Genomic DNA, 61,254 nt, shown 5'->3' with positions numbered 1-61,254 from the left:
CTGTATGTTCAGAACTCTGTCCTTCTAGTTTCAGACTAACGGGCCTCCTGAGCGAGCCACTTTCCAAGGGAAGCTAAACTCGCGTATGGAAACAGTACTGTAGTCTGGGATGCCGTTTTCAGTATTCTCAGCGTTGAAGAATTTGTAAAGAGAAGACACGACAACAGCAGGAGAAATAAAAGTCGTGTGTGCATTTTGGGGCTTTTGGAGGGACGATTTCGAGTTTGAATCCGTTCTTGCACATGCTCCAAAGCATGTAACATACAATCTTGCACACGTTTGCTTTAGTAGTGGCAAAGAAGGAAAGCGTGTGACATTTTGATCTTGCATATAATAACATACATTTCAACCCTTACGATTTGCACGTAAGTCTTACGTTTTTTCCATGTTTTTCCAGTTGTATGTTGTAAGACCACAATCTTAAGTTTTTTCTCAAAATCGCAAAAATCTTATGTTTTTCCCCCTCAAAATCGCATTATTTAATACATGTCAACCTCTATCACACACTTACCATAGTAAAAGCCTCTTCACACCATAAGACAGGACCAAACACCACCAAAATCGCATTAAAATTACGTTTCTGCGAGTCCGTTTGCTTTCGTTTTCGGATCTGCGTTCCGCATGATTCTCAAATGGATCACTTCTAGTTTCAACTGTCATATAACAAGGGAGATAACTGAAATGCTTATGAGTAACGGGTGCTCAAAAATGGCATCTACAGCAAGTTCAGGTCAGCCAAAGAAGAAACCCAAGGTATACCATGGGAGATATTTAGTGGAGTGGGAGGGGGCGACACAATTCAAAGGATTCATCAAGGCTTCACCAGAAGGGCACGGGTATGCCTTTTGTATTCCGTGCGTGAAGTCTGTGAAAGTTACTGCGTCCGGAAAATTCGATTTGGAGCGCCATTTCCAATCATTTACATGGAACACTCTCAATCTACGATTTCTTATGGTTTTTGGTCCTGTCTTATGGTGTGATGAGGCTTTTACTATGGTAAGTGTGTCATATAGGTTGACATGTATGTAATAATAATAATTGTCAGTAAGTACTGGTGTCACATGACTGATGTGAACCAGTTGATTGGCTAATGGCGATGCGCTAAAACTGTTAGCGCACTCCAAGAGTGCGCTAACTTTTCCACAGAGCGTATTCTTCCGCCCTTTGCCTAAGCGAGACTGTACTCTCATCCTCAGAATTAATTAATGACATGTAGCTTATATTCTCCACAATAACAATGATTATGACCATAAATTTCCTGCTTCTCAATTAAAGCAGAAGTGGTTTTTTTTTCTGACAGATTGCATGTGCCTGTGCCACAGTTGCCACTGATCTAAAAATAGAACCCGCTGTGTCTAATTTTTCAGTTTCGACTTGCGAAGATTCCTCTCATAATTATGCCATGTTAGTGGCATGTAGCTTATTATCCACATTACCAAATGATGAGTTAGTATACAATTCCCAGCAGCTAACAGAAAACACAAGTGTTATTCTGATAACGTAGCAGCTAGAGTAGATCAGCACGTAGCAGACTACACTGAAATACGACTGCATCTGTTCAGTAAATGAATGTTTTCCGTATTATTGTTTCAAGGCAAGAACAATCGGAATCGAAAACGTGTAGGGTTTAGAACGTTCTTACCATATATAAGACTTATTACCAGCCTGCCTCATGCGTGCAGACTCAGTGCAACGGGACGAGCAATTTTTGTTTTTGAAATGAGACTCAGTCAGTGGTTCGATTGCGATAGCCTAGCAGACGACATAAATCCCGCTCAGCAAATTAACATGTTGGGCAAATGTGAACGATAAAACGATGGGGATATAATGCGTGTAGGGTTCAGAGCATTCTTACCATTCATATTTAGTACCAGACTCCCCGATGAGTGAAGATACCACACGAGAAACATGCCACATTTATTTTGAAAATGTGCTTTCCGTCGACCTTGGCAAGGGGCAAAACTCTGCACAGTCAATCTGTCGAAGCTCGATGAAGGTTTCGAATCGCAAATAACTAAGAGCACAGTCCTTTCTCCGAGTTTAAATGAGATCTCTATGAAAGATCATCACTTTTTAGCTTAACGCTACACTGGAATTTACCAACAGAAATTAAAACAAGAGTTTGGTTTAACCTTTTAACTACCAAGTTTATTGTTCTGTAGAATCCCTCAGCTCCCAAGTTATTTTGAGCAGAGACGGTCAAAAACGGGTATGCGTGTTTAAATTATTATTACTCAGTTTCTCTTTGTCAGATTGATAAAAAAAAATTGGTATGTTATTGGATAGGGATCAAACTTCAAAGAGTGTGTGTTCTTCTTCTTGGTGGTATGTATGTCGCAGTGTTATCATGATTTATGTACCTGTTTACCTGTCAATAAAGTTGAAACAATTACGCTTACTTGTTGCTCCGGTATATCATCCGTTTCGCTGTCACTTGTTGATATTCATTGAACAATCAAAGTAGGTCAGATCAGCAGTGTTCACAGAAATGCTGATGTCGAAGCCAGAATCTTCTAATTGATGTCTATTTTCGTGGAGATAATCAAGCATAGTCATGAAATCAGGATCACTGTCATCTGAATCCATGTCGGCACCAAGCGCCCAAAAGATTTGGTGAAAAAAGATCGATTGTAACTCTCACAGAGATCGAAAGCACATGGGGAAAAAACAAGGCGGAAGTGAGACAATCCCACAATGCATTTGCAACCGTCTTATTACTACTGCTCGCGCACAACAACCGCAAACAACCGAAACAGACGCTACACCGGCGAGGGGCGGTATCGGGCGGTATGGGAATAGCGGCAATGGCGGAAGACGGGCGGTATCGGGCGGTATGGTAGTTAAAAGGTTAAACAAGTTTATTCAGTAAATTCCATTGGTACTATTACCGCATACATGAAATAAGGAACATGGAGCACAACAAGCTAAGCTTATGAGCGTACTCTTAAAAGCAAATGAAATTTGGCGGACGATTTTAATATAACAAATTTGAAATAATGTCAAAATAATAATGGTAAATTATGGTAGACAAACATGTAACAATAAAAGTGAAAACAAAACCAACAAAAAACAACAACAAAAAAACCAGTGCTAAACTAACAACCGTACTCACACGCGCTCGCACACTCACTCGCACACACACGCATACAATGACTTCCACATGGTTGAAAATAGAATACTACCAGAACAAAGAAATGTAAACAGTACTGCACATGGTGGATGAGATAAATGCATTCATTATTCAAAACGTTTGCTTAATAAGATAAACCTGAATAACTGGTCAAATATCAATGCATTTTCGGTGTCTGACTTGTCTCTATTGCCATACAGAAAATCATCAGCGGTTAGCAAATCATAGTTGGGCAGTGTTGACAAGGTGACTTCACGTATTTGAAGAGATAAGGGGCAATGAAAAATATAGTGCTCCGCATTTTCAACAGGATAACCACAAGTGCATGACGGGTCTGGAATTAAATGTCTGTCAAATAGATCACTATTTAGATTGCTGATCCTCAATCTCAGTCTGCAATGGATAATTTCTGATTTTCGATCAGATGTGTATCTATACGAGGGAACAACAGTATCATCAGAACTAATACGTTTTTTAAATAACCCAATAGAATCAAGTTGTTTTACAGTATCTGGAAGCTCATTCCACAGGGAAGTCGAAGACAGAAAAAAATGACTTTTTATACAATTCAGTTCGAGAGTGGGGAGTCTGTCTGTCAAGTGGTCTTCGTCTATGGTAAGGGTTCACAGAAGCAACGAGAGGAGGCAGACGTTCTAGTAAGTATGGTGGCACGCGTGCATTAACTAATTTGAAATACAAAATCAATTTGTGTCTTTTTCGCCTCTCCTTCAGTGTTGTAAATCCTGATTCATCGTACAATTTTTGGTGACTCGTGCCACGAACTGCACCTATAATGGTTCTTATGGCATCAAGATGCAAGTTTTCTAATAAAGTAGCTAATCTGTCAGAACAGTTATCCCAAATGACGTCAGAAAAATCAAAATGGGGAATAATAAAAGATTTATACATAAGTTCAAGTGCCTTTCGGCTAAGGCGATACTTATAGGACCGAAAACATGAGAGAAGAACACGTACTTTAGATATAATTGACTGAACATGTGATTCCCATTTGCAGTCGCTCTGAATCAGTACACCAAGATGTTTGTGAACGTGGTTTTCTCTCAGAACTGTTCCATCAAATACAAGAGGAAGGGTTTCAGGCATTCTATTTCCAGAAAAGGTCATCAAATCTGTTTTTAAATTATTGAAATTAACTTTCCATTTTTCCGCCCAGTGTGCAATTTTGGCTAAGTCTGCATTTAAGATCTGTGTCCGCGTGTTTGCATCATTTAGAGATAAATACAAACTGGTATCATCAGCAAAAAGTTTAATGACAGATTCGATATTAATGACAATATCGTTAATGTACACAAGGAACAACAAGGGCCCCAGAACAGAACCTTGGGGAACACCTGAACAAACACGTCCGTATGTCGATTTCCTGCCTTGGATAACAACGGCTTGTAACCTGCCTGTCAAATAATCTTCAAACCATTTTAATAAAACACCTCTTATGCCTATAGCATGTAATTTATGCAACAAACCCTTGTGCCACACTCTGTCGAAGGCTTTTGATATATCACAGAAAACAGCCTGAGTCGTCAACTGCTTATCTAAGGATTGACAAAAATCGTCATACATACTCAACAACTGAAAACTAGTTGAATCACCAGGAATAAACCCTGACTGAGAAACCGTTAATAAATCATTCTCTGTGAGATATCGAAAAACATGGGCTTGAACACATTTTTCCAATACTTTTCCAATGCAACTGAGTAATGAGATCGGACGATAGTTACTGCAGTGTTCTTTTTCACCTTTCTTATAAATGGGATTCACATGAGCTACTTTCCAAATTTTCGGAAACTTTCCCTCAGCCAACGATCTCTGGAAAAGGGTTGCAAGCGGATTTGAAATGATACAAGCAGCAAGTTTAAGAAGTTTATTGTGAACCAAATCAGGACCTACTGCTTTCCTAACATCGAGGTTGTTTAGAACAGCGTACACCATTTCGGTAGTTATCACGAGAGGACTAATGGAGATGGGCTCTTCTTCAACTGGTGGAACGTCATCATCATGACCTTGTATATGCGACTGTCGTAGAAATGCTTCATTAAAAATCTCGGCTTTGTCCTCTGCAGAGTAATACACAATTCCATTGCTTTCAATCGGCGGAATCTCATTTGTACTCATTCCTTTCTTTTTCAAAAAAGAGTTGACTACCTTCCACCAGTCTTTATTGCCAAAATTATGAGGTGACAATATTCTATTTTCTAGTTCCCTAATGTGCTCTTCTTTCCTTTTTCTTATAACATCAGTCAAATTATTTCTCAACCGTCGGAAAAGAGACCAGCACCATACAGTGTCCAGACGTTTGGCTAATGCGTGAATATATTGCTTTTTCCTAATCAACTTTTTGATTTCCTCGGTGATCCATACAGCATCGTGTCCGTTCATTGTCACTACCTTTACAAAACAAGAGTTTGCGTGTGACGAAAGCACGACACACTTGAGACAGCCCACACAAAAGTAGATTTGACACAAACCTGACCACACAGTTACGCCTATCCAAATGCGCGTTGCAAAATGTGCGTTTTGAATCTTCTTTTTTATCTGGCGGTACTGACAATATCGTTATTGAAACAATCCCAGTGCACTAAGGGATTTATCGAGCAAATCTCGAAAATAATTATTGAACTCGGCGCTATGCGCTTCGTTCAATAATGAATTTTCTCGATTTGCTCTATAAATCCCTCAGTGCACTGGGATGTCTCAATAACTTAAATAATAATAATACGAGAATTTATATCGCGCACATATCTCATCACAAGGTGACTACCCCCCGCGGGTTAGGGGGAAGAATTTACCCGATGCTCCCCAGCATGTCGTAGGAGGCGACTGACGGATTCTGTTTCTCCTTTTACCCTTGTTAAGTGTTTCTTGTATAGAATATGGTCAATTTTTGTAAAGATTTTGGTCAGGCAGTATGTAAGAAATGTTAAGTCCTTTGTACTGGAAACTTGCATTCTCCCAGTAAGGTAATATATTGTACTACGTTGCAGGCCCCTGGAGCAAATTTTTGATTGGTGCTTTTGTGAACAAGAAACAATTGACAAGTGGCTCTATCCCATCTCCCCCCTTTCCCCGTCGCGATATAACCTTCGTGGTTGAAAACGACGTTAAACACCAAATAAAGAAAGAAACAAGGTGACTAAAGGCGCACAGTACGAAATATGAGAGAGCCCTGAAATGCAGCCGCTTGGCGCAGAAGGGACAGCACTCTATATTTTGGAAGAAGCATGCTGGGTATTTTCGTGTTTCTATAACCCACCGAACTCTGACATGGATTACAGGATCTTTTCCGTGCGCACTTGGTCTTGTGCTTGCGTGTATACACGAAGGGGGTTAAGTCACTAGCACTGAACTTTGGGGTGCCACGATTGACAAAAGGGTCTTTCCTGGCAAAATTGTATAGGCATAGATAAAAATGTCCACCAAAGTACCCGTGTGACTTGGAATAATAGGCTGTGAAAAGTAGGATATGCACCAAAATGGCTGCGATCTGCTGGCCGATGTGAATGCGTGATGTATTGTGTAAAAAAATTCCATCTCACACGGCATAAATAAATCCCTGCGCCTTGAATATGTGCTCGATATAAATTGCATAAAATAAAATAAAAATAAAAAAAATAAAAAAAATCCCTGCGCTTAGAACTGTACCCACGGAATACGCACGATATAAGCCTCATATTGATTGATTGATTGAACTTTACTAATACATGTACAGTCAAACCTGCCCTTACGGCCATCTCTGGAAAGCGACCCCCTGTCCCCAACCACCTCTCTGCAGCCCCGGTCTCTGTCAAGTTTTTCTTCTCTTTAACCCTAACAAAACGGTCATATAGGTTTTCGCATCCATGGGAGGTAATCGGAACCGACCAAACAGACTGAGCCAGTAGCGCGACATATGTCGTGACAACCAGGTGACAGTATACGTAAAGTAGCGCGACATATGTCGCGACAACCAGCCTAAGGGTTAATTTACTTTTCCATAGCGACCTCCTGTCTGTAAGGACCATTTGTGACCCTCCACCACGAAATGAGTCGCATGTCACCTCGCGCGGTTCTGCGCTAGACTTGATATAAGTCCGGAGAGTGTATGGTAACAGCGTGAGGGTCACCTTAGTCACAGGCTTATAACTCAAACAGTTTTCGCTCTTTTCTAAAACGGGTTTCACCACTGGATAGAGCATAAAATACTCTTTAAGAAAATGTAAAAATATGAAAATCATGCAAAGGTGACATGCGACTCATGTCGTGGTAGAGGGTCACATTTTTGGTCGGTCCCTTACGTGGTCATTATAAACATGTTCGAGTATAGTTAAAAGATGCCACCTCTCAGGTGTGTAATATTTCTTCATAATTTTGTGTCTATGTTCAGGGCCCCAGCTTTGGGAGGCATTTCATGGCCAACTCTACCATGGTGGGTCTTGGGTTGACCATGGAGGGCATCTTCCAGAATGAGGTCATCTATGAGTTCATGATGGAGAATGCATGGAGACCCCAACCAAGGAACGTCACTGCATGGTCTGGTTATGTTGCTTTACCTTGAAAACACTGTTTGAGTCATTTTTTTAAAGTCATTTTTTTGTAAGGGTAGTGTTCATTTACTTTTGTATTTACTTGTGTGTGTGTGTGTGTGTGTGTGTGTGTGTGCGTGCGTGTGTGCGCGAAAGTTAAATATCCATCACTTTTTCCAGAAAGTCCACTAGACAACACAATTTGATGTGTTTACAAGAAAGAGGCAGATCTGACAGTATGATACAAACGATATAAGTAACAACCCAAAAATGCAAAATAAATCAGCGCATGTGTGTGAAGAAGGAAATGTAAAAGATATTTGAACTATCCTGGTTGTCTGTCCAAAGGATTTCTGCCTACACAAAGCAGAGGTATGGCTTCACCAGTCCTGCGATTGACTCAGCTTGGCAGCTACTTAAAGTAAGTAACCAGAATTTCTTTGCTGGAATAATAGTGGGTTCAGATAGTGCAAGTGTATGGAAAGAAGATGAGAAGGGGGGGGGGGGGGGGGACAAGGGGATTGCAAAAACGGGAAGCTGAGATACAAAGATTGTAAAAATTGGGTGGGAGTGGGAGAATTGGAGAGTTACAATGGTAATATATTTGTGAGTTGTCAGGTTCGGGAAAATAGGTTCCGTGGAAGGGGAAAGGTTACTTGAGTAGAATCGGGTCAGTTCAAGATGGCAACAGAGCAAGTACTTGTCAACAATGTTTGGTATTCATAGTGCTCCTTTTCAATTCCATTGTTTGTTGATTCTTACTGAGATTCAGTTAATTATCTAAGAATTATGATGTGCATCTTACTGAGTTTCCACTTGTTAGACTTGTGCGGCAGCTGAAACACTTTGATACACATTTGCAATGAAGAAAACGCTGAAGCAAGATTTGACAGCAGAAGACAGTTATCTGCATTTGGTTTTACAGTAGTACAAGATGTTTGTATTAAAGTCATACTTATTTCTACAGCCATACCAATCAGAGTAAAGTTCTTAAAATATCAATATTGAGATGAGATTTAGAATTTGTTTAAGTTCTTGCATACATAATGGTTGAGTTAATTAGTTCAATTTTCAGCAGGAGTGGCATGCAGAATGTGTGTTCAGTGCAGAATGTGTAGGATTTTCCTCATCTCGTCAGAATTGATTTATGCTTGTGTTTGACAAAAATGTTTACACTGACTTGTCGCAATTGGCAGGAAAGTGTTTACAAATATTATAGCTCAAAGCAGTACCACGGTAGAACAGGATTCATGTACCGGCCAGACGTCAATCACTATGACCCCTACCCAGTGCCGGTAATTAAGTGCTGTGCTTAGCCTAACATCCTTTCTACCCCTAGGCACTTGTTCAGTGAAGCTTTTTAGGATCAACTTTGTGGAGACACACTCCTTTTCGTATTTTTTTTCAAGTACCATGATGGAGAGGAGTCATTGCAGCAGCTGAAATTCATATCAGAGAAGGGCGTTCTTTTTTTTACGTTTAGCAGATGACATTTTCTTTGGTTTGAACAGTATTTTATTTCCATTTACTTACACATGAAATCTACATACATTCATAAATATGAAAACAACAACAAGCCTACAGCTTATGGTGACATTTTTTTTTTTCGACCAAGAAACTAGCTGCCTCTATGTTTTGTTGATTTACTGTCAAAGGCTCTGAAATGCAACAGAATTTATGCCTACAAATTTTACACATTTAATCAGCCATGGAGTTTATTGATATGAGCTGGCTGGTGCAGACTCATATAAGGCTCAGACATGTACATTGAGAGCAACATTCAAGGGCAGTGTGATGCATGAACATCTTTAATTTCTGGTTATCACAAATTCGTTCCTGAGAAGTTTTACTGCACAGGTGCACCTCTACGTAAAAGCACTTCTCTTTCCTAAACATGTGTCAGTGTCTTTTCTCACTTGTTTGCCTCTCTGGCCCTCTTCGTGTTGTGTGCTGTGTCTGACTCGCCTGACTGTGATGTGAACAGGGTAGTGTGTACCGATACAACTACACTGTCCGCTACCACGCTAAAACAGGATTTGTCAAACGACCCAACATCAAGCCCCATGTCCAAGTCCCGGTAAACATATGTTTGTGTATTGGAATGCTAACACCCAGCATGTTCATGTGAGCTGTATTCTTGTACTCGGAGTGTGTTCTTGTTGTCATTTTGGCCAGACTGTGAGGTATAGCTCTGTTGCTATGTGTGCATAATATTGGAACTTGGCGTCGATGTGAGCTCTGTTTGAATTAATGTGTCTCTTAATGTGTTCATCTTTCTGTAGGATTGTGTTTCGTGAGCACTTGGCACTGACTTTGTAAATTCCCTTGTGTACGGCACTATGTAAAGTTTGTCTTTCTTCACCGTGAAGATAAGAAAAACAAAAAAGTAAACAAATAAAACCTTGGCCTTCCTATCACTTTCTTTTGGCTGCTTATTGATAAAAGTTATAAAACAAATTACCAGTATAAAAACCCATTGGTTAAGCTTTTCTTAATAAATGTTTTGAAGATGACAATTATATTCTAAGCTGAAGTGTTATTAATACAGACACACATCTCATGCACATGCGTGAATAAATTACATGTGGTACATGAAGTGATGTGAGTTTGACATCACTCTTCTGTACTTCCTATGTAGACAGTTTAAACTCCTGCACACAAACCATCTTTTTTTCTGGTGCATTGACTCAGATTACATTGTTGTTTTACTTGGACCTCAAGAAACACTGACATTCAAAGTCTAGTGTGTTTTGGGTAGTGATCTATGTGGCTGTTTGAAAAACCAGATCAGGTTACAAATGAATTCTCACACTGTGATATCATTGAGTGTGTTTAGAAAGCTGCTAAAGGTCAAGAGGATAGATTATCGATCTAGCAGTCGACAGTTGTCTGGACTAACGTTGTGTGTACAGTGCTGCCTTTCAGCTGTCATAAGACTGGATGGTGTTTGTATTCTTGCTCAGAGCAGTATAGCCAGAGTCTCAGCAAGCAAGAAGACGGAGCAGAGACAGTAGCCAGAGTCTCAGGGAGGAAGAAAAACTGCATTTTGGGTTGCTTCAGTCACTCTCAATGTTTCCAATAACCTTTAATGGATAGCTCACCCAGTGGAGTCCATTTCTACACACTTGCAGCTAATGTGGAAAGTTTAGAGGTTATGCTATAACGACTGACGTTACTTTATGTTCCCTCAAATGTCATGGCCATTAGATGGGGGTCTCACTGCATGCTGACATACTGTCGTGAGCCTTGACAGTTATTATGGTTGTTCGCATGCATTGAGGACATGAGACATGAGTGAGGATAAGGATAAGATTTTATATAAAGTTCCTTGCCTTTCTGGAAATACTTCCAAGTTATATATGGCATTTGACTGGAGGGTGATTGCAGTTGTTCTTTTGCTGGCTGTGCAGTCAAAAGTTTTCTCCTGCAGGAGCAATTACGGTGACAACAGTGCTCTTTTTGTCTAGTTTAGACATTTTTTTGTGCTGAGAAGGATTGTACTGATTTGCTGCCATTTCTTACTTTCAAAGTCAAGCGTGTACAACAGTACCATAAGCCACACTGATTTTGACAACGTCATCTTGACAAGGAGGCCGATGAATGACTCTAATATTGAACGTGATGTAAGTTTTAAGGGGAAGGTGAGGTTACATCCCTTCCCATCCCCCCCCACACCCCTCCCCTTGAGGGTTTTCCCCTAGAATTGCCTGCGTACATGCAGTTATATTCTGACTGAGTTTTGTGTTTCTGTGTTCAGTGTATGTCCCTGTTTTTCCCTGGTCTGGCTTGTAAAGTATATTATAAGCCTGTGTATATGGGATTGACAGGTTTTCGGCAATGCATCTAGTACGTCCTCTTGCTTTTGCTTTCTTTAAGTCCTCAAAAAGATTTGACAAAATCAGGTTTTAAAAAGGGGGGAGTCTTAGAATTAGAGGTAAATTTACACAGGTTATGAACAGGAAATCTGAAAAAGCAAGGTCTTAAAAGAGAGGAATTTAAGGGGGGGGGGGGATGTTAAAGGGGGGGTTCCACTGTTGTCAGAAAGGCACAATGGCAGACTTGACTACAGGCATCTACTTTCGCTCACAAGAAAATTTAGCGGTCTAGGGGGGGGGGGATAATCACCCACAACACCTGCATTTCCTGTCCGACATGGACGTCTGCTATAAATCTGTTTTTCGCGCAGCGGAAAGTGTAACAAGCTCAATTTCAAGACAGCATGAGTCCTCCATAATCAATTTATGTGTTTGTATTAACATAGAAAAGTATAAAATACGTTCCAGAGAGAGAGAGAGGGGGGGATTATACTTCTTGAGGTATGGCATGTATAATTATATCAAAGGTTAGCTGAGAAACCTATTAGGATTCTGACTTGAGCTGCATGTGAATAAATAAGATGTTTGGCTGGTTCATGAACTCTTAATTTGTTGTGAAAAAATCAAAATCAAAAATCAAAACAACAGCTGGAAGTGGAAAATGTCTAAAGACCTGACAGAATTTGAAGGAAGTGCATGTACAACAACAGGTTCGACAAAAGTAGATCTGAATTGAGAAAGGTGAGATAGCAGGTGAGAGTTGCACTGCTAAAACGAAAAACTGGTTCAACCTGTTTGAAGACAACATTCTGGTTCACGTACTCTGTTCCAATTTGAACCAGTATTCTACATGCATTACTGTGGTATCAACACCTGAATACTATCATGGAAACAAGTGCATGGTCCTTCTGAGCATATTTTCTCCACTGCTAGGGACACTTGCACAAAACATGTAGACTGCCTCATTTTTCTTAGAAAAACATGAGGTATTAGTGTTACTTTGTCACAGACACAGAAACTGATTGAAAGGGACTTTATTTTGTCACACATTTTTTTCTCCTTTGATTTTTTCTCATTTATAGTCAAGCGTTTACCATTGCAAAAATGGTCACCACAACAACGACTATTCTCTGATCACGCTACGACCAAGGCTGGGATATAACAATGCCACTGATGTGAGTGTTGGCTTCGGGGCTTGCGGAATTGCCCTTTTGTTTGTATTTGTACAGAATTTAGCAGCACATTTTTTCTTAATGTTGCAAGGCTTTGCAGAATTGCCATTTTGTACTTTCAGATGCACTGTGACTGTTTCGTCCCGTAGTAATAATGCTGAGGCCTTTTTTTCTCTTTCGCTTATTATAAGCTTAATCGTCTGATATGTAGACTTTTTGATGACTTTTCTTCATTGCTCTAGTCGAGCGTGTGTAACTGCACTACGAGCCACACAGACGGCGATACTGTGCTCATCACTAGGAGACCTACCGTGGGGTCAAACGCTGGCGTAAGATTTTTACATACATTATGATTTTTTTTAAATTCAAAGCCCCAAGACCTAATCTTAAGATTCATGCAAACCAATTGAGAATGTGTGTGTGTGTGTGTGTGTGTGTGTGTGTGTGTGTGTGTGTGTGTGTGTGTGTGTGTGTGTGTGTGTGTGTGTGTGTTGTTGGCAATTTGCTTCTTCATCCATTCCCAATGTTTTTTCATGACTTTTGAATGAACTGAACAACATGCCTCCATTTTCATCTTCTTTGAGATTAGCCCCACCCCACCATGCAACCCCTCCCCCACACACCCCCCCACCCCACAACCCCCCACCCCACCCCCCACCCCATATGAGGAAAAGGGTTTGAGTGCTCAGTCAGTTTACTTTGAGTAAGTATCTTTAAAAAGTGTTTTCTCTGATTCGGAGGACTGCAGTTGTGAATATTTCTTTGAAGTCAAAATTAGTGCACCTGCCTTGTACTCACAAGAGGGATAAAGTGTTGACTGGAAGTGTCAAGTACAGAGGATTAACTCCCCTTATAATGAGTTGAGCTTGATCGAGTTGTTAATGCGAATGATTGTGTATGAGTGCGCCTTGAGTCGCATTCTGGTGATTATGTGCGCGTTATAAATTCTCGTATTATTATTATTATAAGACCCACCAATTTTAGACTTCCCCTTTTCAATTTAAGACCTTGCTTTTTCAAAGGACAATTATTCACATTGCGCCTTTTTTGGGGTTGGTGAATTGCATAAGGTTATGGGCTATATTCTTGTCTTGATAGCACTGTTTGGAACAACTGCCATAAAGTGACAATTTCAAAAAGAAGAGCTAGGATCTGATAACGAAAACTAAGGATTAGGTATCGCATATGCCCACAAGCCTGTGAAAGACTCACAGTGATTCAGGGACCCTCGCATTCCCTTGTATTCGTTTGTACATTGAACGCCAGCTTTTGCTTCTTTTCTTCTTCTTTTTTTTTTTTACCATTTTTTTTAGCTTTTATGGGTGTGTTTTGTGGGTGTTTTTGTGTGTGAATATATAATTTGGAGCTAAATTAAACAGGCTCTGTGCTGCACTGTCGATACACTCTCTCGAGTTTCCTTACTCCTGATTTTTTTCTCTCACTTTTTAAATAGCCAGGGTAGTAAGTCTAACTTGGGTAGCTCAGATTGCTGGCTATTAACTGCATTTTAAGTACTGCTTTTGTTTGCAACCTACCTTGCTTAATAACCATATTGTTTGTTCCTAACTATGTGTTGCATGGCCTTTGTGTTGCATGGCCTTTGTTTTGCATGGCCTTTGTTTTGCATGGCCTTTGTTTTGCCTGGCCTTTGTTTTGCATGGCCTTTGTGTTGCATGGCCTTTGTTTTGCATGGCCTTTGTTTTGCATGGCCTTTGTTTTGCATGGCCTTTGTGTTGCATGGCCTTTGTGTTGCATGGCCTTTAATTGTGTTGCATGGCCTTTAATTGTGTTGCATGGCCTTTGTGTTGCATGGCCTTTGTTTTGCATGGCCTTTGTGCAATGCATGGCCTTTGTGTTGCATGAATCTTCCCTGTGTTGTTTTTGTTTTGTGTGTGCTGTACATAAAACTCATACATGTATTTATATATATAACTTTTAAGTATATTTTAGAAATTTAGTGTATAACGCCGTTACATACTTTTAAATGCTGATGACTTCTGAGGAATTATTTGCTGTGAAGGTAAACTGAGAGTGAGTCTCAGATACTAGCTGTTGCCTTATATTTGACTCTAGACTCAAATTGTAATAACAGTTTTACTTACATGTACAACCATTTGCCAGAACTGGTGATTGTTAGAAGTGATTATGCTTTTGTGAACAAGAAACAATTAACAAGTGGCTCTACCTCATCTCCCCCCCTTTTCCCGTCGCGATATAACCTTTGTGGTTGAAAACGACGTTAAACACCAAATAAAGAAAGAAAGAAAGAAGTGATTATAGTGGGTTTTTTTATAAGTCACTGTTCAAATAATAGATATGTATGCAATTCTTACAGCATTGTTGTTCATTTGGTAGTAGAAGTTAATTAAATCTTGAACATTTTGTTTAACTTGAAACCAAGCAGCTCTATGTATAAAAACAATGCCTAGTTTCAGAAAATCCGGATTGGGCTTGTTTAGTGTAGAAACTTGATTTAAACCATGAAAGTTATTTGTGTTAATCTTACATTTATATATGGTCAACTACTAAATGTGATTTAATGAGTACAGTATGATCCACCGTTTATGTGATATGATTCTGTTACAGTTGTGGTATGATCCAGAGCAGTTGTACAAAGCTTGGGATCAGCTCTTGTTGGGTGCTGGCCAGTTCAAACCAAATGAACTATTTCTGTGAGATGTTTTGCACTTAAATTGCTCTTTGTATGTTAGCATGTCTGCGTCACTCTGTGTGTGTGTGTGTGTGTGTGTGTGTGTGTGTGTGTGTGTGTGTGTGTGTGTGTGTGTGTGTGTGTATGTATGTGTGTGTATGTGTGTGTGTGTGTGTGTGTGTGTGTGAGAGAGAAAGAGTTAATATATATATGCATGAGTTCTGCTTGTGTTGTTTCAAATCAAAGTTTTGCAGTGAAGCATGCTTTTTTCTTCTTATTTTTTGGGGCATGATTTTATTATTTATATTTATTATTTATTTCTGATGGGAAACCCACCAAAGCTTGACAACATAATCCAGGGTTAGAGTATTGTGGTTGTCAAAACTGTTGAGAGTCGACAGTCCGACAAACAGCTCTTCAGAATTGAAGTTGGTCACTTCATGAGTACAGATCTAATAGTTGTTCTACCAGCAATGTTCTCCAAGCTGTACAGCTGTACAGTACATGTACAGGGATTGCGCTAGCTTTTTAAAAAACGCGTAAGACGTAAGTCATACGCAACGAAACGAAAAAAACGCGTCACGGACCAATATTTTTGCGTACTACGAAAACACGTACAGACACAAACAAAACACGCACGAAAGACTTAAAGACACTCCTTACCTAAATACGGCGAGTTTTCCTGTCGAACTCCGCGCACGCCTGTCGAATAACACCCCTGCTGTCTCCGGGGTCGGCCCGCTATTGCGCGGGCCGCTATTGCACGGGGCCGCTCTTGCGCGAATCTTTAGGGTTAGGGTTAGGGTAAGGGTTAGATTCGCGCAATAGCGGCCCCGCGCAATAGCGGACCCGCGCAATAGCGGCCCAGCCCCCTGTCTCCAACCTTCGGGCCTTGCGAGTTTGTTTCCCGCTCTAATACGACTAGACACACTTTCCGCCTTTTGGAAGCGCGAGATGGGAGAGCAGCTAATGTCTGTTTCATTAGCCGACAAGACATTATCTGGTAATACCCTCGTTACGTTCGTTTGCGATACTTCGATGCAAAAAGAAACGGACTTTAGTTTTGACGCGCAGATTTCATGTGTGTCGTCACTTCTCGAGCCCTATAGTCAGTTTCAGGATCGGGTGATTATTAAGTCAGAGCAAAAGCGCTGCGTGAAGACAAGAAAAAGTTACAATATTTTTGCGTATGGCTTACGCGGCGCGGCGAAAAAAACGCGTCAGCGACTTTTAAAATGCGTCAAATACGCAAAAATCGTGCGAAAACGCGATCCCTGCATGTATATCCCACAGAGACTATTAGTTAGGAGAAAAAAATGAAAAAAGGAAAGAAAAAGAGTTTTAAGAATAATAAAATATGAATGCAAGGGGATATTTGAAACATGAGGGTTTTCATATTGGAAGAGATTAAAATGAGAGTTGAGCATCTTGGTATTTGTTCCGTTAAGCTGGTGTTTGGTACATGTATAACCATTACACATTTATTTATTTATTTATTTTGTTCTAGCTATGACCTGGTGGATGTGACGAGGAACAGCCTGCAGGTTCTGTCGCTCAAGTTCTACACTGAAATCACTGATGCCTTCAAGGAAAAGGACATAACAGCACTCAAGTACGACACTGTATTAAAATATTGTTAAAAAAAGTATTTACAGTTGACAGAAATCAAAAGAATATGATAATCACAAAAATCCTTTGGTAAAAAGTCCCTTGTGTATTAACTCTCGTGAATTCATTGAACACTGTTTTTGTCTCGTAGATTTAACATGAAGCACTCCTTGTTATACAGTAGTCATTTTGTTTTAGAGAGGGTGTCTGAAAGTGGAGTTGAATCTATCTATCAAAAGAAAACAGATGAAACAATTTCATAGAGGACGTTAATTTTTTTCACCAAAAGGGCTCAAAATTAATCCTTTCACAGAAAAGATCCTGTAATCCATGTCAGAGTTCAGTGGGTTATAGAAACATGGAAATAAGTAGCATGCTTCCCCCGAAAGCGGCGTATGGCTGCCTGAATGGTGGAGTAAAAGCGGTCATCCACTTAAAAACCCACTCATGCAAAAACATGAGTGAACATGGGAGTTTCAGCCTGTGAACACAGAAGAAGAATCTTTTACCTTGAAGGCCCATTAAAAAGAGATTTCACTGTGTTGTGACTATAGGGCGGCAGGTGGGAAGATGGTAGATCTGCTGACAGACATGGAGACACTGCTGGCATCAGACAGACACTTTCTACTGGGCAACTGGATCCACGACGCCATTGCCTATGCCTCCGACATGAAGGAGACCTTCCTCCTGCAGAACAACGCTCGCAATCAGATCACTATATGGGGGCCTGACGGAGAGGTGGGTACTGGAGGGAGGGAGGGAGGGAGGGAGGGAGGGAGGGAGGGAGGGAGGGAGGGAGGGAGGGAGGGAGTGAGTGAGTGAGTGAGTGAGTGAGTGAGTGAGTGAGTGAGTGAGTGAGTGAGTGAGTGAAGAAAACAAGACAAGACAAAATCATAAGCATGAAAGTGGAAGGGGGAGGGGGGGGGGGGGGGGGGAGTAGGAGGTGCCAATGACTGATTCCACATAACTCACTTTCTGTTGTTTTCTATATTTAGAAAGTTTGGTTCCCTTTGTTTCTCAGATCTTTAGAAAGATCGAGGGCATTAATCCATGTTGATAGTTCATTATGTAGGCGACAGGTGTTTATGTGTCCAGTCATAGATTTGTACTGGTAATGTTGAGAGCGAAAGAGATATGCATGTAACTGTAAGTATGGATATTTTATTTCTTGTGGTGTCTTTTGACATTCGATAATGTTTGGTATTATATAAAAAATAACTATAAGCTATCACGGTGCAGCCAATTTGTTAGTTTTGCCTTGTTGCTTTTCAGATTGTGGATTATGCTTCAAAGCAGTGGTCAGGCCTGTTCAAAGAGTAAGTGTGAATCGACAGTGAGTTTTCTAAATGTCAGTGTATTTTTAGTGCGTTTGATTTATTTATTTATTTTGAATATGGAAGTTAATTGGTCCTGTGAATATAGCTTGTTTTAAGATATGCCACACAATTGATTCAGCATAACTCTAGCTCTTTTATTCTGATTTATTTTTTCTCTTTGTTATTGACCCTTTATAGCTCAGTACGTGTGTTTGTGTGAGCGTGTGTTTGTGTGTGTGTGGTATGTGTGTGTGTGTGCGTGCATGCATGCGTGCGTGCATGTGTGCGTGCGCACGTGTTTGTGTCTATGTTGATAGGTGAAATTAGTTATCTATTTTATATTACAAAGTGCTCCTTTACAGAATAAAAAGGTTAGCAGATAAACAACTTTTTCCTAAACTCTAAACTCTGTTTGCACTGTTGTATCCTATACAAGTACTAATGTTGGAGTGTTTCATATCTGAATGATGTCTGTAAAGTTTTCATATTCTGCTTTTTTAGTTACTATGTTCCACGATGGCAGTTTTTCACCACCTGGCTTGTGCAGCTGATTCAAAATGTAAGTAGCGCTAAATAGAACTTTTGTGGATTCACATCACAAAAATACACCTATTATTATTTTTATCAATTGCACTCAGATTGGCCGTTATTGCTTCATCAGGAAATGGTCAATGCAAGCTGACAGTGGTCATTTGTATACCGTGTTTGTGCTTTGCTGCTTTTCCGACAGCTATGGTGTGCATTTTTACTTTGTAATAGTGTGCCCGTTTACTCACAGATTCTGCAACTGAATGCTGGTCTAAAAACTGCGTTCAGAAGGCTACACACACTTGTGAACGTTTAAGAAAATGATGAATCTCGTTACCTTTGCTGACCATAATCACGTTTAAAACTTTCTGACCACTAAGTCAGTCAAATGAATGGGGAAAAAATCAAGAGAAAAAAATCTTGATCATTCATTTTGTCTAGTGTGATTGCACAATTGTACCTCTGTGTGAACTTGCCCTTCCAATAAAGGTAATCTCCTTTTATCCTGTTTTATGTAACTTTCACATGAGTAAAGGTGTAGATCTGTGTCATGAACACGGGCAATGAAAGCACTGTAGTTTAGAGTGGTCCCAAGAATGTCCTGTCTTCAGAGGTGGAGCTGTGATAGGAATGATAAAAATGGTTTGTGTAAATGTAGCAATTGGGTGGAACACAACCACGTCTCAGAATGAAAGTCGCTTGTTCATTTCAATCCTTGTTAGTCTCTCAGGTACCAGGAGATTAGGTGAGACTGAGAACCACTTTTGTTGCACATGTCATGTGCATTTAGTGCTCTTACGTCCCTTTGTTTCTCATGTCTGATACTGTAGTTGATAACGATAGATTCATTTGAATTGTGTATTGTGTACGTGAATGTGTTTCCATTTATTTAAGGTTATTTGTTTTTAATGTGTGTTTGTTGCTGTTATTAAGATTATTATATTTAAGATTGTAAGGCGCTTAGAACTATTTTAGGATTTGCGCCCTATAAATACCCTTATTATTATTATTATTATTATTATTATTATGTCTGAAGTAAGAAAAACATGACGTGATGATCTGTACTTTTGCAGAACACGAAGTATGACGGCTACATCTTTGACAAAAACATCCTGGAACAAGTGGAGAAGCCGTTCACCTTTGCCCTTGATTTGTACGCCACCAACACTACAGGTAAGCTGATTATAAGAACTCATTAAAGATGCGCTATGTAAGTACATATACAGTTGAACCCGTCTATAATAAACACCAGAGGGACTGAGCGAAAATGCTTGTGTGAGTGAATAGCCCTACAGCCCACATGACGATAATTTGAGTGCATGCGTATGACTGAGTGAGTTCACTATCGCTCAGCGGTATGTGTGTACTTTTATTCTGTCCTTCAATGTTTGACGTGTTCCGATGTGATGTAATTTACGATGTGCAACAATTGTTGAAGCGACGGCTTGGAACAGACGCCGTATGCAGACGTGACTTTTTCACAGACGATAAGTTCACTAGCTAGGCTTCTTTGCGTCAAGGGCGATTCCAAGACATAGGTAGTTAGCGATGTTTACCGGAAAACGAAGCCGTGTAAATTGAGAGAGTGTCAGATTATTTGCCGGAGGATAGTAATTCAGGGTTAAAGGTCGCCATAGCGCACGATTATGCGAAATAGTCCACAGATATTAGGGTGTATATTATAATGTTTGGAATTCGCGCGCTCGGCACTCCATGTCTATCGGGAGCATTTCATATCTTTCATTTTAAGCGTAAGGAACTTTTCTTTTATCTTCGTAGATTACTCCATGTCTACCGGGAGTGTAGACACATAACAACTTTCATTCTTAATCATCGCTAACCCCTTTTAACATTAAAGAATATTTGTGCGAGTTTCGGGCCTTCCATCAGTTGGTGCGCCCATGTAGGCAGGTGACGTTACAATACGGTACGAGAGACGGACAGTGACTGAGACTGGACATGACGTGAGAAAGGAAGAGAGAGAGACAGAGAGATTCGGAAGGATGCCAAGTTGTTTGTTCGTATGTGTGCGATTGCCCCCGGTTATAATCAAATCTGCCACAGTTGTTAAAGACAAGTGGTTGCTGTGGAAAAAAAATTTGGCAGATTTTTTGGGTACTCGAAATGGGCAGGTGGTTGTAATGGGCAGGTGGTTGTAATGGGCAGGTGGTTGTAATTGGCAGGTGGTCGTAATGGGCAGGTGGTGGTAATGGGCAGGTGGTGGTAATGGGCAGGTGGTTGTAATGGGCAGGTGGTGGTAATGGGCAGGTGGTCGTAACGGGCAGGTGGTCGTAACGGGCAGGTGGTCGTAACGGGCAGGTGGTCATAACGGGCAGGTGGTCGTAACGGGCAGGTGGTCGTAATGGGCAGGTGGTCGTAATGGGCAGGTGGTTGTAATGGGCAGGTGGTTGTAATCAAGAGATGGGCGCCAGGGCAGGTTTGACTGCACCTTATTAAAGGACCCCAACAGGCTCTTTTTAAAGTCAGCTAAAGCAGTTGGGGTTGATTTAATGATATAGGTAAGCATATAAAGATGCAAAAACCGAACAGTAAATCACAGGTTTTGTGTTCCATCAGTCTAATTTTACACAAAATGCATGCTCAAAAAGCGGCCAAATTCGTCTGCTACGCGAGACTTCAAAATCCCCGCGGTGCCGGTGGCAAGCCGTTGGCTGTGACGTCACAGACAGGCATCGGAAGCGAAAGTAGCGACGCTCGGTCTGCGTCTTTGCTGCAGCCGTGGATGCGCGCGTACTCCCGACATCATGCCGAGAGAGTGTGCTGCTGCCGTATGTTCGCAGTTGCAAAAAAAGGACTCAGGCTTGAGTTTTCATTTGTTTCCATCCGACTCAAGGCTCAAGCAGGAATGGACTGTGAACATGAATCGGCTGGACCCAAAAACAAAGAAACGACAACAACAACAACAACAACAACAACAACAACAACACTATTGTTGAGAAACAACCGAAACTACATCAACAATAACAACAACAACAACCTCAACAACAACAACCACAACAGCATTGTTGAGAAACCAGCGAAACTGTATCAACAATAACAAAAACAACAACAACCACAACACAGTACAACACTGGGCAATGACTACAACAACTACAACGATGACAACAACACTGACAACAACTCAAAAACCAAGAACAACTATACAATGTCAACAACACCACCAACAACAGTTTACAATGATAAACAGTAGGTGGAACACGATTGATTTGACACGTAACAACCTTGATTTCATCTACGACGACAACAACATCAACTCAAATTCGAGAACATAATACGTCTTCAACAACATAACCAACAACAAATCCGATAGAACTTCAACTACAATCTCAACAGTGATCATGGGCTGCCTAATCTATTTGCTGAGTCTGGCAGACATTTGACTTTTTCCTCGTAAACTTTGTGCCTCAAACCTGACTAAGAGGATACAACTCTACATTAATCCCTGATTATCAACCCAAATAGATGGGACACTTCCGTCTCAACTCGAACGCCGCAGTAAGAACGATCTCCAGCAACAGACGCTGATACGGCTGCCTAATCTATTTGCTGAGTCTGGCAGACATTTGACTTTTTCCTCGTAAACTTTGTGCCTCAAACCTGACTAAGAGGATACAACTCTACATTAATCCCCGATTATCAACCCAAATAGATGGGACACTTCCGTCTCAACTCGGACCCCGCAGTAAGAACGATCTCCAGCAACAGACGCTGATACGGTACAGCCATCTGCTCGCTCCTAAGCCACTCCCCCAGCCTGTATGTCTACACACTGACACCAATTAAACCTCCAACTGAGCTGTTAACCCGTGATTTGTAAAAATGTAAAAATATTTTAAAATTAGGTCAAACCTAAAACCGCGATTTGTAAAAAAAAAAAAAAAAACCCATTAATTTTTCTATTCAGCCTATTGTCCCATCGCTGGGAAATTCGGATCACTTCCTCCCAGTGGAAAGCTAGCAGCAACAGATTTGCGCTACCCCAAAGTCAAGGGATCCATTAGATTTGTTTTTCAATCTTTTTTCATTTCTTTATTGTTCTATATCGCTGGCGAATTCGGATCGCTCCCTCCCAGTGAAAAGCTAGCAGCAACAGAGTTGCGCTTGTGGTCGAAGTTGTGGAATGTGTCCAAGTTGTGGAATGTGTCAAAGATGTGGAATGTGTCCAAGTTGTGGTTTGTGTCCAAGATGTGGTATGTGTCCAAGTTGTGGTATGTGTCCAAGTTGTGGTATGTGTCCAAGTTGTGGTATGTGTCCAAGTTGTGGTATGTGTCCAAGTTGTGGTAATGTTTCCAAGATGTGGTAATGTGTCCAAGTTGTGGTATGTGTCCAAGTTGTGGTATGTGTCCAAGATGTGGAATGTGTCCAAGATGTGGTATGTGTCCAAGTTGTGGTATGTGTCCAAGTTGTGGTATGTGTCCAAGATGTGGAATGTGTCCAAGATGCGGTATGTGTCCAAGTTGTGGTATGTGTCCAAGTTGCGGTATGTGTCCAAGTTGTGGTATGTGTCCAAGATGTGGTCTGTGTCCAAGTTGTGGTATGTTTCCAAGATGTGGTATGTGTCCAAGTTGTGGTATGTGTCCAAGATGTGGTATGTGTCCAAGACGTGGTAATGTGTCCAAGTTGTGGTATGTGTCCAAGTTGTGGAATGTGATGGGACAATAAAGAAATGAAAACAAATCTAATAAATACATTGACTTTGGGGTAGCGCGACCACTGGGAGGAAGCGACCCGAATTTCCCAGCGATGGGAAGATAAAGAAAAGAGAAAAAAAATCCCATAGATCCCATGACTTTGGGGTAGCGCGACTCTGTTGCTGCTAGCTTTCCACTGGGAGGAAGTGACCCGAATTTCACAGCGACAGGACAATCTAGTAATGAAAAAAAAAAAAAAAAATCTAAACATCAACAGTCGCGCCACCCCAAAAGTCAAGGGATATTGTTTTTGTGCCTTGACTTTGGAGATGACAAGAAAATATCGGGAACATTAACGTGATTTGTAAAAAAAATTACAAATCACGGGGTGCGCAGACCCTTGATTTTAACCCCCAGGCTCAAAACTAAGGTTCAGCAGCAAAAGTTGCTTCTGCCATAATAACTGTTTGTGACGTCATCGGAATGTTTACCCAGAATTCACCACTTCCGTACTCTCGCGGACGTTCGGGATACAATGGCCACCAGATCGGAACGCGAAAACGTTTCGCTTCAGCCACGAAATTCGTCGGATAATGGCCCAAAACGATTCCGAAATAAACTAAACCCTGTGAGGGAAGGTGAGAAAACAATTTCCTACAGCATGCATATGTCTGGTTAACCTAAGTCACGCCAAAACGCAAATGAACGCGTTTTTGACACCAAATACAGCCTGTTATGGTCCTTTAACTTTCTTCTGTAAACATCATGTCAACTAACACATCTGCATCTAGGTATTGTGTGTGCAACCAGGACCCTTTCACTGATGCGACTGCTGATGAGTGATAGATAGGTGTGATATAGTGTGGGGATGATTGTTAGAAATGTTTGTTTCATTATATGTATTTCAAATCTGACATTCTGTTGTTATTATGTGTGTGTGTGTGTGTGTGTGTGTGTGTGTGTGTGTGTGTGTGTGTGTGTGTGTGTGTGTGTGTGTGTGTGTGTGTGTGTGTGTGTGTACCTATGCGAGTGTGAGTGTGTGTGCACACATGTTCTGTACAATAGCACGAATATATATGACTACTTTAAACTTAGAGCACACTTGTTGTATATCTTGTAAACAGTATGTTGTGTTTGTTTTTACAGGGGACTCGGTTGCCATCGCCAAACAACTCCACGCCAAGTACAGACCAATCACTTACCACACGTTTTTCCGCAAAATGGCAGTTGCTGCTACCAGTCCAAAGAAAGCACACACACCATCACCGTTCTCATGGCAACAGAAAGGCCATAGTCGTTATGTTCCTTTGAGGAACAAACAGGAAATGACATTTGAAGAAGTGAGGGTTAGAGAGACAATTGTGGTGGTGTGAACAGTGTTGAACTAACGTGTACATTCCAACGTGCCATTGTGATATGCCTTGAGGTTGTTGATCTTGGCTGTTTGTCTGGTACTGGTAGAGGGATGTGGTTTTTTTTCTGGCTGCAGTTATATATGTTCTTTTCAATTTTCTGTTGGTTTAAACATGATTTTTTTCCTATTTAAACATGATGCAATAATAGAAGCAAAGACAATAGGGTCACAAGCTCAAGCGAACGCTTATATCAGGTGCTCCAGACAGGTGAGAAATGACACTAGTGGTTATGATTCTCAAAAACTTTTGTCTTGCCGCCGATTACAAACATAATACTGCCTGACCTGGGTAGCTGTGCTGTTGAAATACTGGTCGCATGAGAAAAGATATTTCACAGCTAAAGGAGAACCTCAGCGTGTGGTGAATTTTCCACAAAATGCCTCGATGCCTTAAACCAGTTATAATTGATTTTTGCTAGTTTTGATAATGTTAAAATGTGAATTTGTGCCACTTATATCTGCCTGTTTCTCCTTGTTTTGTTTAAGCAGTATTACATCATTTTAAGAGATTATTTTTGTGTACATTTGGCTGAAACTCCCCCCTCCCATTCAAGTTATCTTATTGTGTTGTTTAAAATAAGTTATTTTCTTTACGTTTTCTAAAAAGACTGTTGGGCTTAATTTTGCAAACTATGATGGGTTCTTGTGTGTGTGTGTGTGTGTGTGTGTGTGTGTGTGTGTGTGTGTGTGTGTGTGTGTGTGTGTGTGTGTGATGCACAGCAACCCCCCGCGGGTTAGGGGGAAGATTTTACCCGATGGTCCCCAGCATGTCGTAAGAGGCGACTAACGGATTCTGTTTCTCCTTTTACCCTTGTTAAGTGTTAATTGTATAGAATATAGTAAATTTTTGTAAAGATTTTAGTCAAGCAGTATGTAAGAAATGTTAAGTCCTTTGTACTGGAAACTTGCATTCTCCTAGTAAGGTAATATATTGTACTACATTGCAAGTCCCTGGAGCAAATTTTTGATTAGTGCTTTTGTGAACAAGAAACAATTGACAAGTGGCTCTATCCCATCTTTCCCCGTCGCGATATAACCTTCGTGGTTGAAAACGACGTTAAACACCAAATAAAGAAAGAAAGAAAAAAAAAAGAAAGATGCACAGCACGGTGACTTACATTCCACAAGTTTGAACATTTGGGTGAAATAAATTTTACAATCTTTGCATGGTGTTTTTGTCAAGAAAACTCTTTGTGTGTGTGTGTGTGTGTGTGTGTGTGTGTGTGTGTGTGTCTCTCTCTCTCTCTCTCTCTCTCTCTCTCTCTCTCTCTCTCTCTCTCTCTCTCATCGTTTCGGTTTCCGCCACAAACTTGCTGGTAATGTCAGGGAATAGATATTGCAGCCCCCCCCCCCCCCCCCATAAAAAAATAGATTTAATACTAACTCTAAAAGAAATAATGAGTGGCTGCTGACACCAGTTGATCATGTTTAAAATCAAGGATAAGCCATAAATTGTTCATCTTCTTCTTCTTGGCGTTCGCAGAGGTTACACGATCAGTCCAGCACTGGTGATAAATGTTGTCGTTTTCTCCAACTCCTGTCGACTGCCATATAGTTTGGTCTGCAAGGGAGTTGGTGACGGCCACACTTCTTTTCGTTCCTCATCTAGTAAGGGACATCGCTGTAAGATGTGTTCCGCTGTTTGGTCTTCTTTTTTTTTTTTTTTTTTTTTTTTTTTTTCCTTACACCTGTTCCTTGTTCCGTTGTTCTCTCACGCCGCCCCATCCCTGCATTCGCTGCTCCATCCACATCTGAATTTCGTTCCGCTGCCAGACCTGTCGATTTTACAGACGCTCCAGGGAGGGATGTCGGGTCGTTGCGGTAGGCTACCCTCGGAAGTTGACACTGCACTTCTGCTGAGTCACTTCGACGGTGTTCAGTAGTGGGTCTGTCCCGAGCTAACGGACTCAGCCCACTACCTACTATGCCCCCTACTAACGACATTGACTGCTAAGTCGCAGAGCCAGACTAAGTGAGCGTCCCCTCCAGAGAGCAGACCGCCACCACGTCCCTCCGTCGACCCCCCAGAACGTCACACGTTGAAGACTGACAGCAGAAGTACTATTCAGGGAAGGATGGAACAGGAACAATGAGACCAAGGTCACCATGAGAGCTCCGGGCATGAAGGGCCACAAGAGCAAGGACATTTTATAATTTTGGATGATTAATGAGATGAGGATGATTATAATGATGATGCTATGGATTTCCAATTTGGTTTGAGACTACGTGACAGGGCAGCACTCTACGCTTACTGTCATAATATATCCTGGCGTCAACCAGGCCCGAGAACTGCCGCACCTGCGGTGTTGGTCAGGTAAACAGAACCTGAGCACCCTCAAAGTCGCATTCGTTAAGTGAATGACACTCGGCTGTGTGATTCCAGCTGTGTGATTCCAGCCTTCCCATAGGAACCATAGCACTTCCACTCTGGGTAGGAGCCGACCGTAGCCCGAAAAACCCACATGACCTGTTTGGTCTTCTTGACCGCAGGCACAGGTTGGTGATGGCGCCAGCTTGAACTTTCGGTTCATGTGAGCATTGAGCCTGTTGTGGCCAGTACGCAGCCTGATGAGGTTGACTTGCTGCTCTCTGGACATTGTGTGGTAGTCATCTCTGTTTGACCTTGGCCTCATCAATGCCTTGATGATTGTCTTCTGCTCACTAAAGCTGACACTGTTTTCAGGTTGGTCTTCCACAGCTCCTTCTTTCGCCAGCTCATCTGCCTTTCATTTCCTGGTATCCCACAGTGTGCTGGTATCCACTGGAGGACAACTCTTCTGGTTTGTCTGACCATCTGTAATTCTTTGGCCAGCTGTGGGAGTTTGTCGTTCTCTAGGGCCTGAAGGACTGAAAGGGCGTCCAAGAGGAAGACAACTTGGTAGGAAGGGTCTGCGGAGTCCTGAACCAAGGAGGCGGCCTGCATGAGAGCTTCTGCCTCTGCTTTATAGTTTGTGCAGTGTTTGCCAGTGGCAACGCTGGATGTAGCTGTATGTCCCCCAGGGAACCGGATCAGAATGCCAGCACCTCCATTGAACATGGCGTTAGTTGCTGATCCATCGGTGTATACATGGATCCACGCGGGTCCCAGGACCTGGTTGATGTACCGCTGTGCATTCACGCCGTTTCCGCGCCCAGGGCCGATGCCTTGGAAGACCACGGGGCCCACAAGATGGTTGAGGCCTATCCCACCCCAGATCATGACGCTGGGGCCTCCCCAGGCGTTGTGTTGCAGGATGTTGTTGGCGGCGTACCTCTGGTTGCGTCTTCGCCACACCCTGATGCGGCTGATGCGTGGCTGATGCAGTAGCGGCTTTCGTCCGTAAAAAGGATGTCCCGCCACTGCCGCTGGTTCCAGTTGAGGTGTTGATGTCCCCACTGCAGTCGCTGCTGCATGTGCTGTGCAGTAAGCATTGTGCGGCGAGCAGGGCGCCTGCAGTACAGGTGGTTGGCTGACAGCCGGCGTCGTGTCGTGGTGCCCGAGATGGGAGCGCCATGGGTTCCAACGGTGTTCCTGGAGGTTTCTGTAGCCGGGAGGAACGGACTTTGGTATTGCATTTCAGCTTGGTGGCTTAAAAATTAATTAATGACTTTGGCCATTAAAAATCTGAAAATTGTAATAATTTTGTTTTTATATATAAAACGATCCAAATTTACGTTCATCTTATTCTACATCATTTCCTTATTCCAAAAACATATAAATATGTTATATTTGGATTAAAAACAAGCTCTGAAAATTAAAAATATAAAAATTATGATCAAAATTAAATTTCCCAAATCGATTTAAAAACAATTTCATCTTATTCCTTGTCGGTTTCTGATTCTAAAAACATATAGATATGATATGTTTGGATTAAAATCACGATCAGAAAGTTAAGACGAAGAGAGGTACAGAAAAGCGTGCTATGTAGCACAGCGAAACCACTACCGCGCTGAACAGGCTCGTCAGTTTCACTCCGTTATGCACAAGCGGCGGACTACGGTCATTGTGAAAAAATGCAGTGCGTTCAGTTTCATTCTGTGAGTTCCACAGCTTGACTAAATGTAGTAATTTCGCCTTACGCGACTTGTTTACGTTTAGTTAAGTTTTGACAAAATGTTTTAACATAGAGGGGGAATCGAGAGGAGGGTCGTGGTGTGTGTGTGTGTGTGTGGGTGTGTGTGTGTGTGTTTGTGTGTGTGTGTGTGTGTGTGTGTGTGTGTGTGTGTGTGTGGAGCGATTCAGAATAAACTACAGGACCGATCTTCATGAAACCTTACATGATAGTTTCTGGGAATGATATCCCCAGACTTTTATTTTTATATTTTTTATAATTGTCTCTGATGACGTCATATCAGGCTTTTAGTGAAAGTTGAGGTGGCACTTTCACATCCTCAATTTTCAATAAAATTGATTGAAATTTTGGCTGAGAAATCTTCGACAAAGGCCGGACTTTGGTATTGCATTTGAGCTTGGAGGCTTAGAAATTAATTAGTGAGTTTGGTCATTAAAAATCTGAAAATTGTAATTAAAATTACTGTTTTATAAAACGATCCAAAAACAATTTCATCTTATTTTTCGTCATTTTCTGATTCCAAAAACATATACATATGTTATATTCGGATTAAAAACAAGCTCTGAAAAGTAAAAATATGAACATTATGATTAAAATTAAATTTCCAAAATCGATTTAAAAACAATTTCATTTTATTCCATGTCGGTTTCTGATTCAAAAAACATATAGATATGATATGTATAGATTAAAAACAAACTCAGAAATTTAAAAAGAATAGAGATACAGAAAAGCGTGCTATCCTGCTCAGCGCAACCACTACCGCGCTATTCTGGCTTGTCAATTTTACTGCCTTTGCCACGAGCGGTGGACTGACGAAACTACGAGTATACTGTCTTTTTGGAAAAATGCAGTGCGTTCAGTTTCATTCTGTGAGTTCGACAGCTTAATGTTGTATTTTCGCCCTACCCTACTTTTACTGTGTTTGCGTGCGTACAGTTGTGTGAGTGCAAGCGTACGTGTGTGTGTGTGTGTGTGTATGTATGTTTGTGTGTGTGTGTGTGTGTGTGTGTGTGAAAGAAAGAGAGGAAAAAAAACAGAGAGAGAGAGAAAGAGAGAGAGAGAGAGAGAGAGAGGTTTCACCTTCAAGGTGTGCCGGTCTCTTACAGATTCCGGATTTGATTTCATATTGTGCACAGAGTATTTTACAGATGAATCAGAAAAAACGTTACACGCACGCACGCATGCACATACACACACACACACACACACACACACACACACACACACACACACACGCACACACACTGTGACACACAAACACAACAAATCAAATTGATCGCTTTTATATTTTATTTCAGAAGCATGTATTTTTCTCATAACTTGCTCAAAGAAATCAGGTGGTTAGCTCCCTTTCAGTATTCGGGTACAGGTAAGCCTACCTCCGGTAGTGCTTTCATTTCTTTCAGCTTTCTTTGGTCGCGTCAGTAGCTTATACGAGTCAGAGAGAGAGAGAGAGAGAGAGAGAGAGAGAGAGAGTTTGTCAACTACTGCTGAATGTAAAACATTGGAGCCCCCGTTTTAAGACCTCGACACAAAAAATCTAAAAGTTTTAAACAGGGAAGAAGTCTTCAAATTGAGATGACCAGAGATCACAAACATCAACAATAACAACAACAACAAATATACGTAGTATAAGTATCGTAGGTTAGTACATATATCAGCTAAGTTCTAAGTGTCCGTTAGTCAATTAATGCCTTTGTTATTTCTACAGGGTGCCCCCACCTCCCTGAAGGAAAGATATGAGAGGAAGCTTTGAACTATGCTCTGGTAAACAAACTCATAGTGCTGCTCGCCCCGAGTTTAAGACAAAACTGCAGCGAGGCAACGAAAGGACGTTGATTTTAATGGCAAACTGGCCAAAAGTTCTTGATTTTGTCATGAAAAGTTTTGGCTGATGTACAGAAAACTATCAAGCCTGTGCCAAGGACCTAGGTCTTTCTGGTGGGTTATAAAGCCCAGAACGACATCAAGTATCTGTTCTCCATGACAAACTAGAATTAAGTAGAAGTGCAATGCCAAGGCACTGCATACCCCCCCGCGAAGGACAAATCCGCTTTCTCTCTCTCTCTCTCTCTCTCTCTCTCTCTCTCTCTCTCTCTCTCTCTCTCTCTCTCTCTCTCTCTCTGTCTAGCTCTCTTTTTTTCTCTCACTAACACACACACGTACACACTCCAAGTCACACACACACACACACACACACACACACCCTTGCAAACACACACACATACACACACACACACACACACACACACACACACACACACACACACACACACTGACTCATTCACACACGCTCACTCACGATCACTCCCACGTACTCACTCAAACGCACTCACCCACGGTCACTCACTCACACAAACTTTTTACACACAAAACACAAACTCATGCGCACATATAATCAGACGGACACACACACCTTTACAAACACACATACACACAAACTTCGGAATACACACACGCACATACACATACACGGAACAGCCACTCTCTTTCTCTTTTTTACACACACACACACACACACACACACACACACACACACACACACACACACACACACACATATAAATGACCACTCGCACTCTCTCTCTCTCTCTCTCTCTCTCTCCTACACACACACACACACACACACACACACATATATACACACACACACATATACACACACACTAACAGTAACACTAACACATGACTGTGCACAAAATGCACAAACACATCGCGCGAGAGAGAAAGACGTCCTTTCGACGTCATCTTCTTACGCGAGCTGTATCCACAGACTTGGAAACTATAGAATTTCTACCCGGCCTTGGGTGGCGTTTGCTCAAAAAACGGGGGCGCCCATGTCACCCACCGTATTTTAGTTGGTATGTTTCCAATTTTTGGTGAACTTCCATCCCAAACTGTAGCCCCTGATCAGGCACAAAGAATCCTTCTTTATCATGTATTATCGGCATGAACATTTCTCAAGTCGAGAACAGTATAGCTTCGCTGGGAATAGCTAGATCTATCCAACGGCAGTAAGCTTAGTGTTTTTGCAGTGAAAAAAGTAAGACGAAGAGCTTTGACTGTTTTGACTGTTTCTTGATGTCACACACTTCGTCAAGACCATCATTCAATTCAAGTTAAAGGCAGAGTAAGCCTCCCGTAAACCATCACAGATACGGTCAGGCTTTTACACAGAGTACAAACACCCTTTCATTTAAAAATTCACCGCTTGAGAACATCCTAGGTGCCCTCCGTAAAGAGCGAGCAATTTTCAAAGAATTTATTTTTGCGTGGTTTATCTTACCCCTGAGCCATCGTGAACCCGTGTGATCCAGTTTCCCTTTTTCACAATGTAGTCGTCAGTTTGTAATTCGCTGTGAGCTTATCTGCAATAGCACGTTATTATGTACCTCTGACTATGCACGAAACAAACGGCTGTGGTTCACAAGAACTCTAGCGATGGCTGTTGACTGTTCAGAGGAACTGGCGATAGGCATAAACCGTCGTCTACTACGAGAACCACGACCTTGAGTGACCCTGCTTCCGGGCTTTTCTTTTTTCAAACTTTCAAAACTTCGAATTGTACTGATTTTGTCTTGATGAAAAAAGAATTCTTTTATGATGTAACAAGCTGTCAATTTATTATTTAGATTATAAAAGTTAGGTCTAGCTCCAAAACGCACCACGGTCCGATTGTGTGAGGAGACAATCCGCAAAATTAATTCTTTGAACATTGCTCGCTCTTTACGGAGGGCACCTAGGATCGCAGTGTTCCCGTTCGGTGAGCGTTCAAATGGAAGGGTGTTTGTACTGTGTGTAAAAGCCTGACAGTATCTGTGATGGTTTACGGGAGGCGTACTGTGCCTTTAAGGTAGCAACATCGGCCAGAAGAAGGGTAACATTTTGTTATCATTGATATATCCCTAACAAATGGGAATTTGTCAATGATATTTGGCATGCATATAGATAATAGACCCTAGTTAACATTTGTAAAGTTAACTTTGCTAAAATATCAATATTTGTTTTCTTTTTTTTTCTTTTTTAAATATTTTTTTATGGTACGAAAAAAGCACCAAAAAAGCACATTTTGTAACACAGTATTTTTATTTCAGAAGCACCTGCAAAGCTCCCAGAGGCTAAAACTAATTACAAGAAGCACATCTTTGGTGTGTGCCTCTACAATTATTGTCAGAGTGACCTATTTTTGATAATCGTGGTTTTAATTTTCACGTTTATTAACGTAAAATTATTGCCATAAAATATTAATTTTATGAGCATCAGTCATTCTGCAGCAAAACCTGAGGCACACACCACAGGTAAACATAATTTAAAAACACATGCAAAATTTCAAGGCTCTAGCTTGACTGGTTTTGAAAATATCATGTTACAAAGTGCGAAAATGGTCAATTTTCGGCAAAGTTTGTGAAGTGAAACGAACACATGGAGTAAAAGTGAATAAGTGAAAAAAATCAGAAACATCGGCCAAAAAAGGTGAAAAAAACACTTTTTTTTCCTTTTTGCCAAGAAAGTGCCTTTATGATAGCTTAATCATTCTACTTTTACACACTTTTTATTTCTTTCAATTCTGTTGAGTAGTTTTCGATTTATTGACTGATTACTGAGGTAGAGGTGCCCCTAAATTTTCGAGAAAGACGCTCTGAAAATAACATTTTTGGGGCACCTCTACCTCAGTAATCAGTCAATAAATCGAAAACTACTCAACAGAATTGAAAAAAATAAAAAGTGTGTAAAAGTAGAATGATTAAGCTATCATAAAGGCACTTTCTTGGCAAAAAGGAAAAAAAAGTGTTTTTTCCACCTTTTTTGGCCGATGTTTGTGGTAAGTAACCATATGCGTGTGTTCACGTTCAGATGTTGCACGGGTCAAGAGCTAGAAATGTGGAAGGCTCCAAAGATCGGAGTGAACGGGGACGGACGAACAGTTAATTATTTGACATAATAAGGTGCGTCTCTATAACACGAAAATAAATAGTACTTGGCGAGAAGATCTACTAAGTGAACAGGGTTAGACGAACAGTTACTTATTTGAAATATTAAATGTTTGTCTAACCTGAAGATAAATAGAACTTGGCGACTGTTTTTGTGTCTGTGCTCTAACACAAAAGAACAACGATATCCGCTTACCTCTTTCGTCAAGCCCACCTTCGTGAAAAATGCGACGTTTAGAGCTGAGTAACAACAGCAGTAACAGAAGGCAGCTCTTTGTTTATCTGCCCCTGTGAACGCCTCACACACGTACACATGCCTTGAAGGGTTGTTCTGAACTTGGTCCCCATTGCGTAGTAGAAGAAAAAGTTGAGGCTGGAGTTCAGGGTGTTGAAGCAATGAACCACGGAAACACAGAGCGTCATTAAGTTCTGTTTCCTTCCACCAATTCTGAACTCAGACATGAACAGCGGAGTCGTTCTGATCATGATGTGAGGGAGGTTGCAGACGACAAACAGACATGAAACGGCAACCAGCATCTTCGTCAGTGCCACATCCTTGGTTCCCATGGTAACCGTTGCCGTGCTCTGTCGCCACGTGGCAGCTCTTCTCAGCTTGACGGCGGTGACGACAGTGGTGATGGTGGTGGCGATGACAAAGGAAAACGGCAGGGTTGAACCGAAGACGATGACATTGAGGATGTCAACAAACGTGGAATGGTCGCGGTAGAACTGGCTGGCGAAGTACACAGGCAGGGACGCGCGGATGGAAGGAACGTATTCGCAGCGAAGTTTGAACTTTTCGGTGATGAAGTAGTGAAGACTGAAAAGAACGACGGTAGCGAAAAGCACAACCACGCCCGCCGTGCTGGTTCTCAACAGCCGTCTGGCCTTGAAGGGATAGGTGATGCACAGGCAGCGTTCACAGGCGATGAGCGTGGACACGAAGCCAGACACGTAGGTGAAACTGTGCAAGGTGGCCCCGCCGTTGTTATTCACCGCGCTTGTTATAGGGCAGTGAGGTTGGATGCCACCGCCCAGGAAGACGGAGGAGCTATACTCGAGGTTAGAAAGCAGCATGAAGACACTGAAAGCACCGTCAGCGACGGCCTGAGAGAAGAGCAGAAGGTTGATCCTGTCTCTCAGCCCCAGCCTGGCGTACACCACGCAGTTGAGTAGGTTAAGGACCACGCCAAGGCTGGAGGCCGTGAAGATGAAGAGACTCAAGTACTTGGCGATCGTGAACTGCGTGTCTAGGCTGAGGACGTTGTCTGGGTTGTCCCAGGGAAGAAACTCAGACTGCTGGTCTCCGTCGTCTATCCCTCCGCCGTTTAAAGTCGAGTTCATCGTCTGTGTCTCTGTTTGGAAGGTCGTTGGTGATGAAGAGGTCGTTTCGTCTGACAGAGAAACCGCACCCCTTGGCAATGTAAAGTTGATAGAAGTTTCCATTGTTAACATGGATAGTGAATAATTCCGGAAGGTGTTCTGTGTTCGAATAGCGGTTTGTGCAATTTTGTCGTTGTGTATGCGAAAGACGAAAAAGTTTCTGTTATATTTTGTTGCTGATCCCTATCGAACGCTGAAGAAGAAGAAGAAGAAGTTACTGATCAAATACTTGAATGTGGTGACATTTATGCGGACGAAAAGGTCGTGGGGTAAATGGTGTATAGCCGCTGATGGATGCGGGTTGTCCTTCGGGTCCGAAGAAGACTTTCGCGTTCTGCAACTTCTCGATTTGCTCGTAAGTGGCTCGGGAAAAAAATGTTGAGGGAAAATCAATCCTTGCAGCGGAACAATCCCACTCTCTCGGCCAAGGAAGCCTTGTTTCAGTAACACGAAGAATTGCTACGACTAGACTCTTCCAGGCTGCAGTGGATGACCTGGAATTTATGGTGTCACGTCCACGCTCTGATGCACTCCACGGCTTTTGCTAACACCGCCGGCATGACCGTTGTATCCAAGTGGTTTCTTCAGTCTTGGCGTGCAGTAGGGCTGAACAGTCCGAACCTAACTCACCGGGGGTTTAGGTCCTGGTTTAGCCCTCTGTCACAGATGACTTCCTAGTCAAGGCAGTAACAGTGACTGTTCAGAACAAGATTCAAACATACAGTACATTTCTCTTAAATACAAAGAAAACACACCAGTAACCAGGTTAGGTAAATTTATGATAAATAAATTTCTCTGTCAAATTAAGATTACAACTTGTCTCTGTCGCAGCTGATATGAAACTAGCACAAACACGTGCAACATGCGCCAATTTGCTATAATAATGTGAACGATATCGTCAACAGTTGCTCAAGTATTTACTTGTACCTGCCGGTTGACTCTTTATTAAATAGCCTGATATTTTCCCAAGGGTGTTGCCAAATATGTATATGTGGTGGATAATCAGGGTTCTGTGCACAAGCATGTTTTTTTCTCCACAAAATTATCGAGAAAGAAAACAGTCAATTATTTGTGTCTAATTATTTCCAAGGCTAAAAAGAAGAATCTTTCATTTCGATGTCTTAAAGGTACTGTACCTTCCAACGGCCAGGCAACATTTCCGTTGCACACCTGTCCACGGTTTCAGCTGCGCTGCGCAAAAAACGTAAGAATAACTCTTGTTCAATTTTTTGATTTTTTTCTTCAGAAACGCAGTTGAATGAGGTTTGACCAATTAGAGTAAGCAAAGCGTATATCAACATGCCTCTTGTTAGCTTGGATTTCGACTTCAACATGATAATCGAACCGCACTACGAACAATGTCATTATTGTGTAGCCACTCGTTGAAATTCGAATTTCTAAGGTGGGAAACGTCGTTTTACTGGTGACTACTGCCTTTGCACATTATGAATATACGTGCTTCCATTTCTTTTCAGTGCAAACCAGAATGTGTCTTGTGCATTTAATTAAACGCGTGCGTGCACGCACACACGCGCGCGCGCACGCACGCACGCACGCACGCACACATATATATATATATATATATAAATACACGCACACATTCAAGCTCCCCAAGACGTATGCACACACTCACACACACACACACACACACACACACACACACACACACACACACACACACACACACACACACACATACATACATACACACACACACACATATCCCCCACGCATACACACACACATACAAACAAACACACATAGCCACGCATACACACACACATACAAAGACATACAAAGACATACATACGCACATACACACACGCACATACACACACGCACACGCACACACATACACACACACACACACACACACACACACACACACACACACAATTCCAGGAGCAGTCACAAATATAGTTTAGCAATCATCATTGATCACAGCAACAATGCCACCTCTTCGTAAGGTAGCAATTACAAACAAACACACAGTTAGCCACGCATACACACACACACACACACACACACACACATCCACACTCACACACACACACACATACAAAGACATACGCACGCACATACACGCACACACGCGCGCGCGCAATCACGCACGCACGCACGCACGCACACACGCACACACACACACACACACACACAAACGCATATATACACACAAACAAACACATGCCCCCCACACGTATACACATACAAACACACACACACATACCCACACATACACGCACATACCCACATACGCACACACACAAGCACACACTCACTCACACACTCACACATCCCCCCCCACCCCCACGCATACACACACATACAAACACACATAGCCATGCATACACACACATACAAACACATACAAAGACATACACACGCACATACACGCACACACACGCACACACACACACACACACACACACACACATCCACACTCACACACACACAATTCCAGGAGCAGTCACACATATAGTTTAGCAATCATTAAAGGTCTGCCTGTGAAAATACATTGATCACAGCAAACCTCTTTGTAAGGGAGCAATTAGGTATTGACAAGGACACTAACAAACCTAAATTCATACATATTCACTTACAGCACACACAAATCGGTAAATTGTGTTTTGTTGTTACGCGAGTGAGTGAACCACTTCGGATCATTTAATTGACCATACAGAAAAACATTTTTTAAAGTGGTACGCCGTATTTTCTATTTGGTAAGTAAGAGGTAGTACTTGCTCTTTGTTTGTTTGTTTGTTTGTTCTCTTGCTTGCTTGTTTGATTTTTTGTTTGTTCGTGTGTTTGTCTTTGCTAGCTTGTTTGCGTGCGTGTGTGCTTGACGTGAGTAGATCTGGGTAAGCACCTCCAGGTACATACATCTTTAAATTCCTCGTTTTACTTGCTGGAGAAAAATATTCTGACTACTTTCTGTCACTAGTTTCTGGCGTCAGAAACCAGCTGTCGGCAAAACTTTGAAACTAACTTCGAAACTTCCGAAAGCGTATTTCTGCCAAAGAGACACCAAAGACTTCCTTGACACGAACACAAATTGCCGAAACTGAAAAAATAGCACTATCCATGCACTGATCTTCCTGTACGTTAAAGATCAAAATTATGTATTGGCACCTGGGATACTAATTACTGCCTGTCACAGGAAAATAAACAGTGGCACAGGGGTAAGTGCGTGAGATGATTTGTTATAATGCACGTTTTATTTTGGTTATTTTTATGTTAGCAAAAAACGTTAAAAAAACGTTAAAAAAACGTTAATAAAACGTTTCTTTTTGGTTTTATTTTGGTTATTTTTACGTTAGCAATAAACGTTTAAAAAACGTTAAAATAACGTTAATCTAACCGTTATATTATGGTTTGATTTTGGTTTTATTTTGGTTATTTTTATGTTTGCAAAAACGTTAAATTAACGTTAATTTTAACGTTATATTATGGTTAGATTAACGTTAAATTAACGTTAGATTAACGTTAAATGTTAACGTTAATTTAACGTTTTATCACATGAGCAAATTAACGTTAATTTAACGTTAATTTAACGTTAGCATGCTAACTGGGTGTCTTCCATTTTGAAGCAATCATTGACCGCTTACATTTTGTCGTGTAATGAGTGTACGTCAGTTTCAAGGACGAAACACAGATTACGTGAATTTGGGGGGGGGGGGGGGGGGGGCAATTTGTTGTGTCTGTGGGTTTTCCTCCTCTTCCTCCTCCTCCTCCTCCTCCCGGTCCTCTTCTTTCACATTTTGTCATGTATATCAGTTTCAAGGACGGCTGGTCAGAAAAAGTAAAATGTCCTTGGCAATTTGTTGAATCGGTGGTTGTTGCTAGGTTTTTTTTCTTCTCCTCCTCCTCCTCCTCTTTTTTTTGGTCGCTATTTCTTCATATCATATTGCCTGCTATTCAGACTTGGTCGTGTGACAGACGTTTTCTTTCAACACGATATTACGGCTTCGTTAGACATCAGCTAATCGAGTGAGGAAGAAAACTCGGTCACACGACCATGTCTGAATAGCATTTATGTCTCACAGCTTCAACAGAGGAGAGAACAAACACGTTTTGCGTACTCACGCTTTGACAGGAATAAGCCCATCAGTCTTGATTGTTGAGAGATCTACGTTTTTGACGGAAATGACCGATCTATGAATGACGTCTCGGTATGTGTGAATGACGTCACAGTCACCGTCACCGTCTGTATCTTTTGAAGCATCGTATTCTTTATGACGTCTTTCTGTGTCTGCATGCGCGAAATGTTTGTTCTTTTCGGTATGTTTGTCTTCTCTGTACACAACTCTGCCCTGCTAAATTCAGACTGTACGTCGTCTGGGATGTCGTCCGCAGTATTTTCAGTGTTGAAGATGTGTAAAGAGAAGACACGATAATAGCGGGAGAAATGAAAGCCATGTGTGCATGTTGGGGCTTTTGGAGAGACGATTGCGAGTTTGATTCCGTTTCTTGTCATACTCAGAAACGTGTAACATACAATCTTGCACACGTTTGCTTTCGTAGCGGCAAAGAAGGAAAGTACTGTACAGTGTGTATGTGGTTATGGTTAATCACTCTCTGTGTACGTGCGTGCGTGCGTGCGTGCGGTTATGTGTGTGTGTGTGTGTGTTTGTACGTATGGGTGTGCGAATAGATGTGTATGCGTGTGCTTGTGTGTGTGTGTGTGTGCTTGTGTGTGTGTGTGTGTGCGTGTGAAAGAGAATGTTGGTACGTATGGGTGTGCAAATGGATGTGTGTGCGTGTGCGCGGTTGTGTGTATGCGTGTGTGTGTGCATGTGCACGTGTGTGAGTGTGTTTGTGTTTGCTGGGGTGTGTGGGGGATGTGTGTATGGGGGGGGGTGTATGATTTCATGCCTGTATGTCAGTACAGTGTGTATGTGTGTGTGTGTTTGTCTGGGTGTGTCTGTCTCTCTCTATCACTCTCTGTGTACGTACGCGCGTGCGAGCGTACGTGTGTGTGTGTGTGTGTGTGTGTGTGTGTGTGTGTGTAAAGGAGAGAGATAGAGATAGATAACCAATCGCACGTTAGATCGCATGTCTGTATGTTCAGAAACAAAAATCAAAATGATCTTTTTGACACTTCTTATTTTACACAACCATTACTCACAAAGAAGCTGATAGACTTTGATCGACACATAATCAAGTAGCGAAGAACAAAAAAAAAATTCAACGAATCTCATTGCACACAATTCACACCAATTTGCTGCTGTTTGTCACTTAATGAATTGAAGAATAAATTAAAACGATTGAATACAATTTGTCTTAAAGCAACAACAACAAAAGCAGCATACACACGTTGATCTTTTACGCTTTAACAGAATAGAAAAAATGTAATTGTGTTTGTATTTAGTAAATGATGCACTTCTTATTTTACTCCTTTTCTTTTGATATATTTCAACGAAATACCTTTGTTTTATTTATTTTTGTTACAGATGTGACACGGTCTTTTTTTCTTCTTCTTAGTACTTGTCATATTTTTCTATAAGAGGGCCAAGTTGTAATGGAAGAATATTTTGTTCGTGAACTTATTTATCTATTTTGAATCACGTTATTTTGAAGGAGAAAAAAATAATGGATCTATTTTATCTCGCTCTCTGTCAGTGTCGTCAAGTTAATTATCATGTAAGGTTTTATGTCTGGATCTCGGCCTCTGCTTCTGCGCAGGCTTCTGTTGTTTCTGCAAATGAAAACAAAATAAAATGAAAGAGATATTCATACAATGCTTTTTTTCTTTTCTTGTCTGTCTGTCTGACTGTTTGTCTATCACTCTGTCTGTCTGTCTTTCCTTTCGTATGTGAATTGAGTTTTTTTGTGTGGATTTGTGTCGTTGTTGAGAGGACAAAAATACGCAAGTAAGATGCATATTCTGTCAAAATGTTGCAACCTTTTGTGTTGGTTAGTAAAGGGGTTGATTTGTGAGTCAGTATGTTGGTTGATAGGTTGAGGTTTTGGGAAGCGCAAGAAAAGCATCAAATGAGCATCAAATGACAGACAGAAAGACAAACACTAACGCACGCACGCACACAAACACACACACGCATACACACACGCACGAGCGCGCACACACACACTCTCTCACTCACACACACACACACACACACACACACACATACATACATACACACACACACACACACACACACACACACACACAATGACACACACACACACACACACGAGACAGAAAGACTGACAAAAAGACACTGATCGAGATACAGACAGACAGAGAGAAAAGGACAATGCCGCAGACACATAATGAGAGAATTCAAACAAAATAAAGACGATTCTTCAGAAACTGTTCGTCAGTTCAGGACAAAGAAATCGCAACATTGCAACGAAGATAAAACAACACGAACGACAACAACAACAACATCAAACACCAGCAACAACTACAACAAAAACGCAAATAACAACGACACAAAATGCTCACGGATAGCAGCAGAAAAGTCTGCCAACTCTGTGGCCAGCAGTTTTCCATCTCCATCAACTGAAAATAAACAACAACATCACTCTCACCATGAAAACATGCCCAACATAAAGTGTACAGCTATATGATTATTTAAACTATGGGTTGGGGAAAATTCGCCGAGCCACTTAAAAATGTTAAAACGGTCATACAATTCAAACAATTTTGTGACACAACATTCGGTGAAAGTTCGCTCATTTGATTATCTTTACTTTAAAAGGGTCTGCAGCCTGGTTTTACCATCAATTAAATGGCAATTAATAATGTTTTCGGCGATTTACGGTCAACGCAAATCGTCAACGACTTAAGCAAAATCGCTCATCTGGTAATTTACTGATTCAATTCTTACCATCGCTGTCCGTGAAAATGCCCTTGACCTCATCAAAGTCAAGACCATCTGCGGCCAGGTTGACCGGGATGTTGGCACAGGTGTTCTGCAGGTCAGTGGCCAGTTGTTGCACCTGGTCAGGGGTCAGCAGGTTAGCACACAGTGCATCACGCTTGCCCAATGCCCCCACTGTCGCCGATACCCCTTTTCCGGCCGCATAGATACCGGTCTTCACAATCTGTAACAGAGACAGATACTTTTAAAGGCACACGACACCTTCTTCTTCTTCTTCTGCGTTCGTGGGCTGAAACTCCCAAGTACACTCGTGTTTTTGCACGAGTGGAATTTTACGTGTATGACCGTTTTTTACCCCGCCATTTAGGCAGCCATACGCCGTTTTTCGGAGGAAGCATGCTGGGTATTTTCGTGTTTCTATAACCCACCGAACTCTGACATGGATTACAGGATCTTTTTCGTGCGCACTTGGTCTTGTGCTTGCGTGTACACACGGGGGTGTTCGGACACCGAGGAGAGTCTGCACACAAAGTTGACTCTGAGAAATAAATCTCTCGCCGAACGTGGGGACGAACTCACGCTGACATCGGCCAACTGGATACAAATCCAGCGCGCTACCGACTGAGCTACATCCCCGCCCTTGCACACGACACCAATTTGCAAACCACCTACTACCGCCCCAGCAACTTTCCGACACCGATTCTTTGACCATTTACTAACGCCGCTCCAGTAAACTTTCCGGCCACAAAGCTCTTGACACCGGTCTTCACGAACTGTAACGGAAACAGAGACCTTTAAAGGTACACGACACCGATTCTTTGACCATCTACTACCGCCGCCCCAGTAAACTTTCCGGCCACAAAGCTCTTGACACCGGTCTTCACGAACTGTAACGGAAACAGAGACCTTTAAAGGCATACGATACCTATTGTTTGACAAGCTACTACCACTCCCACCCACTTTCCGACCACAAAGCTCTTGACACCGGTCTTCACGAACTGAAACAGGGACAGGGACATTTAAAGGCATACGATACCAATTCTTTGACAAGCTACTACCGCTCCCACCAACTTTCCGGCCACATAATTTTAGCCACCGATCGCCAAGTACTACAACAAGGATGGGGACATTTAAAGGCACAGTGCAGCTCACAGCCTTCGTTTTGCGTTTTTGTTGCAGCTGAGTGCATTTACAGTTCAAAAATCCTCCTATGGTAGTAAAACAAACCCAAAACTACCCAACGACGACATCTGTGCGAGTGCATAAATTAACCAAGTTATTACGTGGTGTTTGGTCGGAGTTCGATTCAACTGAGTGATTCCGGCCTCCATTTTGTTTTACACAAACTCATGATGACGTCTGACATAGTTTGCTTAGTGACGTGTCTTTTTGTGCATGATGTGGTGATCTACCTGATCTAAATTTAGATCCAAAAATAGGTCAAGACCAGCCGGGTCCGAGTACGAAATTAATTCGTAAAAAAATCGCAGTTCTTGACTCTTTGGGTGCAAGTCAATGAAACTTGGTAGTTCTTCTAACGGATAGCTGCCTGAGGTATGACTAAACGCCCCAGGGGCTCCGTGCACCTGGATTTGACAAGTTCAGTACCTTTAAAGGCATACGACACCAAATCTGTGACCACACACTGCCGCTCTTACCAACTTGACGGCTATATTACTCTTGACACCGCACGCCACAAGCTACAGGGACAGGGCTTTACGACACCAATTCTTTGACCACATTCTGCAGCCCCTTTCTCCGTTTCCTCGATGTAACGTGTATACCCCTTGCAACGAATGACAACATGTTTCACAATTATACATGTAGGAAGGTCTTAATTTTCCTTAGAATAGAAAAAAATTTCACTAAATGCACCAGCATTTTCACACACCATTCGCTTCTTCAGAAACACAAGAAATAAAAATGATGTTAATCATATTGCTGGTTTATTCAGTATCATGAGGTCTAGGTGAGGCTAGAGTGGTGGTACCTGTGATATCTCGAACCAAAAACCAAACCATAACCAAACAAAATACTAAAAACTAAGCACAACATGACGAAACCTATCCCTCCCTTTGCCTCAAAGATGCTTATTCACCTCCTCACACCATATGTCTTTCTCGCCAGTCTTGTTCACAACTTGCATATACCTCCCCGTCACAGGAATGCTCATCCCCCCCCCCCCCCCCCCACACACACATAAAGTCTGTCTCCATCTCCAATCTTTGTTCACAATTCGCGCACACACATACATATCAAAGCTATAGCTGTGTACATTGCCAAATGACAATTTTTGTGCATTGTACATATACCCCACCCTCAGACAAAAAAAGATTCTCTGTTTTGTAGCACACTCAAAACTTTATCAATAAAACAAAAGTATGTGTCCCTAAAAAAGTGCTAACACACAGTGGTTACAAAATGAAACAACAATGACACATTTCCACATTGACACATTTCCATGCAGAAACACAACCTAGTTCATAATCAAATACTAACACATGTCCATCCGACTATTAGCAACGACGTAGCAGTACCATCTACTCTCAGGTCCCTCTCTAAGTCAAGCTGTAGTTGCTGTAATTCGTTGATGATGGACAGCACCATACAATGCAGACGTACAACTGCCATTGGCGTTGATTGCTGATGACGGACTTATCAGTTGCGAAGGTTCCTCGTTGTTTGCGCCAACCAGGCGTTGTGACTTGCAGCGTCTACCACAGTCAAAATAAAATATACTTCTTAGAACGTAGAATACTGAGACTGGGTATATGTTCTCATTGAAATCATTAACAAAGATTAATATTATTGATTTAAGTCCAGCGAACTACTATGAAGCAAGTAAGGGATACTGAAGAGAATGAAATCATGATTATGATCATGTGTTGCACCTCAAATTTGTTTTACACAATGTGAGCGAGAATAGTGTACATTGATAGGTCACACAGGGATTGGCTTGGGCGTCAGTCTTCAGTCTTTAAACATACTAAATTCGAAAAAGACGGATAGATACATGTCTCAAAACATCATAGAACGACTGATGGACATGCAGCAGTCGGTCTATTTTTGGTTTTATTTACTACTTGGTTTGCAACATGACTGACTGTTTCCTGGCTGAGTAAGACAATGGACCTATATTGGACAGACCCCAAGCCAATCCCTGTAGGAGAAACATTTTGAAGTTTGTAACCAACACATTTGATAAAGTTACGTGACTATTTTCTGACCAATGTATAAATGTTATTTTGTGTGTGATTTTTGAGTCACTGTAAAAGGATTTTTTCATTACAGGCAATAACAAAATACTGATATTGTTTGTGAATGCGAAGGAAAAATGCAATGGGTTCAAGGCTTTTGAAGGCTCAAGAAGAAAGAAATTGGTCGGAAGGTGTCATAAAGTTAGTTTAAAATTGAAACAATACATTAAAACAAGGGGAAGGAACTCCAGGTAAAAAAAAAGAAATTACAGGGGAGAAAAGTGGTTAGAGGATATCAGAGGCACACGCATACACTGACTGTATTTCAAATTCATCATAAGAAATGGAAAAATGAATAAAATAAATAAAAAATAATTAGAAGACAAAAAGGGAAAAAATGAGAAACACACACACACACACACACACACACACACACACACACACACACACACACACACACACACACACACACACACACACACACACCCACAACGACAAGTTAAGCCTCCAATTTTGCAGAATCTGCCCTTGTTAGCATAAGAAGTCATTTTAGATACCTTTGAAGTCACGGAATGAACTGTACGAATGCATTTTGTTTACATGCCTTTTTCTATTAAAAACATCGCCAAAACTACGGAACGCGGATCGTATCCGGCAACTGATGCAGGAAATTGATGCATCCAAAACCAAGAATTTGATGCATCGGTTTTCCCGGAAAGTGCCGAGCAAAAAGCAAAATTTGAACCGGAATACGAAGCGAACCGAACTATTTCTATCAACTGATGCAGGAAATTGATGCATCCAAAACCACGAATTTGATGCATCGTACAAGGGCTTCTTGTGTGTAAGATCCCGATCGCAAAACATTTGCACAATAAGAAAAGGTTCGCCGAACACCAGTCAAAAACGATTCTTCTTCGGCCATGTTGAAAACGTCGGAAAACGAAAGTTTGAGTCGAAGGTCAAGGGCGTCAAAACTTCGTGTGCACAAAAGACAACCCCCCCCCCCCCCCCCCAAAAAAAAAAAAAAAAATGCCTTAATATGCATAATGCCGTGACTTTGACTTGTTCCCTATTTAACGGTATGTTGTACGTTTATTTTTGTTTTATCTAACCAATCTGTTTATATTATATATACAAAACCGAAAGTGATGCATCAAAATGATGCACCAAAATAATGCATCATTTTCTAAAAGGATGCATCATTTTCGTATCGGATGCATTAGTTTTGGAAAATGATGCATCTTTTTTGAAAATGATGCATCCGATACGAAAATGATGCATAACATTCTTGGTTTTGGATGCATCAATTTCCTGCATCAGTTGATACGATCCGCGTTTCGTACAAAACATCCATGTTTGGATGGAGGGGAGGCAACTGTGTCAATATTACGATGGCGGGGAGGCAACTCTCGAATTTTCCCCATACTACGTATGCATTTCTGGGTTTCTCTTAATTTTTGTCAATCAAATGACCTAATTAATTAATCATGCTTAAGTTTGGAGCTCACTCAGTCAATTGATTTCAGGACAAATGGTTTTTTTAGCTTTATTACAGGGACTTGTAACATAATAAGTAAAAACTGGCAGTGGATTCTGAGCTATGATTTTAACACGCTAAAGTTCAACATTACCAACAATAAAATTAAAAAAAATATATACAAATATATAGATGAACACTTACTACGCTGCTGTCGTGCATCTGCGCCTGAACATGTGCCTTTTGAACGGACTTGTCAGTTGCGATGGTTTCTCGTTGTTTGCGCCAGGCGTTGTCACTTGCAGCGTAAGTAAAATAAATAATCAAGTAAACAGATGAACATTCACACACACACACACACACACACACACACACACACACACACACACACACACACACACACACACACACACACACACATACACACACACACACACACACACACACACACACACACACACCCCACACACACACACAGTAGTACATTGAGGGCACTATTCCGGTAATCCTGATCATAGTTCACGGTTTAGTGGCATTTAAGCCTCCAATTTGGAGAACCACGCGAAGATATAATGGTCGCAATTTACAGTGAAAGGGATAGAAAAATATTGTTGGCAAAGTAAAGCAAAGATTAAGATAAACACAGCGATTACAAGATTACAAGGATGGCAAAATAAAAATAAAAAAAATAAAAATAAAGATTACAATGATGATCAAAGATTTAGTACACTACCTTCTTCATTGACGTCACCCGGTTGAAAGAAAGATGACCGGCACGCTCGACTGGAATGAGGGCTCTGCCCATGCGCAGACATAGCGAAGCCCCGCAGTATGTACCGCACGCTCGATTTGCACGCATTTTTTTTTTTAATTATCGCTTGATTTTGGGTGGTCAGTATACATTTGATTGGCGACATGACGGGAGCCGGTGGCCAGTTTTTCTGGACAGTTTTTCGCCAATAACTTTTTTGTTCGAAATTTTTCGAAAATCCGACCTAGCGGAATGGTAAAGTTGGTGCAATACGCGTTCAGGTTCCGAAGGGCAAGTTGATCGGCCCGGTGCTTCAGAGGAGATGCGTATCCAAATGTCAACATCTTTACGCTATTATAAATATAGATCACTGTAAACTGAAGTGTTCCACTTTTGAACACACTTTTTGTTACCACTTGTGAACACTGTGTAAAGTACTAAGGCCAACAAAAAATAGTCTGTTTAGGGTAACATAGGCCAAAAAAATAGGGTCGGTAGGTCGGGATTTAAAAAAAAAATTCTTTATTTTTTTTTCTTTCCAAAAAACCATAGTTTTAAGTTATTTTGCCAAAAAACTAAGTTTTTTTTAATTCATTTATTTTTTTCTCACCCAAATGCCAAAAAAAAAGTCTAGGGTCGCGCGAAAAAATAGGGTCGGTCGGGATACTGTGAACAGACTTTTGTTTTTGTTTTTTGCCTAAATAATTCTACCAGCACAAATAGGTTTGCCATGTGTGCTTATTTTTTCAGTCTTCTTCTACTTCTTCTTCTTCTTCTTCTTCTTCTTCTTCTTCTTCTTCTTCTTCTTCTTCTTCTTCTTCTTCTTCTTCTTCTTCTTCTTCTTTTTCTTCTTCTATTTCTTCATTTTGCACGAGGTTTTTTTTACGCCAAAACAGCCATGTTTTATTTACGTGTATGCCTGTGTTTACCCCGCCATTCAAGCAGCCATACGCCGCTTTCAGGGGAAGCATTGCTGGGTATTTTCGTGTTTCTATGACCCACCGAATTCTGATACGGATTACTGGTTCTTTTCCGTGCGCACTTGGTCTTGTGTTTGCGGTTACACACGAAGGAGGATAAGGAACTAGCAGGTCTGCACATCAGTTGACCTGTGAGATCGGACAAATCTCCATTCTTAACTAACCGGGCAGCCGGGATTTGAACTCACGACCTTCCGATTAGGAGGCCGATGTCTTCTCCACAAGGCCACTGCACCCGTCCCTTTTCCAGTAAATTATATGTTCAAAGGTGGACCACTTCAGTTTACAGTGATTGGTGCAGGATATGTCCATACCCGGAAAACCCCTCGAAAGAAACCTCTTCTTCGTCGCTCTCGTCTCCAGCAGTCAGAGTCTGCTACAAGCATTGCACAGACGATCAGTAGTACCAGGACGGTCTTGGTCATCTGAAACACGAGACAGACGTAAGACATGATACGTAATCGCATGCGTTATTGGTAGTTTTGACCAACATATGACATGGGATAAGATGCTACCTCCACTTGGTCACATATAATAATAATAATAATGATAATGGAAATTTATAGAGCGCTTACCTAAAAGCTCCAAGCGCTTTACAATGACATTATTATACACATGTACAAAACCAAAATACAATCATTAAGACACAAAAAGAACAGGAGTACAAAAGCAAATTCATCGTTTAAATCCATGCAGTCACAAACAAACACACGCGTGCGCACGCACATACGCGTGCGCATACACACACACATGCTCAAAAATTCACAGCCTGGATACCGCTGTGCAAAGTAGGAACTTGTTTTGATGAAGTAAATTGCATTTAACAAATTCCCACTGTGCAAAAAAAAAAAGGTACTGGTAGGATGCCATAAACCGGTGATTGCCGTTATCTATCTAATTAAAAACTCAGAATAACCAGAAACAAAATCGACAATCGCTTCGACTTGATGTTAATTGTGAGACAGATGTTTCCCCCATAAATAAAATGTAACTGCTGCATGCTTTGACGTGTGTTAAATAATAATAATAATAATAATAATAATAATAAGGGTATTTATAGGGCGCAAATCCTAAAATAGTTCTAAGCGCCTTACAATCTTAAATATAATCATCTTAATAACAGCAACAATAAACAACGTAAGCGCCTTAAATCAATCTTGAATATAATAATCTTAATAACAGCAACAATTTCACATTTAAAAACAGATAAACTTTAAATAAATGCAACACAATCACGTACACAATACACAATTCAAATGACTCTAATGACCACTCCGCCTCCCGAATTCGCGAAAACTATCGGTTTCTGATCACAGAGCTCCCCGAGCTTTTACATACAGTACAAGCATACTTCCATTTGAACGCTTATCGCTCGAGAACATCCTAGCTGCTTTCTTGAGAGTGAGACATTTTTCAAAGAATTTATTTTGTGCTGATAGACCCGTGTGAATCGGACGCCTCGTCATGGCACTATTGACCTTACTTTTAAAATCTAAATAATAAATTGACAGTTTGTGATACAAACATGGTTAAAACACAAAATAATCATTTTTTCGTCAAGACAAAGTCAGTACGGTTCGAAGTTTTGAAAATTTGAAAGTAGGGAGCCCGGATGTATGTCGAGGGAGGAAGGTGACTGAGTTGACTAGTGCGTATAAGATGCAGCTCTTGTCATTTGATGACGGTAAAGTAGGCTACCTAAAACGATACAACTGTGCCTTTTTTAATATGCTGGTCGATTGAGATTTCGAACTTGTAATGCCGTTTGTTGCTGTGTTGGTGTAGATTGAGTATTGCGCGCATACAAACGTACTTCCGAGACGGCTGCCATCACATCATCAAATAAGCTGCATCTTACCATTGGCCAAGCAGACGGAGTTTCCGCAAACCGCTACAGTTTCTTTAAAGACGCCGCAACTCAGATTGTTTCACTATTAGTTATTTGTTGTTGTTTTTAGTAGCAGATGTATACAATAGCATGCTATTTCAGATATAGAGTTGTCTTAAAACCGCAAACGACTCAATTGATCATGTATAGTAAGAACATAAAAATAAGAAAATAAAAATTAACAAGTTGGTCACAAATTCAGTTTACGCGTTTTGATAGCCATTGAAGTGATCTGTGTCATTCAATGTTGTTAAATGCTATTGCCAGTGTGATCCATAAGGTTTGTATTGTTGTTTAAGTGAAAGTTGTCATCGTTCTATAAACCTCCTGTGAGACGGACTGGGGCTTTCATAGCTGAAACAAGGTGACTTGGTTCCGCCAGCCGGTTATTCGTTCTCCTAAGGAGATTATACGAATGATTTAAAATAATAATTTAAAAATAACAACATTGTTGCTGTTAGAAATGGTTACAGCGATCACCTCCACCCCTCCTCCAATACTTACCATCGTGGCGAAGTCTATCGTTCGAACCAGTGCTGTACCTTGAAAATGATGAGATGTCTGCTCTTCCAGTGGAGATGCAGTATAAGGCAAAAATCTGCATCCTGTTATGGCCGAAAGCTGGCAAATAAAAGCCGCGCAGTTTAATAATTACTTGGTGGTGATTTATCCGTGTAAAAATCTGAAGGTGTGAAGATTCCTAGGTACAGATACGGATAAATTGCATCCGCCCAAGTGCACGATATTTTCATATTTGCTTATGTTTCACAAGCGCTATACGCAGACACATGACATGACTCATGGTTTTAACGGGTGGGTGTGTGTGCGTGCCCAGGGCTCCCCACGGACGCTCCCGGGACCCCCACTTTCAACTTTAACAGGTTTCAGGGACCCCCTCCACGGAGTTTTAGAGGGTCTCAAGAGTCCCGGGGCCTCAAAGCCGTCGTGCACAAATAATACATTGTGATCACGCATAGACTCCCATAGTGTGATATGAAGTGGGTTTTTTTCTCATGGGAATATTCCAGGAGAACATTTTAACAACACCGTATTTTTTTGCACACACACACGCACACACACTCACACACACACACCCACACACACACACACACACACACACACACTCACACACTCACACACACCCACACACTCACACACACACACATTAACACAAACACACACACACACACACACACACATTAACACACACACACACACACACACGCACACACACTCACACACACACACACCCACACACACACACACATTAACACACACACAAACACACACACACACACACACACACACTCACACACACACACACACACACACACACACACACACACATACTCACACACACACATGCGCGCGCCTTGCCCCCCTTTCCCCCAGATGCGGTTGACATTAAGATTTGAAAGGTGTATTTTTGGTCTCTCTTTGTATAACAGAAAAGAAAAGGTACATTTTCTGTGTGATTGAGGTTGTCGCGTAAATTGGCAATGGTGCTGGCACAAAACAAAGCTAACGACTACAGACGGAAACCAGTAGCGTCCCTGGACCCGCTCTCTTAACTCATTGTCTCCCAGGTACGGATATATCCGTCCCAACTCATATGGCTCTATCTGACCTGGTACGGATATATCCGAACACACTGTCACTTCAGTCGGTTCCTGTAACGTCAATCTAACGCCTGCACTCCATCGTGTTGATACACAGTTCTACACAGTTACTACAATTCTGAGTGTCCTGCTGCAGCACAGCTGGTCTCGGCTAAAATATCCTTGGTCAACATAGGTAGGGTAGAAAGTGTTAAAGATTAGTGTGTCCCGGGACCCCCTTCGCACAGTTCGTCAGTGTGTTTTGGTTTCTTGTTTGTGTAGCAGGGCCGGACTAGGTAAGTACTAGGGGGGGGGGGGGGGGGGGGTTACAGATGGGGGTCCAGGGGGCGAAGCCCCCTTGGTGGGGGTTGCAAGGGGGAGAAGCCCCCTTGAAACTGAAAGTTTTTTGATGTTTCTGGAGGGAAAGGAAGCCTCTCCTTGAACGAAAAAGGTAAATTCGATGCAACCCCCCCCCTTCCTCCCCCACACAAAAAAGCGTTTGGGAGGTACATGCTTAAGCCCTGTAACCCCCCCCCCCCCCTTGTCCGGCCCTGTGTAGGACGCAGGGACGCGCACGTTGGGGAGCTCTGGTGCCTGTGTGTCGTGTGTGTGTCAGTCTGTCTTTAATCTGTGTGTGTGTTTGTGTGTGTGTTTGTGTGTGTGTGTGTGTGTGTGTGTGTGTGCAAGCATGCGTGCGCGTGGGCGTGCGTGCGTGCGTGTGTGCGTGTGTGTTTGCGTGTGTGTTGGTGTGTGTGTGTGTGTGCGTACTATAGATATATATATATAGAGAGGGAAACATATATTCAATATTAGGGCCACGTGTGAAATGCATTTAAAAACGTGAAACAGATATTGTCATTCTGAGCGAACGTTTGACAGCTGCATCACACAGATTGTTGATAACCACAGTTGATTCTTTTTCATACCAAAAGGTGACACATGTATATATGAATTTCATGGTGTTAACATGCACGTTTATATGTATTCGTCTCATGATAAATTCGATCAGATTGCGCTTACATCCGCTTTAGGTAATACGAGGGTTGAAACATAAGTTCTGAATATGAAGGTTTCAGAAAACGTATATCCCACATGTTATCTCTTCGCATAACTGCGATAATGTGTGCGTGTGTGCGTGCGTGCGTCTGTGTGTGTGTGTGTGTGTGTGTGTGTTTGTGTGTGTGTGTGTGTGTGTGTGTGTGTGTGTGTGTGTGTGAGTGAGAGATAGAGAGAGAGAGAGAGAGAGAGAGAGAGAGAGAGAGAGAGAGAGAGACTTAGACTTAGACTTAGACTTAGAACATTTTATTGACATAAAGGGTAAACATTTTAAGCCAAGGGCCTAATCTTACAACGTGCCCTTTACATTCACACTAACACATCCGCACGCATATAAACAACATAATATAATGAATTCATATAGGCATAACATGTAAATGTACAGTAAATAAGCATAAGCACCACGGCCACACGAAACACAAAATCTAATAAGTAAAACAATATGAATACTATATGCTATGAATATGTAATATGACGTGAATATAATTATATAGTAATACTAATATAGTATACATTAGACAGAACTGTAAGATTCACATGATTATGTCACCGCGTGTGTGTATTTACAGAGAACAGTCTGTTTAGATGGTTTTTTTAAAGAAGATTTAAAAATATTTACAGATTTGCTAGTTTTAACATTCGAAGGAAGAGAGTTCCACCTTGACGGCCCAGCAAAGGCAAAACTAGTTTTATATGTAGATCTACACGGGTCCTTGGTAGTAGATATTTATCTGATCCGTATCTCTCAGGAGCCTCGGTTATGAATGCATTCAAGTATGGTGGTGCTAACCCATGGAGTGCCTTGTACATTAACACTGCAATGTTATAGTCAAACTGCTCCTGCAGTGAAAGTAAACTAGCAGCTTTGAGCTTTTCTGACGTTGACAGATACGGGTTATTAACAATTAGCTTTGCCCCTCTTCTGTGCAGGGAATTTAATTTTTTAAGCAGATTTTCGCTCGCACCGCACCATACAGTAGAAGCATAATTGATAAAAAAAATTGGCAGTATGCCACAAAAAACATTTTTAGACCTTCCGCTTTTACAAAGGGTTTTAATCTGGATATACTCGACCTATTTTCTTTAATTCTGAGCGCGTTTTTTTAGTAAACATAGCATATCTATATATTTTTGAATTTAGGAGAAGATGAGGAATACAATGCAATACTATTTTAATCTGTAAGTGAAAAATCGTTTTTAATGACAACTTCAATGAGCAAACTAATTAACTTATTTTTAAGCTTCCGACCTGAAATGCAATCCCAAAGTCCGGACTGAGTCAAAAATTGCTTTACCCAAATTTTTTTAAATTTAGTTGAAAAATGAGGGCGTGACTATCACTAAAAGCCGGATATGACGTCATCAGACATTTATGGGAAAAATGAAAATAAATCTGGGGATATCATACCCTGGAACTCTCATGTAAAGTTTCATGAAGATCGGTCCAGTAGTTTTCTCTGAACCGTTCTACACACACACACACACACAGACACAGACAGACACACACACACATACACACACACACAGACAGACAGACAGACAGACAGACAGACACACACACACACACACACACACACACACACACACACACACACACACACACACCAGGGCCGGACTAGGCGAAGAGGAGGGGGGGAGTTGCCAGTGGTGGCCCAGGGGGATGTTCCCCCTGGCGGCAGGGGCGGATCAGCTCATTTTATGACTGTTTTTTTTCAAAAGTATATTGTGAAGATATGTGTGTGAAGGCGCGAAGCGCCGAGCCGACGGCGCGAAGCGCCTAGCTTGCTAGGGGGGTCCGGGGGCATGCCCCCCCGGAAAATTTTGAAAAAAAGGATGCAAAATGGTGCAATCTGGTGCATTCTGAGGATGATCATTACCAGTTTCAGGCAGCAGATTTTGTCACTGATTAATACCCCAAAAATTGAAACTCAATGTAAAATAAAGAAATGCATACCTCATTCAATATTTTTATTTTTTGGCTGGGGGGGGGGGGGGGGGGGTCCGAAAACCCTAGAACCCACCCACCCCCCCCCCCCCTCGTTGTGGGGGTCAGGGGGCGAAGCCCCCTGAAGCTGACGGGTAGGTCATATTCTGAGATAGGAAAATGGTCGCTCCTTGCATGAAACGGCATAAAATAAGCAATAATAAAAAAAATTAAATAAGTAAGGTACATGTTTAGGCTAGGGGGGGGGGGGGGGTTGCGCAACCCCCATAACCCCCCCGGTAGTCCGGCCCTGCTGACACACACACACACACACACACACATACACCACGACCCTCGTCTCGATCCCCCGTCTATGTTAAAACATTTAGTCAAAACTTGACAGAATGTAAAAAAATTGTGTTCTTTTTTTAATTTGTTTTTTTATTTTAACCTCAGTTGCATGCAGGTTGCTGCTACCGGTTTTTGGCTCACGTAAGTGTAGCCTATGCGATGATAAACTTTGTCTGTCTGTGCGTGCGTGCGTGCGTGCGTGCGTGTGTGTGTGTGTGTGTGATAGAAACTTTAACATTTCCGAGTCTATGGATTACGTCAGTCTCGGTCAAAAGTGTTTGACGTGTGTGATAGAAACAATTTGAAGACGTCACATTATGACGTAAGAGGGTTAGACGTCACGCAAAGGAATTACTGAACGTCTCGGTCATTGTTATTGTGAGCGGGCCGAGACTACTTGGCAGATCCAGGGTCTCGCTTTCTTGCACAGTTTCACCTATGCTTACCGTGTGTGTGTGTGTGTGTGTGTGTGTGTGTGTGTGTGTGTGTGTGTGTGTGTGTGTGTGTGTATGTGTGACGGAGTGATTGAGTTTGTGTTACTGTTTGTCGATTTCTTACGTGAGCCTTGAAGGCTTCGCCTCTTGTTATGTGTGCCTTCTCTCACCTTTGTTTTTCAAGCGAAATCAACTGAACCCTAAAATCAGCTGTTACCCTGTCTACCATCCTGTTCGTCTAACCTGGTTTGTACTTTTGAAGAGTCCGAGAGACATACCCTTAATTCGTATGTTTTTTTAAATTAATATTTTAAAATACTCCAGACCTATTTTATTTCGTCTGTATCGTTTTGCATGACTGAGAGTTCAGAAGTCTTGCAAGATATTGGAACGGTTGTGGTGTAAGGTAAATAAGCCATGCCGTATCCATCTGCTTATGAAACTGAATTACTTCCCCTGTATAAGGTCTCTCCGAGATTCTTCTGTAGACAAACAATATATATATATTATTTTTTTACTGCAGCGGGGCAGGACGACCTTTGAAATAAATATATCAGTCAGCTGAAAAGTGATTGGCACATTACAATGACGCGTTTGAAAGGGTCCCTGTTATTTGTTAGCCTTCTCTCTTGGCTAACTATACTCAGCCTGGAACACCGCCAGTGTACCTGTCAGTTAATGTTTTCCTCTCTGTGAGCAAGTGTATTGCCCCTGTAACAAAAACACACACTACTTATGCTCTTCTTTGGAAGTTCGGTGATGTCTGACACGGCGCGACATCCGACCGCAATGGATTTATTTCGTCCGTCTGTATTTTGGCCACCTTGTGAAACACGCATGGCATGGCAAATTTCTCTCATGTGTCGGATCCATTGTTCCGTATGACTGAACATAAACATCCTGGTTGTGCTTCATCTAACCCACAATTATGGCAAAGTCATTTTGGATTTTCCCCGATCTCATTTTTAATCTTCTTCTTGGAAAATCCCGCGGCAGGTGTTTTCACTACTGACACCAGGACAAGTATCATAGTGTAGCCAAGGCAGTCACGTGTAGCCTAAATGTGTGTTGTGCCCGTGTCAAATTGAAATGTTTGACGTGTTATCACGTTCATTCGTGCAGATTTTGTGTCGCCACCTGCAGAGTGAACACTCAGGTATGTCGTCGTATTGTACTTGGGTAGGGTTACGATTGTGTCAAAGACAATGGACGACTTTATTTTCTCTCAGAATTTGTTGTAGTCACACGAAAAGTTCAGTGAGTTGGACAAGTGAAGGCTGCCATTTTGATTTCTATTTACTCTCACAGGCAAAACCCAAGGGTTCAAATTTCTTGTCGTGTTGTGTTTCATTATGGCTGAAGTGTCATAAAACCGTATGCAGTCCTGTACTTAGTGGACGGTTCTTGACTGTTGTCGCATATTTATCAGTTATTCATTGATTATTCAGTTAGCATGAGCGGAATGCAACCCTGTAATCTGTGAACCTATTCGTGACTGTTGTCACATATATTGAGAACTAGATGAATACCCGCTTCGCCGGGTAGCCGGCTTCGCCGAGAAGAAGTACTTAGAGCCGTACGCCGGCTTCGCCGGGTCCGAACAATGGACCCGCCAAGCTAAGGTCCCTCCCAGATTCGTGGAATGGGAACAGCACGAAAATGATTCAGTGGCCATAATGCCATTCCTGACCATATCGAGTCCCATCCTTGTCGACGAATGTAACCGTGTTAATCACCTTTGGAGGCGAACTCCACTCAAACAGGATTGAGCAATTTAGAGCTTATCTCTAAGCCCTTATGAACTGTTATGGCTTCTCAAAGGAAGGCCAGTACATACAAATACACAAAAGCCGCCAGACCACATCACAAACAGAACTGAACAATCCACAGGTGTTGCCCACATAGAGACACACACACACACACACACACACACACACACACACACACACACACACACACACACACACACACACACACACACAAACACAGAGAAGCCGTATATATAGAGATAGATGACAGTGTATTTTTCGCGTGGCTATAAATTGATTCGACCTTTGCACTTTTACAGTGAGGATAATTTACGGGTCCAATTTACGTTCTGGACACTGCGGTGACCTTCTAAAAATAGTAACAGAACGCCGGGAATATCCGAAGATGCCCCCTCATACTATAGTGCACCATACGAAGGAAGGGAGGTAAACGCTGAAAACATTGAGAAGATAAGGAAGAGTTATGGTACGAAAAAAACACCAAAATCGGTTTGCGCTGCTGCACGTATTGAAATATCTCATCGACCAGATTTTGTCCGGGGTGTATCTGAATATGGACACCAAATTTGAAGCAGATCCATCGAGAACTTTGGCCGTGCATGGCGAATACACACATACACAGACAGACAGACACACAGACAGACAGACAGACACACAGACACAAGTCGTATATATATATATAGATTATCGTATCAATATTTTCAGATCCTCAGTGTGAAAGAGTATCAAAACAATCGGTATAGTCATCTAATGCGTCAGAGTTCTGTTGTCATATATTCATAATTATCGCTTTAACACTCATTGATCTTCAGCGCGAAAGCCGTTAATGATGGAATACAATCGTACACAGCCTTTTAATACGATGAAGGCTAGGTCCCTGATTCTGAATTACTGACATTACCTTAAGCATGACAGTATGAAGACGTTTACGACCCTTTAATCCGTTAAAGATTCCTGACCGTTGTCACATATCCTGAATTATTGCAATCACATGCAGACATCGTTTCGGCCGTCACGGTATTTCCCGAACTGACTAAAACATGCGAGCAGCCCAGTGGCCTAGTTTTATGGTAGTTTGAGTAATAGGAAGAAGAGGGGGGGGGGGGGAGAGGGGGGGGGGGGGGGGGGAGGGGGGGGGGGGGGGGGAGAAATCGTTTGGCGTTGGAAATATATGCAATGAGTTTTAGGAGTGAATCATTATGCTGATCGTCAATTTGAACATCACAAGAGAAAACATGAAGATTTTTGACAACAATATAAAGCATATTACGTATACTTGGGGCAATGTCAAAATATTTCTTGTATGAAATCCCTAGCACGATAAGGTCACGGTTAGTATCATCAAACGTTTATGAAGATCCAACTTCTCTAATATTATCTACACCAGATCAGAAGGTATTAACTGGCTACAAAGAAGTAAAACGCTGACTTAGTTCATGAAGTGCAACTGAAAAGGTTTATTATGTGCGATTGTCAGTGTTAACTCATCCATAAAACTAAAGGGGGGGGGGGGGGGGGGAGTTTACGTCCTCACATAAACTATTTCTATTAGGGACAAGAGTTGGCGATACGCTAAAAATCCATGACAATTCATGTCAAAACTTTGTATCAGATGGGACGGTTTTGAAAAGTGGTGAGAATGCATAATTGCAGAGTTCACAACGCCTGAAGGTCCTTCAAAACTGACTTTTGAATTTTTATTTTATTTTATTTTATTTTTATTTTGTATTTTTTTGTATTTGCCAAACACATCATTGTGGGGCTTTTAATCAATAACATGCATCCGTCTACACTGTGTCATCATTCATCCTTCAACAGTTTATAATAAATATGTAAATGGCAAGTATACAAGACATTTATATACAACATTAGGACATAACAGACAGACGGACATATAACATACCGTTCGCCTACAAGTAAGGCCGGTGTAACACGAGAAAATTACTCCCACGAGATTTTTACTCCGGAGTAAACATTTCGTACAAAAAAGTTAGGCCTACTTCCTTTACGAAAAAAACACTCCCCCATTACACGAGAAAATGAATCCCCAAGACAGGTGAGTTCCGAGTAAACATTTCGTACAAAAATGTTACTCCTGTGGAAAAAATAACGAATAAATTACTTCAACCCAACACAAGCAATTTAACTTCCCATGCCAGGTGTAGGAAATGTTTACTCCCTTGTCCCCTGTTAGTCTTGGTGGTGAAAGCGGTGGAAGGAGGGTAGCGCGACATTCGTTTGCGCGAGATCACTTGTTGGCATTATCCCTTCGCCCGCATGCCATTTTTGCGTACGAGATTTTTACTGGAAGTAAAAAAAAATGGGGAGTAAAAATTTCGTGGAGGGAGTAAATTTTTCGTGCCTTGAGGAGTTCTTTTCTCGTACGAAAAGTGTACTCGGAGTAAGAATTTCGTACGAAATATTTACTCCGGAGTATATTCTTCGTTGAGTAAAAATTTCGTGTTACACCGGAACATAACATAACATGCAGATTACAATATTGATAAAAAGAGAGAGAGAGAGAGAGAGAGAGAGAGAGAGAGAGAGAGAGAGAGAGAGAGAGAGAGAGAGAGAGAGAGAGAGAGAGAGAGCCTAACTTTGCAAGAATATATCAGCGAGTGCGCGTGTTTTGTTTAAATTGATATATATGTTCTTTTTGATCATACAATGAAATAACAAGAGGCGAAGCCTTCAAGGCTCACGTAAGAAATCAACAAAAAGTAACACAAACTCAATCACTCCGTCACACATACACACACACAGTCGGCATAGGTGACACGGTGCATGGAGTGCAGACACTTGATCTAGATCTGTCTGTCTGTAGCCTACTTACTTACACGACTGCCTGAGATGGCCAGATCGACACTGCGCTTTCGACAGCGCTGCGCTTCCTCGCGCAGACACTGGAAACACGCTGTGCAGATTAACCTGTAGGAAATCTCCTTTGGTATCTTCTTTATCTATTTTTCTGGAGCTACGAAACCGAACAATGTAAAATCCTCTTCTCCGAATCGGCGAACTGCAGCTCGGTGATAACTGTATCTATACCACAATCCTTCACGCGATCTGACCTAACCTTGACCCCTGACCTGGTCTACATACCACACACGACACAAACCAGTCACCTGTTTTTACCCCCCCCCCCCCCCAAAAAAAAAAAAAAAAAAAAAAAAAAACCACCACCCGTTTTCTTTGGATACACACTTTAACTACACGCGTGCCGACGAAATGTTAATCATTGCTTCAATACTTTGAAGCTGTTGCTTAAATAATAACCAGGTAAAATTAATGTTTCGGTGTTCAGTCAAATGTTAAAGTTTCTACCACAGACATACATACATACATACATACATACATACATACATACATACGCACGCACGCACAGACAGACCAAAGTTAGCATCGCATAGGCTACACTTACGTGTGCCAAAAAGTGACTGTTTACTGATATTACATGCTTAGAGTTTTGGGAAGACATTGCTATTTAGTCAGGTAAAGAAGAGGATTTTATGATAAGTTTGCTTCTTTCATTCCACGCTTTAAATGGAACTTAAAAAAAGTCGCGTAAGGCGAAATTACTACATTTAGTCAAGCTGTGGAACTCACAGAATGAAACTGAACGTAGTCCGCCGCTAGTGCAAAAGGCAGTGAAAGTGACGAGCCTGTTTGGCGCGGTAGCGGTTGCGCTGTGCTTGCTGGCACGCTTTACTGTACCTCTCTTCGTTTTAACTTTCTGAGCGTGTTTTTAATCCAAACATATCATATCTATATGTTTTTGGAATCAGGAACCGACAAGGAATAAGATGAAATAGATTTTAAAACGATTTT

At 41.6% G+C, this 61,254-nt stretch overlaps 4 protein-coding genes and 1 long non-coding RNA gene across 9 annotated transcripts in view; 2 read left to right on the top strand and 3 right to left on the bottom strand.

Annotated features, from left to right (window-relative positions):
- Positions 1 to 7,511: 7,511 nt before the first annotated feature.
- On the top strand, positions 7,512 to 25,968 carry LOC138966402 (alpha-N-acetylglucosaminidase-like; the record flags this gene model as incomplete). Of its 4 annotated transcripts, none has more annotated exon segments than XM_070338629.1 (10): positions 7,512 to 7,657; positions 7,999 to 8,071; positions 12,880 to 12,966; positions 15,224 to 15,309; positions 16,795 to 16,899; positions 17,450 to 17,633; positions 18,168 to 18,211; positions 18,713 to 18,770; positions 19,813 to 19,912; positions 24,538 to 25,968. In XM_070338629.1, coding segments are annotated over 10 exon segments (1,110 nt in total), but the record flags the coding sequence as incomplete, so codon positions are not given.
- Positions 25,969 to 33,406: 7,438 nt separating this feature from the next.
- LOC138965827 (galanin receptor 2b-like) lies at positions 33,407 to 35,777 on the bottom strand. Its single transcript, XM_070337920.1, has one exon. The coding sequence runs from the start codon at positions 35,241 to 35,243 to the stop codon at positions 34,023 to 34,025; it is 1,221 nt and encodes a 406-aa protein (XP_070194021.1). The 5' UTR covers positions 35,244 to 35,777; the 3' UTR covers positions 33,407 to 34,022.
- A 4,477-nt stretch (positions 35,778 to 40,254) lies between these two features.
- On the bottom strand, positions 40,255 to 50,859 carry LOC138966400 (uncharacterized). The gene is made up of 5 exons (XM_070338624.1): positions 50,837 to 50,859; positions 48,721 to 48,831; positions 42,005 to 42,221; positions 41,620 to 41,676; positions 40,255 to 40,866 (listed from the first exon to the last, which is right to left on the bottom strand). The coding sequence occupies exons 2-5, from the start codon at positions 48,829 to 48,831 to the stop codon at positions 40,820 to 40,822; spliced, it is 432 nt and encodes a 143-aa protein (XP_070194725.1). The 5' UTR covers positions 50,837 to 50,859; the 3' UTR covers positions 40,255 to 40,819.
- LOC138966401 (uncharacterized) lies at positions 44,213 to 48,560 on the bottom strand. Its single transcript, XR_011455686.1, has 3 exons — positions 47,409 to 48,560; positions 46,880 to 46,973; positions 44,213 to 44,712 (listed from the first exon to the last, which is right to left on the bottom strand). It is a non-coding gene; the product is annotated as an uncharacterized lncRNA (long non-coding RNA).
- Positions 50,860 to 56,484: 5,625 nt separating the features above from the next.
- LOC138966399 (kinectin-like) overlaps positions 56,485 to 61,254 on the top strand; it is a 20,289-nt gene continuing 15,519 nt past the window's right edge. For both annotated transcript variants that reach the window (XM_070338623.1, XM_070338622.1), the window contains exon 1: positions 56,485 to 56,813. The gene's annotated coding sequence lies outside the window, so the exon portion shown is untranslated. The remainder of the gene's footprint in view (positions 56,814 to 61,254) is intronic.

This window comes from Littorina saxatilis, linkage group LG5 (genome assembly GCF_037325665.1).
Source record: "Littorina saxatilis isolate snail1 linkage group LG5, US_GU_Lsax_2.0, whole genome shotgun sequence".
Lineage (NCBI taxonomy): Eukaryota > Metazoa > Mollusca > Gastropoda > Littorinimorpha > Littorinidae > Littorina > Littorina saxatilis.
This window is presented reverse-complemented; position numbering and strand designations above follow the sequence as displayed.

Excerpts from the sequence above, each read along its gene's own strand:
- LOC138965827 (XM_070337920.1), bottom strand. The coding sequence starts at position 35,243 with ATGTTAACAATGGAAACTTCTATCAACTTTACATTGCCAAGGGGTGCG.
- LOC138966400 (XM_070338624.1), bottom strand. The coding sequence starts at position 48,831 with ATGACCAAGACCGTCCTGGTACTACTGATCGTCTGTGCAATGCTTGTA. Across the intron at positions 42,222-48,720 it reads TCTTTCGAGGGGTTTTCCGG|ATTGTGAAGACCGGTATCTA; the intron begins GTATGGACATAT and ends TCTCTGTTACAG. Across the intron at positions 40,867-41,619 it reads AGACTTTTCTGCTGCTATCC|AAACAACAGAAGCCTGCGCA; the intron begins GTGAGCATTTTG and ends TTTCATTTGCAG.